Below are 53,354 nucleotides of genomic sequence, written 5' to 3' on the forward strand. Positions count from 1 at the left end.
AAAGTTAACTTTTTTTTTTTTTTTCCTTTTTGTCTCTTTTTTTCGTGTCCTGCAACGGATCGCAACCCTCAGTGTCGCGCCCGTACCGGACCGGGACCGGCAACGGGATCGCAACCCTCGGTGTCGCGCCCGCACCTCGCTCAGCCAGTGAGCGGGAACCAGTCTGTATGTGGGATCCGAACCCTCGGTGGGAGCGCCACTGCACTCCCAAGCGGCGCACTGTAGCAGTGCGCCACTGGGCCGGCCCTAACAAACCTTTTCAAGTACCCTGGTAGAATGAGGGGGAGGCTAACAAACCTTTTCTTTTCTTTTTTTTTTTTTTTTTCCTTTTTGTCTCTTTTTTTCGTGTCCGGCAACGGATCGCAACCCTCAGTGTCGCGCCCGTACCGGACCGGGACCGGCAACGGGATCGCAACCCTCGGTGTCGCGCCCGCACCTCGCTCAGCCAGTGAGCGGGAACCAGTCTGTATGTGGGATCCGAACCCTCGGCGGGAGCGCCACCGCACTCCCAAGCGGCGCACTGTAGCAGTGCGCCACTGGGCCGGCCCTAACAAACCTTTTCAAGTACCCTGGTAGAATGAGGGGGAGGCTAACAAACCTTTTCTTTTCTTTTTTTTTTTTTTTTTCCTTTTTGTCTCTTTTTTTCATGTCCGGCAACGGATTGCAACCCTCAGTGTCGCGCCCGTACCGGACCGGGACCGGCAACGGGATCGCAACCCTCGGTGTCGCGCCCGCACCTCGCTCAGCCAGTGAGCGGGAACCGGTCTGTATGTGGGATCCGAACCCTCGGCGGGAGCGCCACCGCACTCCCAAGCGGCGCACTGTAGCAGTGCGCCACTGGGCCGGCCCTAACAAACCTTTTCAAGTACCCTGGTAGAATGAGGGGGAGGTTAACTTGAACAAAAAGAGCAGTAGAAAGAAACAAGTGAAGTATGGATTCTGAATAAGCAAGCCAAAATAGTCTTGTCAGGATAAGAATGTACATGGACATGCACTCATAGTACGCAGGTGGAGGTTGGAGTTCAGGATTGAAACAAGAAGGGAAGCCGCCGGCAGATCCGTGGGATAAGGGTAAAGGTGGGGCTCAGAGCTGGTGTTGAGTGTTAGGCCAGAACTGCCCCTAGGAAGTCAGAGCACATCCAGGCTGAAGTGCAGGCAGAAAATGACTGCTGAGCCCAGGACAGGAACTGCCTGGCCGCTGCCCTGGTTATTGAAAAGTCTTGCTTTGGTGGAAAAGGATTGGCAAATTTTTCTGTAATCTCCAGAGTGGAGACTAGGATCCATAGATGTATGTGACGGGTTGTTGCTCCATGGCCAGAGAACTAAGTGCTCCTGGAGGTCTGGCGAGTTAGAGTGTTCCTTTCCATCAACTGAGTGCCTACCATGTATGATAAACTCGGCCTAATACTGGGGAAAACACAAAGAAGTGTGAAGTATGAACTGTAGCTCTTACCACCAGAACATAGCCTGGTTAGAAACATGACCTAAATATGTAAATAGTTAAACAGCACAAAAGACAAATAATTCAACAAAGGAAGAGATTTTATAAGTCAGGAACATAATTTGTGGCCAAATGGATGACACATATGGTAAGTGCCATGGGAGCAGACAGTTGGCAGTGATCATTGTGGGTTGGAGTGGTCCGGAAAGAGCGATCGGAACTAACTAGTCTTTGGATAAGTTGAGAGAAGCAGGGAAGGCATGCCAGATGAGTGAGAGTAAAGGTAGGAAATGTAAGGTACATTCCAGAAACAAAAAGTGGACCAGCTTAATTAAAGCTGAGGTTTCAGGAAGGTTAATAGTTGTAGCTGAAGCCAATGATACAGTTGGAATCAAAATGTAAAGGTGTAGGGCCGGCCCGGTGGCGCACTGGAGAGCGCGCTGCTTGGGAGTGCGGTGGTGCTCCCGCCGAGGGTTCGGATCCCACATAGAGACCGGTTCCCGCTCACTGGCTGAGCGAGGTGCGGGCGCGACACCGAGGGTTGCGATCCCGTTGCCGGTCCCCGGTACAGGCGTGACACCGAGGGTTGCGATCCCGTTACCGGTCAGTAAAAAAGACAAAAAGAAAAAAAAAATGTAAAGGTGTTAAGAAATTGAGTCCTCAACTTTAACTCCTAGACACTAAGGAGTAATTGAAAGTTTTTGGACAGAGGAGTAATATGCTTAGAGATGTTTTAGGAAGATTAATCTAGTGGCCAAATATAAGCAAATTAAAGGGAGAAAGAGTACTCAAGTAGACCAGGTGTCTGCGTTTGCCTTAGTCCTACTATGTAGTGGTAAGTGCTTCAACTATGAAAATCGCAGCAAGAACAGAAATAAAAGAATTGTATGCAAGAAACATTTTGAAGAAAGGAGAAATTAATAAGACTTAATAACTTCTTGTCTATGGAGATAAAGAAGAATCATCAAAAAATAAATCCACAGTTTGGGAGCCAAGTGACTAGAAGAATATTTTATGAACGGAAATGGAGATTTTAGGATGGAGGGTGAGATGGCTAGATTTTTAGGAAAAAATGAGAAGTTCAGCTCTGAAAGATCCTATTTGATTTTGCAGCAGGAGACAGAAATATATTACTAGAACATGTGAGGGAGAGTGCAGCCTGTGATAAACATGTAGGAGTTGCCTGCATGTAGATGACAGCTTAACCTGTTTGAATAGATGGTATCTTCCAGAGGGAACAGAGTCAAAACGTTGGAAATGCCAACATTTTAAAGAAGAAAGAAGAAGAGGAACCACCCAAGCACAGTGTGCAATCAAACATGGGGAGGAGGAGGTTACAGATTCCCATAGTCCAGATAAGAACGTGAAGAAGGAAGGTGTGGTCAGCAGTATCAGATGTTGCAGAGAGGTTAAGGAGAACAGGGGCTGAAAAAAGGCCATTGAATCAGGCAATTCGGAAGTCATTCACTTTTAAGAACACAGGCCTATAGCATATGACTGTGTGTGGGGAGATGGATTAAGAGTGAACACTGAAGAACAAGGAGCATAAACCATTGATTACAGGTGAGAAGAGGGAGAGAATTGCGAGCGGGGAATGCGGCTGTTACTCTTTGCCTTCCAAGTTTGTGTGTGCACACACATGGGAAGGGAGAAGGAAAAGGTCAAGTCATTGATTCATTGGGCCAGTCTTTATTAAGTACTTACTTAGAACATGGATCCAATTAACAGGGAGAAATTGAAAGCTGCAAGAGAAAGAGAGCCATGGAGGAAGTAGAGTTCAGGAGACAATGGGAGAACATGGATCACTAGAATAGGGGGACTCAGTGTTGGAAAGGAGAAGCACCTCCTCCTCTGAGACTGGAGAGAAGGAACAGAGGGTGGAGGTTGTATGTAGGTTCAGGAAAGTTTTGAAATGAGGAGAGGAATGAAGGAGGAAAGTCGCTGACCTCAGGCTCCTGGACAAAGGGGAAGGTGGGTTGTCTCCTGAGGGAGGATGGACCATTGTGATGGGTGGCCAGGTGAAAAGATACTCAGTGACCAGGGTGGGTAATGCCAGGGTTCAGGGACACAAGCACCACTGGTGCTTGACAGAAGCCCCACTTGACTACAGCCTAGAAGATGGGCAGTGTTTGTTTCTACTTTTACCTTTATGAACTTATCCTTCCTTATCACCTTATTTTTTTTTTCCAAAATATATTTTCTATGAGTTTTTGTTTGTTTTCAGTATCACCATAATTATAAATTGTACAACTATTCCAGAGTAATGGCCTTGTAGATTTCTGAGGTTATCTAAATTGTGGATGAGATGTTGGTATGAAATGGTAGCACTTTCTAGAGACATTTACTGATAACACGGATTTAGCAGAAAAAGCGAGTCACTAGAACCCATGAATTGTGTTATCCACTTCCCACCAAAAAGGCTGATATATAGAATGTTTTAGGCTATCTAAATAAATGAAAACTTCAGACCAGCTGTTGATCCACTCAACCCTACAGAATTCATTTAAGATGACTAAGACACTGGGTGGTAATTATGGTTCATCCAAAATCCAGGACGTCACGAGTAGCCTTTGATGGGGCCTTTGTTGGACGATGTTTCCTCAAAAGAGTGAACCTGACAGTTGGGGTCTGTTGACAACGCTGAGCTGATAGTGTGGGGCAACTCAGTGCACAGCAGTTAACTGGACCACCTGATACAGTCTCCAGGGTCAGTAGGACGCAACCCAGTGAGAATTGAGGAAGAGTCAGTTTCTGTCACAAATAATATTTATAAAAAACAAATGATCAACTAAGTCCTGATATCCTAATTCCATATCTGAACCTTGACTCTACTGCTGGCTATACTAAGGAAGTCTCCCACCCTCCTAATGTTGGCAGGCAGAGCACTGGAACACCTGGTTCCACAAACTGAATGGCCAGAATGTGCTTCTGGGTGGAACAGATTCACTTGTTCAACCTTGTTTTGAAGCGAGAGGAGAGTCTTTTATGTGACCCAAGCCACTGATCAGAACTGAGATGGATCCATTGATTTCATTCATGCACAGGTGACTCAGACATGTATTTTTCCTTTTCCTTCTCTTTTTCTCGTAGGTATGGCCTCACATGTGCAAGTTTTCTCCCCTCACACCCTTCAATCAAGTGCCTTCTGTAGCGTGAAGAAACTGAAAGTAGAGCCGAGTTCCAACTGGGACATGACTGGGTACGGCTCCCACAGCAAAGTGTACAGCCAGAGCAAGAACGCACCACCTTCTCAGCCAGCCACCACAACCGTCAGCACCTCCTTGCCAATCCCAAACCCAAGCCTACCTTACGAGCAGACCATCATCTTCCCAGGAAGCACCGGGCACATAGTTGTAACATCAGCAAGCAGCACTTCTGTCACTGGGCAAGTCCTTGGTGGACCACATAACCTAATGCGTCGAAGCACTGTGAGCCTTCTTGATACCTACCAAAAATGTGGACTCAAGCGTAAGAGTGAAGAGATTGAGAACACGAGCAGCGTGCAGATCATCGAAGAGCATCCACCCATGATTCAGAATAATGCAAGTGGGGCCACTGTAGCCACTGCCACCACATCAACTGCCACCTCCAAAAACAGTGGCTCCAACAGTGAGGGTGATTATCAGCTGGTCCAGCATGAAGTGCTGTGCTCCATGACCAACACTTACGAAGTTTTAGAGTTCTTGGGCCGAGGGACGTTTGGGCAAGTGGTCAAGTGCTGGAAACGGGGCACCAACGAGATTGTGGCCATCAAGATCCTGAAGAACCACCCGTCGTACGCCCGGCAAGGTCAGATTGAAGTGAGCATCCTGGCCCGATTGAGCACGGAGAGTGCCGATGACTACAACTTCGTCCGGGCCTATGAATGCTTCCAGCACAAGAACCACACGTGCTTGGTCTTTGAGATGCTGGAGCAGAACCTCTATGACTTTCTGAAGCAGAACAAGTTCAGCCCCTTGCCCCTCAAATACATTCGCCCAGTCCTTCAGCAGGTAGCCACGGCCCTGATGAAACTCAAAAGCCTGGGTCTTATCCATGCTGACCTCAAACCGGAGAACATCATGCTGGTGGATCCATCTAGACAACCATACAGAGTAAAGGTCATCGACTTTGGTTCAGCCAGTCACGTGTCCAAGGCTGTGTGCTCCACCTACCTGCAGTCCAGATACTACAGGTAAGACTGGGAAAGTTAGGGGATGCCGAATGCTCAGTGGCACAGAGAAAAAAATTCTGTGCCAGCAGCTGCTGCCCTCGCATGATCTTAGATCAGGACATGTGCACATTGAAATGGCAATTGTGAAGGCACGTAAGAATAGAGCCAAGTAAGATCCTTGGTATAGATGTTCAGAGTAGGAAGGGATCCTACCAGGTGAAGAGCAAAAGCAGAGCAGAGGACTTCAGTCCTCAGGGGTAGGTGGGGTCCAGACAGGTGGAGGAAAGGAAGGGACGTTCTGTCCAGAGTCACACTAGTAGGAATGTGCAAGATGCATTCAGGAGGCAGGGAGAACACCTGCCTGGCCAGACAGAGAATTTGTGAGTAGTGGGGGATGTGATGGGAAGGATAGATTGGGACCAGGTTGTTGGGAGTCTTAAACACCAGACTAAGGAATTATAACTGTTTCCTTAAGCCTGGAACAAGCACCAGAAACTTTGAACAACACAGAACAACAGGATGAAAGCCATGTTCTGAGATTACTGCTCAATCCACATGGAAAAGGGCTGCTGGAAGGGAGAGATGTCGTATTGGGGCTCTCTCCTGTGATGAGATAATGTCAGGCTTTGAGTCAGGAAGGTGAAAGAACTTCCTGACCCAAAGGGAAGTGTAAGGCTCCGTCATTCCACAGCAGTCATTTTGCTTCTAGCCTAGGTCAGTCATAGAGCCAGCCATAGGGGTAAGTCAGGCCCTTGCCATCCTGCAGTCCCTGGCACACTGCTGCTCAACTCTGGCTACACAGTAAAACCACCTGGGGAGCTTTAAAAAATAACCTTACTTGGGTCCCAGTCCCCACAAACCAAACCCACATCTCTGGGGTGGGGTCCGGCACGAGTATTTTCTAACAGCTTTCCTGGGGTGCAGTGAGGAGTGAGACCTCTTGCTCCAGACTGAGATGAGAGCTCTGGCTTTGGAGCCAGGAAAACATGGGGTTGAGCCTGATCCCTCTGCTCACTAAGCTGTGTGACTTGGGCTGATGGCCCACTTCTCTGCACTTCATTTCCTAAGCCTGACGCTGGGGGGATCCTATCACCTGCCCTGCAGGCGTGCTGGTGATTGAGTGCTGTCACAGGGCTGAGACACCTCACTCGGCGGCCAGCCCCGCAGTGGGTGCACAAGGAGGGGTGGGTAGAGATGGGAAGCAAGAGCCTCAGTTTTTTGGAAATAGCAATGGGGCTATGTTTGAAATAATATTGAACAGTCCAGTGAAAGCAGAATTTGACCAGAAAGGAAACACAGACTGCCATGAGAAGATAGGACTGGTACACTTAAGATCCCATGACTCCTTTCTGCCTGAGACTTTCTGCCCTGACACTACGCTTCCTTCGAGGCCACAGAGAAAGCCTAGAAAATGGGCAAGAGCCAACACAGCTGACCTGATACCCATTCCCGGAGCTGACCTCCACGGGCCCCTCCGCTTACGCCTGCTTGTCACTGTTTGCCCCTGCCCTGGGCCCCCAGCCCAGTTGCCCACAGAGCTGCTGTGATCCCCTCACTCTCACTCTCTTACATCCTGTCCCTGCCGCCCAGCCCTCAGCCTGCCTGGCCGGGCCCCTCCGCTTACGCCTGCTTGTCACTGTTTGCCCCTGCCCTGGGCCCCCAGCCCAGTTGCCCACAGAGCTGCTGCGATCCCCTCACTCTCACTCTCTTACATCCTGTCCCTGCCGCCCAGCCCTCAGCCTGCCTGGCCTCACCCCTCTTCCCTGGGAAAGCAGTAGCCACAAGACTCGGGTCCCCAGGTCCTCCTCTCACTTCCTTCCCTGTCTCCTTTCATCTCAATCCTGACTCAGATGAGAGGGTTCAAGGCTTCTCCACTGGTGCTGTTTCTCACTCTTCTCTCCCCCTACCTTTAGCAGGCATTTGCAGAGTTAGATAGAGCACCTCTCCACTAGCACTTAAATCTGTCCTCCACGGTTCCTTCCTCACTAAGTGCAGACGCACATGCAGCTCCCCATCTCAGGAAGTATCTCCATGGGCCTCCGCTTTCCCTGCCAGGCTCCCGGAGGTGGTGGATCTACTTCTGTGGACTCCTCTGCTCTCTGCTCCCTCTCTGCTAGGCCTTTGCCATCGGCTCTTTGTTTCTGCTGCTCTAAAGGAGCTGCTCTGCTGGCTAAGAGCTCATCAGTGCCACATGGAGGGGAGCAGTGAGCCTAGGGCTGGCCAGCTCCAGTGGCACCGTTGTGGGTCACCAGCCCGCCTGAGGGGTGGCTGGTGCTGTGGCTACTAGCTCTCTGCTGACAACAGATGGAGGCTGCTGTTGTCACTTTATATTTAGGTCCATAAATTCAGCATGCCAAAGGCTATTTCTTCCTAGATCTTGGCTTCAATTTAGGGTGAACTGCAGCCAAGACAGGGGCTGCTTGGGGCTTTTTTATTTAGTTAACCTGAATTGCTGTTTAGTGAACAAGATACCAGTGTCATTAAAGTTCACTAAAATTAAGCACGACGACTTGAAAAAGACTTTAAAACTATTTAAAAGGCAGTGCATGCTTAGAGCAACACACGATGCATCGAGTAAGCTGAATTTGGGATTCCTAAGCCCCTTTGCATTCTCACCTTCTTGTGCCGTGTGACACTTCCCACTCCTCCCACTCCCCGGCCCCTGCCCAGGGACTCTGCAGTTTTACTTTGTTTTCGTGTCTGCCCCTGGTGCTGGGGAGATTGAGGTCACAAAACTTGGGACTCTAGCTCAGGAAGTCTGTGGGTGTCAGTAGACGTTTGCCTGTGATTACTGGAGGGAAGATCTTTTAACTGGACTTCTAAAGATCCTTGCCTTTTGGCAGCACCTCTGGTGGCATTGAAGGCTGGCGTCCCCAGGCCTCCTGTGCTCTCTGCTCCCCTCTTTCACTTCCCAACTGGCACAGCCACACCCACCTCTGCACCCCCATGTCCCTCTGAAAGGCCCTCCCTTTGGGTGTGATAGCACCGTTTCTTTACCCCTTAAGTGACCATTGCCTGCAATTCTGAGCAGGCTGACCTCTTCCTCTTCGTGATTGCCTGTGGCCTTCAGGTCCTCGTGGTCGGCCTCCCTGTGCACAGCTATAGTTTCAGGGCACAGTCAATCTGAAAGGCAGCCCAGCCCTTCTGCCTGAAAAGATGCTTCATTTCTAAATTGGTCACAATGTTCTGTTTCTCCCCCAGGCCTGGTTTGCCACCATGCAGATCAATATGAGTGTCTGAGGACAGTCTTCAGCTCTTTGTCTCCATCAGCCCTGGCTGTGTGGCTCAGCCAACTCTAGCCCACATTTATCAAGCTGATTTTCCTGATTGCTTTGCCTCTTATGGGTTATGGGGGGAGAATGGGGCCAAGTAAAACGCTTTATCTGTACATTGTTAAGGCCCATGTCCTAGAAGGAAGAAACTTTCAGCTACATCTTGAGAGAATGTGTGTTTGAGCTACTGGGACAGAGAAGTCATCACATGCTGCAGAGCCAGCCTTCCGGCAGGGCATGTTTCCCCCCAAGGTTCCCCTGTAGCTGAGCTGGGCATATTATCCCAGGGGAGAACATTGACATGTCCCTTCGTCATTTTAAATGGGACTGTGTTAAGTCTCTCATCCCACCATTGTCCCCGCCAAGTGACATGGAAACAGCATGATATAAAGAGATGTTCCTGTCCTCAGCCTGGAGACTTGGAAAAGGAGGTGGTGTTCCCGGAGCCAACTCTTCTCCAGCTATTAGGCATTTGCTTGGCTGAGATTGGGAGCATATTGCTGTTGGTATTCTGTGAAGCAAGCCTGATGGTGTGTTTTTCAGGAAACAGAGGCTGCTTTTTTAGTTTTTTTCAGTCCGATGCAGGGGTATCCCCTTCCAACTTGACCTTCCACCTTGAAGGTCAGTTACATAGTTAACTGTCAACTGGGTTGGTTCTCAAGCTCTATTGTGCATAAGAATCACCTGGAAAACTTAAGAATAGATTTCTGCCAGTTTTGTACCTACTGCACCAGAATCTCCAGGGTAGTTTGTCCCCTGCCCTCCACAACATGTCCACTCTCCACCCCACAGATTTGCCTTGGGGAATTGGAGGTGAGATGGTGCAGTGGTCTTAGGACCACTCTTTGAGAAACATTGCTCTGGGAGAGAGAAAGGGATTTCCTTGATGGTGTCACCTTTCAGCTATTCACACCCAAAGGAACAGAGTTGCAGGTAATCCTGTTTACTTGTATTACCTCACCTTGGGAGTCCCTGCCATTTCCTTATTTAATTCTACATTGATGCCAGGTTATTTTGTTTTTTTTTTCTTTTTGAGCATGCAGTAAATTGGTGCTGGGGTATTTCCACTATCGGCATGACCAGCAAACTAAAAACAAGACCAAATATTAAATTCTTCTTTCAGGAAAAATACAAACAAAAAGTCATGCCATTCAGGCAAAGGATAGTCAGTGAATAGAAGGTGCAGATTTTTTGTCTGTGCTTTGGGCTACTCAAAAAATTCTTGTCTAGACTTTTTGGGGGGAGCAGGGGGAGGGCAGCCAGCCATAAAATATTCTTGTCTAGAGTTTTTTGAGACAATTAAGACCATTACTGGGACCCCAGAAACGAGCATAAGAAATTAGGACATTAAAAAAAAGCCAGGAATCTACCTTTTTAGAATAATATAATCTTTTTTTGTCTGATTCTTTTGGGTACAGAGACTGTGTTCAATCCCTTGGTGGTTTTAGGTAGGGGTGGAGATTAATTTTAATTCTGTTCAATTCATTAAACATTCATTAGTTACCTACTAAGTGTTCTGTGGTTGAAACATACAAGGGTCCAGAAGGTAAGGCATGAACTCTAATCTTGAGGAGTTCACAATCTTTGAAAAGATGAGAAACACAAATAAGCTGCCTAAAGTGTAATTCTGATGCTTTGCTACTGCAAATTTTGGTTATTCAACAGATATTTATTACAAACCTACCGTGTGCCAGACTCTAGGGAAACCAGTTCAAGAAAGTCAAAGTCAGCGAAAGATTTTAGAGGGAAGGTTTATAGGACAAGAGCTCTAGTGAAAGAATCTTGAGGTAGGTCGACAGTATGAGTTTTGGTTATTCAACAGATATTTATTACAAACCTACCGTGTGCCAGACTCTAGGGAAACCAGTTCAAGAAAGTCAAAGTCAGCGAAAGATTTTGCAAGATGGGTTAATAGGGAAGGTTTATAGGACAAGAGCTCTAGTGAAAGAATCTTGAGGTAGGTCGACAGTATGAGATGGGGCAGGGGTTGGGGGCGGGGGTGCTCTGGGGGCCATGGGATTGGAATAAGTAAGGGAAGATGGGAGAAAAGGTAGTGACAGCTGGAGGGAGAGGAAGGCCCATGTTGGAAAATAGTATTCAGATGTGTGAGGTCTGACGATGGAGAGTTTTGAATCCAGGCTTGGATTTAGTCAAAGTGCCAGTGTTAGGAGCCATTGTAAATTCTTGAACAAAGGAGTAATTTAATTAATGGCATAAACCAACTGGAATGGCAAAAGAAAAAAGTCGTGGGGAGAGCCAGAGGCTAGGAGACAATTGTAGTTGTTCAGGAATAAGGGGAAGAGGCCCTAGATTGTAATACAGCATCCTCTCCCCTCCCCACCCATAGTATGATTGTGGACACTTTTAAGTGCATTGGACTTTTCTGATACTTTGATTGCAGAATTGACTTAGAGGGAATCGTTTTTTGTTTGTTTTGCTTTCTTTTGTTTCATGTCTTTGCTCTCTCTGAGGCATAATTCTGAAGCTCTGGTCTTTTAGAACCTGGCTTCAAATCCCACCACTGCTATAAAGTGATAGGCACTGGAAGGAGAGAGGAGACCTTAGCTCCTGCGCTGGCCCTGCCCCCGCCGCCAGCAAGCTGAGTTCCACTGAGTCAGGATCAAGTAGACTCTCAGCTGTGAGTTGTCCACACCCTCCACCTTGGCCCCATTATGACCAGGGCGTGTGTCTTCAGGCAGCTGGGCAGAGTTGGTGGTTCAATGTGTGACCAATGAGCAGGTTTCCCTTCTGGTTGATGTTGGCCCCATTAGCCCAAACTGGGAACCATCCATGATCTCCCCTTCAGCAGAGAACAAGGCATATTCCAAAATGTTGTACTCTAGGCTGGAAATATGTCATTTCAAAAAAGGGGCACAGTTTTATAAAGCCATAAACATAAGTCATTACAAAAATTGCAAAACTTGTGCAGGTTATAACATAAAAAGTCTAGAAGTTAGGTTTGATTGAAAAGAGGAGCTCTGAAAACAGTTGCATCAGGCGTTAACTTTTTTTTTTTTTTTTTTTTTTTTTTGGTCTTTTTTTCGTGACCGGCAACGGATCTCAACCCTCAGTGTCGCGCCCGTACCGGACCAGGGCCGGCAACGGGATCACAACCCTCGGTGTTGCCCCCGAACCTTGCTCAGCCAGTGAGCAGCCGGTCTGTATGTGGGATCCAAACCCTCGGCGGGAGTGCCGCCACACTTCCCAAGCGGCGCACTGTAGCAGTGCGCCAACGGGCCGGCCCAGGCGTTAACTTTTTAATTTGATTCATCTTTTATTACTGATAGAAACAACAGGAGATGGTGCTAGTTCACACTTGAAGGTATTAAGTGAAATATGCAATCTCAGTATTCAAGAGAAAATGACAATCTCATTTGCCCAGGGAGACAGTTACAAATACATGAGCATTTTTAGGGTGGAGTCTTCTTTTCTGAGGAGAGGTAACAATAAGCTGTCTGGGCTGCTAGGTTATCTTCAGCTTTCCTTTATTCATCTCTGGGACCTTCAGATGTACAGAGAAATTAAAACTTTCTTTTAATAATAATTAACAAGTATGAAATAGTTGAAGTGGGAAGCTCTTTGTATTTGAGTAAAGCTCTGCCCAGGTGGGTACAGTCCCCTATACACACACACACACACACACACACACACTCACTCACTCACGTAACAATTTGACTTGCAGACATAGGTGTGCTTATGAGAACTTTTTTTTTTCTGAAAAGAATAAAACTCTTTATTTGCCAATGACAAGGTGCAAAAGCCTAAGAAATCTTCAAAGTATAACTACTAGAACTAATAGTTGAGTTTAGCAAAATTTTGGGATACAATATCCACGTACAGAGATTAACTTTATTTCTATATAGCCACAATGAACAATTAGAAATTGACATTTTAATTTTTTTATTTTTTAAATTTATTTATTATTTTTTACATTCAAAGATGTTGTGGAGCAGTGGGATGGGCATTTGGGAGGAGGGGGTAGGGAAACAGAGGTGGAGGTGGGGGGCGGGGCTGGCCCACAACCAGGTCCTTCACTAACCTGCTTAAAGGGGGGGTGCGTGCCTGTGGCCTGTGGACTCCCCCACTCTGGCTCAGGAGCCTGGGGTGTTTCTGGCAGTGGCTCAGTTGTCTCTGGGCTAAATTTGAATGTGTGGGGGTGTGGTTGAGGCCCTCAGCCCCCCAACCCCAGCTCATGGGCCCCTGGAGCTTCTGGCAGCTGGTGGGTCATTGCTGGGCTGGGTGCGGACATTAGGGGGGTGTGACTGAGGCCCTTGGCAACCCCATACCCCCGGTCGGGAGCCTGGGGTCTTCTGGTGGCAGCAGGGTCATAGTTGGGCTGGATGTGGACATAGGGAGAGCATAGCTGAGGCCCTCGGGTTCCCCTAACCCTGGCTCAGGAGCCCAGGGCGCTTCCGGCTCCTTCAGGTTTTATAGGAGTTCTTTGGTGGTGTTAGACCTTTACTGGCTAATATTAGAATTTTGTCTCTGATCTGTGGGTGTTTTGTTTTCTTTCATTTCCATGTTGGATTACTAGCTACCCCCACCACTTAAACTCTGCACTGGAACTAATTTGTTGTCCTTTGCTTACTTCTAAAATGTGGGAAACCAGCACTTGAGTCCTGTGGTTGAGCTAAATTGCTGCTTTGTGGCTGATTCTCTTGGGAAGGCTTTTTGTGCATTTAGGTTTTAATTGTTGACCTTTTAAGTACTTCCAGGTCTTGTGAGGTCCGATACACCTGGGTTGTTTGGAAACTCTGGTCCTGGCCTGAGTCTTTTCAGCCAACTGCACAGTCTCCACTGCGTAGGCCTGTGCTATTGGAGGGCAGATCAGCTGTCCTTGCTGTGCCCCAGCATTCCCCTGGTGGGCCAGTCTCCCCCACCACCCTCATTCCAAACACAGGAATGTGACAGGCTGTGTGCTGGTCCCTTGAGATGACTCACTGGCCTCTGAGTGGCTCCTCCCTCCTATGTGGGTGCACAGGAACCCTGTCAGTGATCTTGCTGGCGCTCTTCTCCCCTGCAGTCTCCAAGCAACTTCTACGAAGAGCACAGCAATGGCTTTTGCCAGCTCTTGCTCCGTGTGCTCACCAGGGCCAGCCTTGAAATGGCTGGGGCTTGAGACGGTTGGAGCGGTCCTTTCTTTCTCTCATAATGGCTTGTCCTGCCTATGCACTCCATAGGTCTCTCCGCCTCTTCCTGTGAGCTCTAATGGCCCCAGCTTGGCAGTTGTTGCTTTTTTAATACTTGTAAATTGGTTGATTGTGGGAGAGAGTGATGCTGGGGACTGTCTATTCTGCCATCTTGATCCAGCTGTGGGAACCTTAATGACAGAGAAGCTGACACTCAGCCTTTTGTACAGAGATGCCAACATGCGTAGATACCCACCACATGGAAGGAGACATAGACACATGCACCAAGCATGCATGGACATGCAAGGACACACACACATTCAAAGATATCGAAATACCACACACCTCCTTAGATCATATGAGCCTACCCAAGTGTCCCTGGAGACCAGGTGCAGAATCAGTGTTAATGCCCCAGAAACTTGGCCCAGTTTTGTGCCTTGCTGCAGAACTGCCAACTACATGTCCCCAAACCTGAGGAAAGTAGAGCTGGCACCACTCTCAGGCTCAAGGTATAAACCAGTTATTTTCAAAGTGGGGTCCAAGGACCCTCCTGCCCCAGAATCACCCAGGGTGCTTGTCAAAAATGGACATTCCTGGGCTTCAAAACAAACCTAATGAACAGGTTCTCTGGGGATGAGGACAGACAACTTGCATTTGGACAAGATCTGCAGCAAATGCTCTTTTCTAAACCAATTTATTGAGGAATGATTGACATACAGAAAACTGTACATATTTAATATCTACAATTTGATGAGTTTGGGGATAAGTATACATCCATGAAAACATCACAATCTAGGCTATAAACATATCCATCACTTTCAAAAGCTTCCTCCTGCCCTCTTTATTTCTTCTTCTTATTATCATCATTATTATCCTTTGATAACTGTTGCTCTAGATGTCCTGGGCTCCAGAGTCTTGGCCCACAGGGGTGTACTGGGTACCCTGTCAAGATTAGAGACATCCTGGCATGAAGCTGTCAGTCTCATCTGAGAGGTTGGTGGCTCCTCCATGAGGCCCATTGGTTAGATTACTTGTGGTCAAACCCCTATGCTCCCATGGTGGTGACAGTGGAGATCCAAAAATAACTGGTGAGTACAACAGGAGAGGTTATTTGGACTGGCAAACAGTCAAGTAGTCGGTGGTTAGGAGAACATTTGGAGTTGGGGGGAAACAAGGAAGGAGGTGAACAGTAGAAGAGACGTTAATGTACATTACTTCTTGTGTAATTTACAATAGGTGTAGCACTTAACAGCTAAATAGCTACTGAACACTCCTTGTAGCTACAGCTGGGTTTGGAGCTATAATCCTCATTTATACATCAAACAAGTAATCTCTTGCGTTCCGAAGGTGTGCCAGACACTGCGTTTTGTCTAAGGTTTCAAGACCCGGTCGGAGTGCCTCAACTATGCAGTGTCTGCCACAGTCAGTAGTGCAACAAGCTGGCCCTGGTTAGCTAGGGGTTGGCTGTGTTAGGCTCCACTGTCTTGGTCCACCCTGGTCCACCTGGCTTGGACATCTCTCATTTAACTGGGAAGGCAGAGTGCATGTCAGTCACCCTGGAATCACTGTGCCTGTTCTCCCTGGCTTTTGGGGCTCCTGCATGTTCTAAGTCCTCGGTACCCTCCCCATGACAGCAGGTCTCTGCACCACAGCCAGTGCAAAAAGGCCCTTCTTTCCCTCTCCCCGACCAGACTCCTCACCACAGGCTTGCCAGCCAGTGCTCAATGAGCCTGCAGCATCCCGTCCCCTTCTGCCCCCATGTGCTGCTGGCTCGGGCAGGGTCTTCAAGAAGCTACTACAGCTAGTGCCAGGTGGAGGCTTGGGGCTCTTGGGGCTCTTGAGGTTCTTGGGCCTCTTGGGCCTCTTGGACTTGTGGCCCTCATTCCTGGGCAGAGCCTGAGGCCAGGGATTGGGTGCAGGTAGTCTATTTGGGAGCAAGGAAATAGGGAGAGTGCCATTGAAAGGAGCAAGTACCATTCTGAGGGGCTGCTGTAGGCAGCAGGGCTCCATTTTGCCTCTGAGGAGCTGCTGAAAGCCCCGGGAACTGTGCATCAGAGGGGCAGGAGGCAGGGGCTCTGGTGCCCCCTGGTTGAGGGTTGCCTTTGCTTGTGCCACACTTGAGCCAAGTTCAGAGGCGGCTGGGAAGCAGGAAAGGAGAGTGATGTGTGACGCACAGAACCCACACCGCAGCATAGTGGAGTCAGAGGCATGCGACCGGCAGTGGTGTGCCTGGGCAAGGTGTTTTGTCCTCCCCACCAAGCACACACATGGCATTTGTGAATGGGAAGGGGATCAAGAGGACATGCCTTTATGGGCAAATGTCAGAACTGTAGGCCTGGAAGTCAGAGTTGAGCTCTAAACTTTGTTTTGGGGAGAGCTGGGGATCTGAAGCTAAAAACAGTGAATCTCGCCGCCACCCCGCCACCATTTTTTAGCTGGCTAGCCTGCCAGCTAGAGGTGGGAGACAGGCTGCACTCCATGGTGGTACACCTGCATAGGGGAGGTACCTGAGTGTTGGAAATACAGTTCGTCAGAGAGACACTGGAGGCAGGTGAGGTCAGTTACGCTTCTCCGTGTTTTCTCCATTCAGGCCTAACAGATGCTGTGGATACCGTTCCCCAGGGCTCATCTGTAGAGTGAGTGAAGGACCAAGTGACTGTGATTAGTGTCACATGACTTACATGGATGAATGAATGTTCTCAGGGGCCTCACAGGCTTTATAGCTCAACCTGCCCAGCGCATGCCCAGTTTCTTGTTGTCTTTCAAACAAGTCAAGTGCGTTTGTGCTGATTCAGCTTTGGGCCATGGCATCCAGCGTCTCCAAACCGTGGGTCGTATGGGCCCCCAACATCAGCCTCTCGGGGAGCATACACATCTCACTAAAAATGTTTATTCCCATCTTGTCTTTCCACCTGTGAAATTTAAATTTAAAACCTGCAGACAGCTGACTCAGCTTCTAACGTATCAGTTCCCTGAAATCAGCCAGCATCTGTCTTGTCCCATTATACCTTTACAGAAAATTATAAATGAGTTCCCCAGCATAAAGAAGGGGCCGAACACAGCAAGACCTAGCTACATAACCTTGAAGACATAAAGACAGTGTCATCCTCTGGGCCTCATAACCTCTCATCTGCTTTTCTGTTTTTGAGGCTTTATGGACCTGCTACTCATATTCCCTGTAACTTTGTCTTCATACTTGAATGAACAAAGATTTTCTGGAGAGAATAAGACTGTGACCGTGCAACATGTGCCTGGCACATAGAAAGCACATGGTAAATGTTAACTGCTGTTATTTTTTTTGCTACTACTTCTGTTATCATTGTCATTATTTTTATCATTATTACTATATGTGGCAGACTGACCTGGGTTTGCATTCCAGATCTGCTGTTTTATATTTGTGTGACTTTGGGCAAGTTCCCAAACCTCTCTGAAGCTCATTGTGCTTTTCTCTTAAACGGGAATACTAATATCAGCTCACGGGGTTGTTGTAAGGACTGAATGAGATAGCTGCATGTGTGTAACTCACCTCCCACCATGCCTGCCACGCAGCAGTTATATCGTGATCAACCTTCGGGCATTCCCAGTTTATGTGCCTCTGTTATAGCATGTATTTTATGTGGCCTGCTATCATCATCAGCTGTTTATAAGCCTGGTGACCCCAGGGTTCCCAGGCTTCTTGGGGTTGTGCATCACTTTGTAGACACACAGAGGCCAGCACTGTCCATCACACTCAGTAGGTGCTGCAGGAACAAGTGCCTGAATGCTGGGAGTCAGCAAGGGATGGGCTTTAGTGCAACGGCCAAGGGGCTGGCCTTTGGGGAGAGGAGTCAGGAGGGAGGGGACAGACTTGGTTGGTGTGGGGAGGAAGGTGGCACACCGTTCCTGATGTTTGGACATGGTTGCCCCACCATGCTGCTGCTGCTGTGCCTCCTGTCACCTGGAGGGCCTGCCATCTGTGGCACTTCCTGCACCCGCCCTTACCACCACTGATATCACAGGGTCAAAGGCCAAGACTGGAGTGATGCCAAAGACTGTTCAAAGACTCCCCTGAAGGCATTGTGTGTGTGTGTGTGTGTGTGTGTGTGTGTGTTGGGTGTGTTTGTGTATGGTGTGGGTGTGTGTACGGGGGGTGTATGTGTCAGGTATGTGTATGCGTTAAGTGTGGTATATGTATGGCTGTAGATGTGTATGGCATATAGGGATGTAGGTGTGTATGGGAGATTTGTGTTTGTTGGGTGGGGTGTGTATTGGTGTGTGGGGGGTGTGTGCTGGTATGTGGGGTGTGTATGTGTGTAGTGTATGGGTGTGTTAGTGTGGGTGTGGCATGTGTGTGTTAGGATGTGTGGTGTGTGTGTTGGTGTTTGGTGTGTGTATGTGTGGGGTGTGTTGGTGTGTGGTGTGTGTGTATGGTGTGTGGGTGTGTTGGCATGTGTGTTGGAGTGTGTGGTGTGTGTACATGTGTGTGGGAGGGGTACGTGGGTGTGTGGCATGTGTGTATTCAGTGGCAGCAGGTAGGCTGGTCCCTGGTATCCCCTGTAATTGGAGCCCCTTCCTAGTCCCAATTCTCGTGACTAGGGGGGTCTGTCTCTAGTCACAACCTTATCTGTATAGATGTTGATCATAAAATGCAAGTTCTTGGCCAGAACACGAGGGACGAACTGTTGGTGCCACTTCTCTGTTATTTGGTGACCTGCAGTGAAAGGTTTCTAGTCCTCTTCTTGTTTGTAAATCAGAACTTATATTGGCAAATGAAGGAGCACAAGATGTGACCCCGAGTATAAATAGACCCAGCACCAGGAGAGTCGGGATGCTCTGCTGTGAAAGTCATGTGCGTGCCCACGGGTGTAGGGGCCGGGAGACTTCAGGGCAGTTGGGCACTCCTGTCTCCTGAGTGTGGCATGACACAAGTCTGCATGTGGCCAAAACTCATAGAACTTCACATCAAAAACTAAAGTCTAGTTTAAAAATATATTTTTAATAAAAATTTAAAATCTGTTCACCCCTAAAGACCTTTGAGGAAATTGATAATACTATTATACCCTTAAGCCTTACCGTGCCCAAGTTTTCTTCCTGTTTTTGTTTTGTTGTGTTGCATTTGGGTGAAAGAGATATCTTTGTTCATCCTGTCACAGGATGGCCAGGAGGGTAAGAATCATTTCTGGGAACGGCTGGACAGGGCAATCTATAGAAACAACTCTGGGGAATAAACGGCTGCTGCTGACAGAAGTGTCAGCATCTTGCAGCTTCTGTATTTTATGTGCTGTTCTGTGATAGGTCATGAACTTGTCCTAAAAGTTAAGGACAGTGACTGCTAGAAACAAGTGACAGACTGCCCATTGCAATGCGAGTGGGATATGTTTGAGATGCCTTCCCTGCCCTCCGCCCCACCGAGGCCCCCGAATCCAGCCTGGCCCCCTCCCTTTGGGAAACTCAGGTGCCAAATTTGCTCCAACCAGAGGAGATTTCTCCATCCTCCCAATATTTGGCATTTAGTGTGATCTGTCTTGTTAGTCTTCCATTCGTCCATTTGAATTCCAGAGAAACTGCAAACTTCTTGGGACCAGGATCTGGCTCATACCCCATGAGAGACCCGAGGCTGATTTCATTATCCAGCTTTACAGTGAGCAGAAACAACTTGCCACCAGCGGCTTCGTCTGGGGAAGTGAGATGGAGACCTGTGTCACTTGGGATGGGGCTGTCCACCTCTCTCACGTGCCATTTCCACAGCTCATAGAGGGCCCTGGGCTCTGCGAAGACTGTGTTGGGGGAAGCGTCAGGTCGAGCTTCCCAGCCCCTCCGTGTCTTGCATGCAGCAGAGACTGTAAATATATTATTTCTTTTTTTTTTTAAAGGTCACCGGTAAGGGGATCTTAACCCTTGACTTGCTGTTGTCAGCACCACGCTCACCCAGTGAGCTAACCGGCCATCCCTATATGGGATCTGAACCTGTGGCCTTGGTGTTATCAGCACCAGACTCTCCCGAGTGAGCCACAGGTCGGCCCTGATTATTTCTAAACATGACCTCTCCATTCCTGACTTTTCCTTTCTCTTCTTCTCCCTCTACCTTTGTGTGTTCTTGAGACTGTCCAGCCAGTCCAGGTGGACACATCGGCAGTAGATGAGGAGAAATCTCAGCTTTCCACCATTGCCAGTCGATGCTTTCCCCTGCTATGCCAGGGCTGCCCCTGCAGGAAATGCATTCATGTGTTCCTTCCATAGGGGGCCGTACAGATCCAAATGAGGTCGCTGCTTTATGCTGGCAGAAACAGTAAGCTTGAAGACAGATTTTCCCTTTGAAATGTGCCATTTTTATTTTTCCCAAATTTTTCTGTTTCTGTTCTGTGCTATTGTTTCTATAGAAATCCCTGTCCCTTCATCTCATTGCTTGGCTATAGAAGCTTTATTCAGCATATGATTTTGTATACCTACTATGTGCATGGCTCTGCATGCTATGTGCATGGCCAAGGGGACACGAAGGAGAAGTCACTGTCCTGGGCTTGTGGAATGTGCTGCAGCTTCTCTGGAGAGATAAAATTTCTTCTGGGCACACCCCATTTGGGTGAGAGCCTCAGGAATGTGAGCCCCAAAGAAATGAGCACGAGGGCTGAGCTGGCCTGACTCGTTGCTGCATGGAACCAAGGGAATTCTGTCAAGAAAGTCTTATGAGAGAAATGAACAAGGAGAGGAATGATCATTTACAGGTTGACAGGGGTGGGAGAGGTAACTGTGCAAATGCAGATTTCAGAGAATAAAGTGCACATGTACCCATGGGGAATAACCATTTAAAAAGTGGATGCACAGCTCTCTATCTGGACTAAACATAACAGTTTGCGTTTGTCAAGGCCTTTGGTTATGATGGTGACTAACATTTTCTGAGTGTCTCCAGGAATGTGATATTATGTGACCATGATAATAACTCTGAGGGTGGTTTTTGCAGCCTTACTGTCCCCTTCTCACCAGGGTACAGTGTGCTCAGCAGCTAGCCCAGGGTCCACCCGCGTGTTAGTAACCAAGCTGAGTCCAGCCCCTGTGTTCGCACTGTGCAAGTGATTCCCACCCCACGGCAGAAGACAGGCATGTGGGGATCCCCAGCTCTTCTGGAGTGGCCTGGCCTTGCACAGCTCAGGAATGCGTGAGATTTCAGCAGTGTCCTGTGGCCCTCCCCTCCCCTGCCTCCTAAAGACGTGTGTCCTGTCCTCTAGCGAATGCCGCTGCGAGTTTGTTTTCCTGTCACATTTGAAAGCACGTGCTGGGCTCTACACAGACATTGCATGGATCTGCATTATGGCTCATTTCTGTCTGTGGCAGCAATGGGGCCATTGACACTACTGGATGGGGCAGCACCTGCCCTGCTCTGGAATTAGCAAGTCAGTGTCAGAGACAAAGGCAGTGTGGATGTGCAGCCACAGTAAGCATGCATGTGGCTGGGTGTGTCTATATGGCACATGTATGTGCATAGACTGGTGTGTACAGCCCGCTGCCCTGCACTGCGATGGATTCAGACTGGGTCAGCCTCGGCCGCAAGCATGTAGATAGGATGGCTGCAGATGACTGCCAGAGCAAGTAGACAGAAGTCGTTTTGTAAGCACTGAGGGGGGTCTATGCTGGGAAAGGCCACCCCATGCCTGGTGCCAAGGGACCTGACCTATCTCCATGCTCCTTAGAGCAGGGGGTGCCCAGGGTACTCAAACTGATCTGCTGTTGGGTAAAACTTCCTCCAGACAAAATTTAACTTCTTGTTGTGTTGGAGGCTGTGAAAGAAGGTGTGCGTGGCCTAAGCATGGCTGTGTCTTCAGGTGATAAAGAGGGAGCGGAAGGGACTTTGTCCTCCTTCATACCCATTTCCTTCCAGCAAGCAAGACTCACCACACTTATGTCCTTTCCATTTTGCCTGCCCAGCATGAGAATTGCTAGGTTTGTTTTGCCACAGAAATTGAACATTTCTAAGGAAACATAACAGTGTTGCCTTTCCTGGCAGGTGGGAGGGGAGTTCTCCTGCAAGAGATGTGCTCCCTGCTGCCCTTGGGAAATGAGACATTGCCCTGTGCTGGTGGGGACGGGGAGGGCCCATCTTTGTAGAGGATCCTTCTCTCCAAACAGCAGCAGGGAGGCCACTGGGATGGGGCGGCTGTGATGCTCAGTGCTCTGCGTGGGCCACCGTTGTCCTTCTTTACTACACCTGTCCTCAGGACCTCCCCTTCTCCATTCATCCTTCTTTGGCCACTCTGCTCTCCATACAGCGCTCCCTTCTCTGCTATAAATTCTTGCTGCGTTTGAAATCTGTATTATATTCCTTTTTGCATTTGATGGAACTTTTGGGCTTGTATTTGTTTTGTAATTGTGTCCTGGGTGTTAGCCCTGGGCAGCCAGTGAGATCGCAAATGTCCTGGGTTTCTGTTCTGTTCTGTTCTGGTGATTAACATATTCTCTGTACTTGATTGGGGGATAGTGCTGGGGGAGGGGGTCGGTTTGAAGATTAGAGATTTCTCAAGGCCTGTTAAAGGAAAGCTGTTATATAAATCCCCTAAGCCTTTCATGAGCTACAAAGGTCAGCATTAATGTAAATCATTGCAATTCTTTTTCTCATAAATTATTTTTTAAATAACTTTTTCAGGAACCCCCTCATACATTGCTGGTGGGAATGTAAAATGGTACAGCCACTGTGGAAAACAGTTTGGCAGTTCCTCAAAAAGCTAAACATAGAGTCACCATGTGATCCTTGTAATTCCATTCCTAGGTCTATACCCAAAAGAACTGAAAACGGGTACTCAAACAAATACTTGTACATGCACGTTCATAGCAGCACAATGCACTGTAGCCAAAAGATCAAAACAGCCCAAATGTCCATCAGTGGATGAATGAATAAATACATTGTGGCATATCTGTACAGTGGAGTATTATTCAGCCATAAAAAGGAATGATGTACTGACACATGCTACAACACAGGTATACATCCAAAACATCACACTAAGTGAAAAAAAGCAGACACAAAAGGTAACATATAATACTCTTATATGTAATATACAGATTACATAAATCCATAAAGACGGAATGCAGATTGGTGGTTGCCAAGGGCTGGGGGCAGGAGAGAATGGAAAGAAACTGCTTAATGGGTAAGGGATTTTACTTCCAAGTGATGAAAATGTTTTGGAATAGATAGAAGTGGTTTGCACAGCATTGTGAATGTACCAAATGCCACTGAATTCTTTACTTTAAAATGGCTAATTTTATGTTGTATGAATTTCACCTCAATAAATTATTTTTTTAAATGGAAAAAGGAAAAAGAATTTTTCAGGCTGAGAAGTTGGAATCAAATGAGATTTTACTGTGAACTGAGATTTAGGCTCCTTTTGGTTTATGTGTACACGGGATCTAGAATTGTTAGAAATGCCAGCTAGAATATGAATATCTTTGAGATACGTATTTGTGTAGTAGCTATAGAAGCTGATTTTTTTTTAATTCTTACAAATTTTTGAGGATAATTTATTCTTTTCTGGCTCTAGCTGAAACAGTAAGGTAAATTTTTTTTTTTTTCTTGATTTGCGGAGCAAAGGAACAGTTTTATCCTAGCTCTCTTTGAGACCCCTGGGCACCTCATTCTAGCATTGCCAGACAGACATGGCATTACCTGAAGGACAGGTGCGGTGTGCATGGCTGCCTGGCGTGGCATGCTCTCTGTCTCATAGGAGTACTGGTCTTTGGCAAGAAAGATTTTGTTTATGATACTTTAATATTCCTGAGGTATACGGTATAGTTGGTTTCAGAGTTGGCAATCCTAAAATAGATTCCAGTTTTGCAACTTACTGACCATGTGTCCTTGGGCAAGTTACTTAACCTTCCCGCGCCTCCACTTTCTGACCCCTGTAGTGTGGATAATAACCCTGTCTTTAAGAGTATGAGAATTAAATGAAATCCATGCATGGAGCGCTTGGCCCATGGAAATGCACAGAAATATTAACCTTTTTGAGGAGGAAAATGATCTGAAAACATGTCACCTGCAGAGTGTTGACTCCAGGCAGATGCGAGTGTTCCTTTACATCTCTTTGGCTCTCTGCTTGACTATTTTTCACCCTCCCCTCCCTAATTCTCCCTTTCTCTGTGCTACCATTTACAGGAAGTACAAAGCACCAGCATTTGGTTCGGTTTTCCCATCAACTATCTTCCCTAAGAAAAAAAGACTGTGTTCTTCTCTTACCATCCCTGGACCACCACATAGATAATTATATCTCATTCTCACAAGCCTTTGTATGGGAAAAAAATTTGCATATTACCACTTGTGTATTTTCATATTGGCCTTTTTTCTCCCCTACTATCCACAAAAACAACTGAAGTTCAACAAACATCATGCTATCCGTGGCTCTCTGGGTACCTTCTTGTTGCCTTGGTTTTCTTCTGTTAGTCTACAACATACTTTTTCCCTTTCTGGCCAGTTCTCTCAAGTCTTAAACATTCATAATATGTTTTCTTTTCCCCAAAATCCCCATAATATGTCTGCTGTCCTCAAATCCTGGTGTGTTGCTACTTTTCTTTCCTGCTTCCTTCAGGAAGCATTTGTTGGACACCTGTTATAAGCAAGGCAGTGAGGCACTATGAATCAGACCTAGGCCCTTCTCTCAAGGAGGATCCAGGAAGGAAAATTAGACAGAAATCACTACGATCCAAGTTAACCTATGTAAGTGGGGCAGGATTTCATTAAACCGTTTTTGTAGCCATTTTATTGCCCAGTCATGCTCCTTCCATAATTTTGGGTAATTTGTCCCAAATATCTTTTGCAGGGTGTAGTTTGTGACTTTTTGTAAATCTCCCTTTCCTAAATTTTTCCCTTGAATGTATGTTCTTTCTCTTCCTGGAAGTTAGTATTGCTTTTAATGAACTGTTTGTCCTATAAATCATTCCATAGAACAGGCCTGATTTGTTCTGATTCTTTGCTTTCCTCTGGCCTCTTGAAAAACTTATTAACGTCCTCAAGCTCAAATATATCCATTTCTATACCATGAGTATAGAAGTTCTTTCCCCAGGGGGTACTTATGGCAGGTAATTGGTTGTCATTCTCCACCCCATTTCATGGTTGTGGTGGCCCCAGGAGATGGGGTGGTGAATCCCCCAGGGCTCATGATGCTTTGTGGAAGGTGTCTGTGGGCCACTAACTGGCCACGCAGTTCCATTTAGGCCTCAGCCTCCATGCTGAGCTGCCTGCCGCATTGGTCACTTTGATGACGAGGACATGGCTCCCTGAGAACTGGCTGCACACAGCCTCCTCTTCTAATGATGGAACACACACAGCTGCCGGCAGTGGGAGACAGTATGAATATTAATAAACTATATTTCACTTATATTACTTTTTCATTAGGTTTTCATGGAGAGGGTGTTTGTGAGCGAAGTCCATGCAGTGAGTTGTAGACATGTGTTTTGTTTTCTTGACAAAATGGCGAGCCTCGCAGCCAGAGGCAAAGGCAGGTGCAGGAACAGCTAGTTCAAGAGACGTGGCACACACTAGCAGGCCACATAAGGTGGGGTGAGGCAGATCAATACCGTCGTTTTAGCAGTCTTGCAGGATATTTCTCATGTGACAGTTCCTTTTTTATTTTAATGTCTGGGTGTGACTCTTAGGGTGTGACTCTTAGGCCGTGACAAATGCACACCCTGCCCCATATGTGGCCACTACCTTCCTCATCTTCCTACCCACTCCCTCCACACCTTCCAGCCCTCACCCTTCTGCTCATCTGACATCTTTTCACCAAACCAAAGCAGACATTCCCTCTCCCATCCATCACATCTTTGTGTCTGTCTCTGTTTTTGTGTGACCGTGGACACCACTGGGTGCAGAAGAATGATGAGATCACCAAGCAATGGCAGGCTTGTCCAGATCGAACCCTGGCATGTGGCAAGGACCCTTTGACACCCAGGTAGACCAGAAAGGAGTTCCCATGTGGTTCCGGAGACCACAAGTTGTTCTGAACTGGGGCAGGAGTGACCCCTCAGCATGGTGGTGGCCTTGTGCCTTTGGTCCTTCTTCGGGAAAGGACACCCTGGTGCAGCTCTGAGCCGTGTGTTGCTGGGGTATGTCCGGACCAGCAAGTTATCTTTGTGGGGGTGGTGGGGGTGTTCATCACTGGGCTGGGTGACAGAACCTTGCTCTCTTACTACATATCTGGTGTCTTGTGGAATGTGTGAGGACACGTATGTCTCTGGCAGAGTGGAGCAGGATGACTGTGTGAGAGTTGTAGGGTGACGGATTTTATTTCATTAGTCAGGAAGATCAAATGAATTTTTGCTAACTCAAAAAGTGCCTATTTCAGCCAGGTCAGATGAGAAACCTTAAATACTTAATAACGCAGACCACTCAGCATTAACCATTCTTGGTTATTTATTGAATCAGAAAAAAAGTGTGTTCCTGCTTTTTCAATTCCAAGTTTTTTCTCAGCTTAGAATGAATTACTTCAAGGAAAGACCATCCTGTTTATGCACATAGAAGTGGCTTGTTTTTAGAGTTAGTTTATCACTCCTTTCATGTATTCACTTTGCAGCCAGCATTTATTGAGTGCCTGCTGCATGCTGGACAGTGTACTTTAGTACTCTGATGAATGCATGTGTTTTTAGAAATGTTCATAAGTCACACTCTTTTGGAGAATAAAGATGTCCACATGTGTAAATTTTCCAAGTGACTAAAACATACCCATTTTGACACCATACTTAAAATGTTTTTATTTTTCTGGACAGAAATTTAACAAGAAGACAACGTAGCATCCCCCGCCTTCTGATAGAAAGTAGAGGACAAAATTGGAGTGGCACTGACAATAAGCTCCTGCTAAAGGCCAGGAGCCTACATTTCTTCCTCATGACTGCCATTATTATCCCAAGTTAGTCGATGAGAAAACATAGTCTTGAAAACCAGTTGCCAAGTGGCACAAGGCTAGTAAGTGGTGCTGCTGGGATTTGGACCAGGATGTCTGATTGCCAGACACGTTTCTTCCACCAAATTTTGCTCTCCCTCCAATTTGATCTTCACCTAGTCCCTCAGGGCATCGTTATGAATGTGAAGGAATGTGTTCAAACACAGAGGTGCACTTGTGTGTTCTATTTAGATGTTTAATTCTCCTTGCTCTGAAGTTAAAAAGCTCCTGGTATCTTTATACATTGAGTTTTTAAAATTCTAACTAGGGCCACCGTTTTTTAAGTGCTTCTGTTTGCCAGGAACTTTACATACAGACGTTATCTCTGTTCTTTGCAACTTTTGCAGGTAGATGTTATCCCCATTTTATAGATAAGGAAACAAGCTGAAAGAGGGTAAGAAAGTGCCCACAATCCTATACCACTGAGTGATGGAGCCAGGTCTTTCTGCCTCCAGAGCGTTTACATTTTCTTAAGGCTGGGACAGCTCTGCTCACTGTTGCCAGTGTGCCAGCCCCTCTTTCAGGGGCCCTCTCCCCTTCTTATGTCATGTTTTCATTACATCATGCCTGCAGAATCAAGTCACCAAACCTGTTGGAGGTAGTGGAAAAAATATTGGCATAGGATCCAAAGGACCTGGATTCTAGCCTCAATCTGGGCATGTGACCGTGAGCAAGTTCTTGACTTCTGAAATTTAGAACTGCAAGCCCTGGCCCCTTCGTCCCTGCCTTGCCTTGCCTGGGCATTTATCAGTCATGTGAGATTCTTCATGTGCTCCATCCACATAATGTGTGCAGTCTAAATTATGTTTGATCCATAAGCACACAACTTTTATTTTTTCTGATGCACGTAGATGCTATTGTGAATAATATATTGGAAAACATGACTAGGCTACTATGGCTTTTTAGCATTTTGTGTTTTCTCAATTGGAAGACAACAACAGTCCAGTTACTATTATGTGGATCTCACTGTCTCCCCCACCCCATCCCCCAGTCCACAGTTGAGGATAAGAGTTCCACATCATGTCAGGGAGCCACAGTCCTCTCAGTCTACACCACAGGAAAAGTACCCATTCAGAAGCATTAATAAGATTGCTATATGAGTCTAGGATGTGGAAACACGGCGCAGGGTGCAGGGCTGGCTCCGTAGCTTTGCCCTTGCAGGTGGCATTGAAATTAAACAGACTCCTGGGGAGGGCCTGGAGCCTTCTCTGTGGCCAAAGTCCATGAGCGTCTTTAGCGCACAGATCTTATGACATCTGCTTTTGTTGCTAAAGGCCTTCTTTTTTTTTTTTTTTTTTTTTGGTACTTTTTATTTATTTATTTGTAATTGAAAAATAACTTATTATACATATCTGTGGGGTACAGTGTTGAATGTTACCTATGTATGATACATGATTCTCAATTCAGGATATTTACTATATTTATCATTCCACAATGTAATCATTTTTGGTGGCCCTTTACCAATTTCTCGCTAACACCCCTCCTTCACTTTCCCATCTCTGGTGGCCTCAGTACTTTTCTCTCCTTCAAGGGCCTCTTTGAGTTTACTTCCAGGTTCTGGATTATGTTCTAGGTAGTTGTTGGTGCCAAATAAAAATGAGCTCCAAATGTTATTAAATGTATAGATTTCTTCAAAAAAGAAGATACTGTTTCAGATGCTTCATAATTAGAAGGTGTACCAGGTTGGTGATTTCTTTGAGCACTGGCCTATTTAAAAATTTTACAAAACTAAAAACTGTATACTGTCTGTGTATAGTTATGCATGTCATTATATTAAAAACCTGTCAGCTTTCTTAAATTTTTTTCTTTTAATATTTGAATTTTTAAAATCCTCTCTTTTTATATATCCTGGTTTTGGTGGATTTAATACCTTCCCTAAAAGGAGAAACAAGTGTACCACATAGTCTGTTTCTATTCCAAAAATAATCATAGGACCCAGTTTTTAATTCATTATTTACTTTTAAGGCATAAATATAATTTTGTGCTGGACAGAGCACCATCATGTGTACATTTCATTTAATCATCAGAGCTGCTCTGTTGCCTTCCCACTTGCACATGTGGAAACTGAGAACCTAACTTGTCCCAGAACACAGAGCCAGGAAGGAGCCGAGCCAGCCTGTCCCTAGCCCAGCCAGCTCTCCTGACCCGGGGCTCACATCCTTGTCCCGCTGGCTTCTGCTGCTGTGACGCAGGCCACCGTGCCACTCTCTCTCATCTCACGTGGTTTGCGAAGGGTTCCAGCAGTGAAGGGTCAACCTTTCGTTTTGGTCCAGATAGTTTTTCATACATAAATTGTGTCCCCTTCAGTGATACCAGGTCAGAATTCAGATGATTCCAAGCAGCATATTACCACTGGGGGGTGGGGGGACTGAAAAGAGCAGGACTTGATTACGCTGGGAGCTGGTATTATTGCCTTCTCGTATAAAAAGAGAGCATAAGTCTGTTGTCACTTTCCCCACCGTTATGAACACTGAACTATGTTAATTATAATGGCAAGGGCTCATCAGAGTGCTAAATCACGAGCAACTGCCAGGTTATTTGATGTTCAGTTTTACCAGCAACAGCGCCAGATGTTTGCATAAAAGAAACTATGTAACTATAGGGACATATAAACCAGCTCTGCAGCTAACCATGTATATAGCCAATACCAGACTGTGATAACAAGGAGGGGCGTTTTCCTTTTGTCTAAAGAAAAGAGGTTTCCCACAGAAAGAGGTTTCCCAGCATGTGGCCCTGAAAGCGATCTTGGTGATGATCTAATCCCACCTCCTTCATTACAGATTCCTGTTCAACAAATTTATGTCACATCCATGCTAGGTTAAGTCCCTGGGCCAGGAGCTGAAGAGCAGTTCGCAGGCCTGTGAGGCAGAGCTTGGTGGGATGAGACCCCTGGTTTGTAGGGAGCCAGCGCTGGCTGAGAGCCTGCTTGCTATACATATCTGCCCTCAGCTATCCACCGTCCCCTGACTTCACATACAGTGCTGACGCCACTGAACGGATGCACCTTGTGTGGATGTGGTCACTAGCCCTTTAGCCTGAAAGGTGGCAAGCAAGTGTTCTGGATTGGCCTGGAGGCCTTCTGGGTGTCTCTCATTTCCTGAGCACTCACCCTGGTGCCCCTCTAAACCTGTTGTGTCAGCTCTCCCTGTTCCTCATGGACCTGCACCGATTGGCCCCGGCCCCATGTGTGTGCCAGGGTGCCCATGCCTTGCATGAGCTCTTGTCCTGGATGGCAAGTGAGGACACCCGCCCAGCTGCCACCCCGAAGGCTACCTTAAGGCCTCTGTCGTCAGGGAAGCTCTGTGTCTCTCACACATATTCACTCATTTCTTCTGACTTCCCACCTCCTTCTCTTTTTCTAATTTCAGAGTTGGAAATCTCTAGACTACATTAGTCCTGACTCTGCTGTAGCAAAGTGCAAGCCATAACCTTGGAGTTCTGTGCCACATGATTAAATGTGAGGTCAAACGCTACCCTTGGACCAGCAGGCAGTTGTGTCAGGCAGGGATGGGCAGGTTTGTGAAGGGTGGAGAGTCCGTGTCAGGTGAGAAACGTTTCTGAGCACCTCCTCTACTGCAGGCCGCACACTAGGCATCAACAAACATGAGGTACTAAGACAGATTTACCTCCAAGGAACGTGCAGTTCAGCTAATACTTATAAATGATGTTGTGTGAAAATAATTCTGGGCAATTTCACAAGAGATATTTATTTTCATTCCAAATTGGATAGCAAGCCAACTTTTTCTCATAAGAGAGTAAATAACATAAGTAACTTCAAGATGACACATTTGCACTGGCCCTGAGAACCCTCAAGGCTCTGTTTAGTCCATGCGCTTCCTTCTGATGATTCAGTTAGGCAGCCCCATCAGCACCAGCAAAACGTGACCACTTTTCTCTGATTGCATGTCCCAAGTTATAAGTTTTACCCTATAACTTTAGAGCAGACCCCCTGCCGGAAGTCGATTTCCCCAGTTCCTGGGAAGGACACCTTAGGGTCCATGAAGCACTTACACCCTGGCCAAATGTGGCCCTCAACAGGCATTTCCAGGTGCAACAAGACTAATCTTTCACTTTCGCTCTGGGTCATCAACTGGCAACTAGGTCGATTTCCCCAGTTCCTGGGAAGGACACCTTAGGGTCCATGAAGCACTTACACCCTGGCCAAATGTGGCCCTCAACAGGCATTTCCAGGTGCAACAAGACTAATCTTTCACTTTCGCTCTGGGTCATCAACTGGCAACTAGGAAAATTTTCATTTTGAGAGTTTCTCTAATATACATAAGCTCCTGAACATACCCCAAAATCTTAAGAATTGATGGTCGCTTTGACTAACTTTTTTTTCCCCAGGTTCTGTACTGGCAATGTTAAATACACATGTAGGCAGAATTCTCCTCATAATGAACATTAGTATTTTTAAGTTTGCTGCCTGGATGTTGGTTGGGTGGGAGGTGGGAAGAGGGAAAGTGATTTTACGTGGGAACTCATCTCTGGTGTTAAAAATAGTCAGTGGAGACATGTGATAGATACACAAGTATTACCCGATACCACATTATTCAGGGAAGGATTTGATGCTAAAATTGTAGGCTGTTGATGAAAATAAATAGACTAGCCCTCTCACAGGATCGTACCCCCTACATAGCCCTTGGGAAAAAACCAGACAGCAGCCGTCAGCTCCTATCTTCTGGCACTTGACATTGGCTCTAGAGGTAGGAGCATGAGAAGCCAGTTTTTCCAGACCCTCCTCTGTCTTCCAGTCTCTAGCTACCCTCAACTGCTTCTGATATTAAGAGGCCTACCAAAGAGCACAGAGGAAGGGGCAGGCACACTGCTGGGGGTGATTAGGGAACACCTCCCATTGGAGGTAGCATACCCACTGGGTCCTGAGGAGAATAGAGGTGACACCTCTTCAGCAGAGCCCTTACTTCTAACACTTAATTGTACATGTGGATTTATAGGCCTGGCCTCCCCGCTTAAGTGTGAGTTTCTTAAGGCTGGAGATGGGTTTTATCTAGTGTCCCTGGTACCAAGCACAGTGTTTGACTTATTGTAGGTCCTCAGTGGAGGTTTTATGAATGAGTGAATGAATGAACGAATGAATGAGTAAGTGGAGTGAGGGCTCATGGCATGGATGATGAGACTGGAGAGGCAACTTAGGGCTGAATAACAAGGGCCTTGCATACCATGGATATTGAGCTAATTCACAGGTTTAGAAGGGGGTTTTCCTTCTAGGAATAGAAGTGATGTCATCTAAAGTCTGCACCAAGTAAAGGGCAGAAGCTAGGGCGATAGCCCAGTCACTGAACATAGAAATGTGGGAAGGTTCCAGCGCCGAGAACTTCAGGCTTCTGTTCCCGGGAGCAGTGGCTGCTGCGGTGGACTGGGCTTGGTGAGCGGGAAGTCCACGCCGCAGCCCGTGACTCTCCTCAAAGCGAGGAGTTTTCTCCTGGGACTACAGGCCTTCTCATGGGAGGGTTTTTAAATGTGTTTAAATATGCTCTCTGGTGGTAGCCACGGCATCCTCAATTTTCATGTAAAGCAAACAAGCTTAATTTGGATTCACAGAAAAAGAAAGTGTTTTCTCTTTTGTGGCGTTTAGCAGCCATTGGGGATCATCTTTCTTAGTCACCTCTTGGCTGCCCACACTGATGGAGGAGGCGGGGGAGGTGACATTGGGGCTCATTATGTAAAACAGTAGGTAATCCAGAAACTTTCTGGCTTTGGAAATGGATTTGTGGTTCAATTTAAATGTGGGTATGCCTGGTGTTCTGAAAATGTACCACAACAGCTAATAAAGACAGCTCAGAGGTCCTGAAAAGCAGGATCCCTGCGTCCCTTTTCCCACACTCGCCTCATCCTGTCCCCAGTCCAGATCTGGATGGCAACATGCTTCCATGATCAAAACAGGCCAAGGAAGGGAGAATAGAAAGCTAAAAAGAGAGAAAACTTAAGAAGTTTAAATAAAGCTTTTAAGTGGTTAAGTGATGTGGCAGTTAAAACATCGACACACTTGAAACTTCTAGGCTCCATCAGATAGTGGCATTTAATGGGCTCTCCTGTCCATTTATCTCAGGCAAGGTGTGTTAGCAGCTCCCCCAGAGTGTCAAGTGTGCCCGGATAGAGATTGCACAGTGAATTTATCACATGGTGAGTCAGTGTCTGCTAAGAGGAAAGATGGATAAGTGTGACGGTGTGCTCACAGGAAATCATGGGCAAGAACACAGGGGAGGGGTGCCGTGAAACATGACAGCCCTGTGGCCTCTTCACCGGAGCCTTGGCTGCATGATGGACTGACTGGTGACAGCCCTATGGCAGTGGCTTAAAACACACAAAGCCATACTCAGGTCATCCTTCAGAGCTTCATTTTTCAGGTGACCGTGTTCCCAATTGGAAGGCCACCAGCCAAAAAGTCCAGTGGGCTGCATCCTTCTAGTTCCGGTTGGGAAATTCAGGAAACACATGTAAACATACACATGCTTGGGAATGTGAAAAAGATTCTGTCTTCTGAAGACTCTTGGCCAATTTTAACAAGAATTTTTTAAAAAATGGTTTGTCACATTTGAGGCATTACTTCAAGCTAGTTTTGGACACAATCCCTGATTACTCTGATCCTGGGGACATTCAATACCCATGTCTGTAAAGCTCTGTAGTTTTTAAAACATCTCTGTCCCCCACAAAAGCCCTTATAAAACAGCATCGCCTCAAAGCCCAGGTAAGGAAGGCACTGAAGTCACAGCATGGATTTAACATTCACTACCTAAACCAGAGTTGCCAAGACTCCCATCTGGCTTACTGCCCGCACAGTGCTATCAGCCCAGGGGAGGGGTCTTCTTCACAGGGCCCAGCCCTGCTGGAGCTGTTTGGGCCTCAGCCACACTCAGGGGGTGTAAATCGTGACTGAATCGTGATTCAGCCTGGGAAGCAGCCCACAGTGGGGAGATGGGAGAAGCCAAGCTGCAATCCAACACTGGCAGTCCAGGGGCAAAAGCAACATTCCCTGGGACCTGAGTCCCTGAGTGACTGCAAAATACTAAACTTCCGCTAAATCTGGCTTAATAATTCCTTGGGAAGGTGGCAGGGAATTGTTAAGAGATCATTCTGGGGCCGGCCCGGTGGTGCACTGCTACAGTGCGCCGCTTGGGAGCGTGGTGGCGCTCCCGCCGAGGGTTCGGATCCCACATACAGACCAGCCGCTCACTGGCTGAGCGAGGTGCGGATGCAATACCGAGGGCTGTGATCCCGTTGCCGGTCCTGGTCCGGTACGGGCGCGACACTGAGGGTTGCGATCCGTTGCCGGTCACGAAAAAAGACAAAAAGGAAAAAAAAAAAAAAAAGAGATCATTCTACCTTAGAAAATTCCGTGTTCATGTTGCTTTACAGCCTTCACACATCTTACACTATTCCGTTCTACCTTAGAAAATTCCGTGTTCATGTTGCTTTACAGCCTTCACACATCTTACACTATTCCTTTGCATATATTTGCAGCAAACTTTGCTCCCCAAGGCTTCTGGCTTTGGGGATAGAAAGACTAATGCCCATGTCAAAATGATTCCTGATAAAAGCATCATAGATGTTAAATATTTATTTTAAGCTAAATGTTCCACTTCTGAGAGGTTAAAAAACAAACATATTTTCATGCAAAGCCTTTTACTAGTCAGTGTATGAGTTTCTTTAGGCTTTTTTATTTGGCCCTGCAGCAGCCAACTAACAAACTGCATTCCTGAGATGAGCTAAGGATGCAGAAATGAAGAAATAAACAAAAAGCCATGTTAATTTCAAGCTTCAGTAGGAATACAAAAAGAAATATTAACATTTGCTGAATGACAAATAATGAAATGGCTAGGAATTTTTAATGCTTCTAGCGAGCTTTTATAAGCTCTCATGGAATTTTCTCCCAGTCACGTATAGCACATTTATAACCAGCAGTGCGCCATGAAGGTGGTTTGATAGGTTGTGTAATTTAAAGATTAGTACCTCCAAGCGCAAGGTGTTCTTAATATAACTCCACAGCTCCATTTACATCTCCTTAACCTAATCTTCATAACTGCTTGTCCACGAAATAAAAGTCGCTTCACCCAGCTGGAACGATGATCACAGGATTGTTGTTCTGATGTTATTGTTTAAATATATATGAGGGAACGTCAAAAAGTTCATGGAAAGATTCCTGTTATCTTTCAATCCTATTTTCCACAGACTTTTTGAAGTACCTTTGTTGTGTGTTTTATGTATGTTAGCCTCTAGCTCCTATTTATTTCCAGTTTCTTCCACAGTCATGGTCTTTAGAAATCTGTCATCATACCTTAATGTGGTATTTTACACATTGAGAAATATTAAGGTTCTGAAATTTGTATTCATGCATCAATTAGATGTAAGGCACTAGTAATTTAAATTTAATCTCATTCAAATTAGTACACACTTTCTGAGTACCTGCTGTTTGAAACCAACTGTGTGTGGTATCTTCTGGGCACTTCAGCTGCTCTTCAGGAGCCTTTACTCCTGGCTGTTTCTTTGTAGAGAAAAGGCACTATGGCAAGTCAGACAAAGGATGTCATAGTCTGTTTAGAGTTATTATAAGAATACCTGCAACATGGTAATTTATAGAGAAAAGAGGTTTACTTGGCTCACAGTTCTATGGGAGGGAAAGTCAAGATTGGGCAGCTGTGTCTAGTGAGGGCCTTGGCTGTGTCCACTCATGGAGGAAAGTGGAAGGGGAGCTGGTGTGTGCGAGATCACGTGGCAAGAAAGGAAGCAAGAGAGAGGGAGAGGAGGTGCCAGGCTCTGACTAATAGAGTGAGAACTCAATTGCCACTGAGGGAAGGCATTAATCTATTCGTAAGGGATCCGCCCCATGACACAAACACCTCCCGCCAGGCCTCCCAACACTACCACATTGGGGGTCAGATTTCAACATGAGGTTTGGAGGGGCAATCATCCAAGCCATAGCAAAGAGGAGCTCCTGTCTGGCTTGTTTGGTCTATTGAACTCTTCTACGTCTCTGTTGCCCCTACTAGATTATAATGCTCGCACACAAGGGCCTGTCATTCCCTTTGTATACCCAGCACCTAGCGAGTGCTTGGCACAGAGTGGGCAACCAGCAAATGTCTGTTGAAGCAGCTGGTTGAGCACAGGAAGGTGTGATGATAGGGAGGACCGTGAGTGGGCAGGAGAAGGCGTAGGACTGGGAGTCGGTAATGAGTGTGAGCACGCTCCTGTAAAGGCATTGTTCTATGGCTGGATTGCCTGGAGGAGGGTGGCCAAGAGTTTGGCATGGGGGAGCCTTGGGGTTCCCATGCTGGGATCAGCAAACCATGGCCTACGAGCCAGCCACATCCTTTCCTTTACCCATTGTTGGTGACTTCTATGCTGAGTACTTCCAAAAGAGAGGAGTTGCAACATGTGGCCTGCTAAGACAAAAATATTTACTGTCTGTCCCTTTACAGAAGGCATTTGCTGAACTCTGCTATAGAGGGAGGAATAGAACAGAGATGAGTGCAGTGACCATAGGGCCACATTGTAAAGTGACAACATATACTTGGGTCTCTTTTTGGACTGACCTGATCGAGGTTTGTATGATTTGGGAAAATTACTATGGGAGTCATTCAGTGGCATGGAGCTTTGGGGAAGAGACCGAATGTAGGAAGACCAGTTAGGATGGTATAGCCATCATCTGCTCAGGCATCATTGATGAAAGAGCATCGTTTTGAGTCTTATCTAAGAGTTGGTCTTGGCACTCGGTGTTTTCTGGACTGGAGACCCTTGCCACTCTCCCAGTTCATGTCACTAACTTGGGGATCCACCTCAAAGCTCCTTACAGAAATCTCCAGTCCATCCTGCCCAGCTGGCCATACCCTTACTTCCTCCCTGGTGGTCTCTGAACAGATGTATTTAACTCACAGCATGTTGTTTGGTTCTTGCCAACCACAACTTTGTAACTCTTCTTAGATCATTTCTTCTTTTCTCCACAATAAATTTCAGACTCCTTGAGGTCAGAAACTGTGTGCATTCTTATTTCTCTCCCATCTCTCCCCACCGCCTGCCCCTAGTGCGTAAAGAGCACTGAGAACTGCTTAAATAAGACTAGAGTCTCCAGGCAGCTGAGTCCTGACATGTACATACGGAAGCAAATCTGGACCTCTGGATGCAAAGTGCCCAGTGCCTGTGGCCTTGCTCACCACTTTTCACACGCTTTCTTCTAGTTCTGTTTATGTGCAGATGTGTGTCCTGTCTCACAACCTGTCAGCACCCTGAAGGGCAGGGACCACGTCCGCACCTCTCTTTGTTCTCAGCGGTTATTGTAATATTTTTAACATAACCGGTCCTTTCTAGATGTTGGGTGATGATACAGTCACTGAGCAGGATGTGTTATAGAAAACATACCCTATCACGTTTCATAAATCAGACAGAATACATCAGGCAAATAATAGTAAGAGCAAGCATCTGTCGGTCTGATGTACCAACATCTATCACATAAAGCAATTAAACCCATGCCAGTCATTTTGGTACAATAAAACTAAAATTAAACACAGCATAAATACAGTCAAGATGAGAGCATTTATCCCAGCAATAGTTTTAAGACTGATAGAAGCAGACACTGAAGCATCAGGACTTGAAGGACAGCTCAGTAGATGGCTGTTTCAGAGAAGAGCCAGGTGGATGGAGAGAAACTGAGGGCTGGGGCTAAGGCCTCAAATCCATGTCTGGCACCTCCTTCTCATCCTGACCCAAGCCCGATAAAGGGTTTGAAATGCAAAAGTTGTGGAAATACAAATCAGGTTTTATTTAGTAATATCCATTAATGATATAAATCAAGAGAGAATCTCCCACTTAATGAAGTAATTAATTAGCTCTGGGAATTGAAGTTGAAAACAGAAGACTAATTGATTAATATGATTACGGTGTTCATTTTTCTTCCGTCATGGAAAGGAGCCAGCCTTTGGTCCATGCCAGGTTTGCTATTGGGGCTAGACTGGAACCACTCTGCCTAGAGGCAGTTTTTTGTCTTCCCCACGCATCCTGTCTGATTCCCATTGTGGTGCTTCTGTTCTTACTCTCCACAATGGAGGGCCCTTTCCTTCGCCTTTCTCTTCAAAACCTTCTCTTTCCAACTCAGCTCACATCCCGTTCCCTGGATGGATTCGGGCTATTCTGGCACTGTGGATCTCTCCTATCTTTAAGTCACCATTTTACCTAATCAATACCATACAATTTAGCATTTAGCATTTCTTATTGCTTTATGTGTGGGATAATGGAAAATAATTAAAAGATTAAAAAAACAAAAATCTTCCCTCTGCATTTGGTGTGTGAAATCTGACCTCACTGAGCCATTAAGAGGACTTCTCCAACACATCTCTGACAATCAAATGAGATAATTAGAGGATGACTCCTTCCTCTGTGAAAGTATAAAGGGCCACACAAATTTCAGTTATTGGCATCATTATTATTATCAGCATTATTTTTTATATGTATCAGTCTTAGCTTCTCAACTACACTTATACGTAAGATCTCTAAACCAAAAGTCAGCAAGTTTCTGAACATCCCTTATGAACGGGCTTTGCCCTGTGCCTGGTAATTTGTTGGAAATGTATTTTAAAAAAACAGACTTGAAATTACTTCCTGCCACTGTGGGTAGACGTATAGGAAAGACCCCCCCACACCCACCCCAAGAGACAGTAATTTGTTGGAAATGTATTTTAAAAAAACAGACTTGAAACTACTTCCTGCCACTGTGGGTAGACGTATAGGAAAGACCCCCCCACACCCACCCCAAGAGACACTTGGAGAACTTAAATGGTAATGAGTAAACACCTGGGGCCAGCCTGCCCCGGGAGCCCTCACACAGGTGGCCTGCGACAGACCTCAGGCTCCGGGGGCTTCCCCAGCCCTGTCTTCCTCCATTTAGTCTTACAAGAAGCAGAAGATGTCAGGGCCACTGCTAAGAGAGGAGGTTGGGGGAATCTGGCAGTGTGCTCACAGGCACTGGTGGCTGGCTGATTTTTCCCAGATAGCCTGTTTTCCTCCATGAGGGAGAGAGAACCGACAGAATATGAATGAGACGAGACCATATCACTGTCAAGGTCAGAAGCCACACTACTGTCTTCATCTGTTGACAGCCAGCACGCTCTTTCTGTCTGTTTTCAACCGATCGTCTTCTGTCTTCTGCATTCTCAGTACAGGTTTGCACTCTCTCCTCTCCATGGGCCCCAGAGCAGGTGGGCTTCAGATATAATACAGTGGCCATCTCCCCGCCAACACACACCTTTTTCATAAAAAGTGTTCCAACGGTGGCTTTTCTCATCACCACTGTTCTCACCACTGGCACTTTCAGTTCTGCACTCATTTATTGCTCTTAAAATATGTTTTAATTGTTGCAGGTGGTAAATTTTGCTTTATGGGCTTTGTTTCAACTTGAACCACTTTTTGCAAGGAGGATACTGAATAAGTTCTGAGATATTAAATGATACTGTGACTGAGGACAGTAAAAGTGTACATTTTTTATAAATATAATAGGAGTTAAAAATGAGATGGTCATGTAGAAGACAACCCACAATGATTAAATAAATTGTGATTCTGGTTCAATGATCTTAATCACCAGAGTTAATAAAAATGTTACTTTTAATTATTTTTTTTAAAGTCCTCATGTTCTGAAGTCATGACGTAAACTGATCTTTTTTATGGTAGATTATGATTCATTGATACATTCAGAAGTTTCTCAGTTGTTTTAATAATCTTAACTGGTCTTCCATTATCAAAGATATTTTATAATTTTATGCCAACTTAAATATAACATTTGATTTTCAAATCACAAAGTCAGTAGTTAGTCGAGTCTATTAATATTCAAGTGTTATGAGGTATAGTGTAAATTCCATGAGGGCAGAGACATTTGTAGGAAAGTGTGTCTATTTTATTCCCTATATTATCTGTAGCATCTAAATCAATACCCCACATGCATTGTGGTCACTAGATAAATATTGAACAAATGAATGAATGAGCTATAGACATAAACTATCAGAAATATAATTTTACAAATTTTAGAAAAATCCAGAACAATATAGTATGCTGTTAAACTTCAAATGTCTTTAAATCAAAACTGTAAATCACAAAAATAATGGGAGTAATTAAAAACTCTTTGCTTTGCCCATCTGAACTACAGCATTCAATGCCCAGATTTTGATAAATGCATTGAAGTCACTTCATTAAAACTTTATTCTCAACCAAAAGTACTACAAGAGAGTCTAATCCCTTTTGGCACAGAAGTCATATAAATAGTTTTTCATCGGCTTCCATTTTCTGATCTACACTCAGCAGTGTTTACAAAGACTAGCATAGAGATGGGTGCAGGGCAATCACAATGTTAGAGAAAATGTAACGTTAGCAGTTTTTTAAAAGTAAGTCTATAAATACAAAATTCATCAGTGTTGTCTTCTATAAACCTGTCTTTGGTATGATTACTATTTCTTTTAATATTCAACTTTTTACTTCTATGATCTTCTACTATTGTTTGACATGCCAATTTCAATTTCCTGAATTCCAGTTGTAATACTTTGTTTTCAAGAATTTTAAAAATAATGTTCTTTCTGTAGCAAATCACTCTTTTGGATCATTCTTTCAAATTGTGGGTTTTAAAAGTGCTGTTTTTTGGGTCGTATCTGTTTTGAATATCGGGAATGCAGAGGTGGTAGCTAGACCCTCATTTTTGCTGCTGTCAACGGGAATAATCAATAATTACATGATGTTTCCTTTGTCACACAAAGAGCTGGGCAGAGGCATCCAGAATCTTCATTCAAAGTGCAGATCATGGGGGTGGAGGACCCTTTGAACTCGGCACCCTTCACTGTTTGTGGAAAGCATCCACAGCGTGGAAGAACAGCCTTCCTGTAAGACTTGAACCTTCTCGGGCTGGCCTTGTAAACCAGTCATGAGAGCTTTATTGTACCAAATTCTCACTTGCCAAATGTCTGAAAGCAATTTGAGAGTAATTTCAACCAAAATTTGTAGTAGACCTAGTGAAAACAGATTTAACCTGTTGGCTGTGCTCTGTTTTGCTCTGCCTTGGCATTTCGACAAATAAAAGGTTAAAATGATGGGCACAAGAAGTAAATAAAGCTTAATTATTTCAGTTTAAAATTCAGCCGTGGGTACTCTTGTGACTGGCTTTTGTGTTGATCTCATTGCCATGTGACAGCCATCAGTAGCTCTTTATGTTTAATCAATTTCCTCTAAAAACCATACTAACCCATTTATGTTTTTTTCCCACTATAATTGATGTTTTTAGCATTATTGTTTTTTGGAAGATATAATTAGTTTGATTATTCTAGGCTTTAGTATTTTTTATCTCATCACTTAATTTTTTTCCCCTGACTGTGACAGTATTATTATTGCTAACAAAACAATTCAGTGAGACCTAGGAATTTACCATTGCCTTTATTTGGTCTCATGGTCATCACTCTATTGCCAGATTTCATCCATGTAAGAACCATACTCAACAGATAATTTTTGGAGAACCTGTTACAGTCTTATTTTGTCATTCACAAATGAGTCTTAAAAGGCTGAAGGCAATTTTAAGATCTTTCTCGGTCAACAAAAGAAAAGTGGACCTTTTAATGTTACCTCTGTTTTTAATTATGTGCAATCACAATATAGTTATCTCCCTTCTTGGGTGTTATTTCCCCTGCCAGATCACCAACTCCTCAAAGTGAGAGATCACGGCTTCTGTTTATTATCCATCCTTTGAAGTGACTTAAAAGCAGGTTGAGTACACAGTGATCCCCTGGCCAAGGGGATTGATGGTGGTCTCCTGGATGGGAGGAGGGTTCTGTGATTCTTCTGGAAAGGGCACTCCCTACCCAGAATGATAAGCCCTCAGTTTTTATAATATAGTTGTTAGCTAAAAGGATTAAGCCAAGGAAGAGATTTCGAGACCACATTGGTTTTGTTGTTTTTGATAAGAAAATTGAATTGGTTCCTCTGTAAATTGACTAGATTATGTAAGGCATGGGTTAAAGTGATCCTGCCACTTTAATTCTTCCATGGTTATTTGATTATTTTCAAAATATCTTGACATTTGAAAGTCATATAGACAAAAGCCAATCATGTAAATAATTACATTTAGAGGAATAAGAGACAGTCATCAGTCTTTCTTTTACTTCACCATTTTTAACCATTTGGATTCAAAGCTGAATTTCATCTTAACTAAGTAGAACAGCTAATATTCAATTTAATGTGCAATTTTAGCACTAACCAATCAAATCCAGAAATTCTGAATAGCAGTTGTAACTTTTAATCACAGCATTAACGGCTTTAAATTCTAACAGAATTGATTTTATGAGTTAATTTCTTGTAATCGGTCTTCTGACATTTATCAGTGCTTCAGGTGAAAGATATCTCACCAAACACCCAGTTAACTGAAAAGTAAATCATGACTGTTTTCTACATTTCACATTACTCAGACTTACTTGGTTAATATTGAGGCTACATATTGTTGCATAAGATACAGTTGATTTTAATTGATGTGTATCGTGTGCAAACAAGTGCTCCTGTCACTCTTACTTAAGATAATCCGAAGTAAAATAGAATGTATTCACTACTTATTACATATGAAACTAGATTGTTCTAAGGTGTAAAGGAAATTAACCAATATGTTTTGTATACTATACAAATGTACAAATGTTCCCCTGGGAACCTGGCAGTTTTTTGTTTTTGTTTTTGTTTTTTTTTTTAAAGGAATCGTGTTTTGTTGTTTTCTGATATAAAAGCTAAGTCAATGCTGTTTCTGAAATGTCAGTCGATACTTTAGGATCCTGCAGCAGTGGTTCAGCACTAGTTTAGTGACACTCTCCAGTGTTACTAGTTTTCACAGGGGGTAGATCAAAAATTTAAAAATTGAACTTAAAACTATGTATTTGTGCAGTCCTTCTAAGGGTCAACTTAGCAAATCATACCAGCAGCTGTAAAAATGTTTATATCTTTTTACCTGATAATCTCATCCCTTAAAATAAGAAATTAATTTTAAAAAGCTGTATTTGTATATGATTATACAACTATTATTTCTAGAAATTGAATATTAAAGATAACCAAAATCAGCAAATGAGCAATGATGAATAAAATTTTGAAAAAATGGAGTATTAATAATTGGTAGGCTCTGGATTATACTTATAATAAAGACCAGAATTATTCGAGAGTAACTGCAGACTATCAAGTGGCAAAGAGAACATAAAATTGCATGTGTACTATGATTACAACTATGTATTTAAATATTTAAATAAACTATTTTGTTAGAATTGGCATATGGATTTTTTAATTTTAGTTTTTAATACTGTTACAAAGTTTAATATTTTCTAACATGTTTTTGTTATATTAGCACTTTAAGGAGGAACAGAAGGGATCAGTCAATAATTGCATATCATATCACCAAAAATAATGTGTCTCATGGTATTAAGGTGCCACTTAACAAGTCACTACATCCATTTGTGGCATCCTAAAAGAGTGGCTGCTTTTCTGTTAGTCCCTGTCAGGTTATAGCAAAAGCTAATTGTCCTGTTGGGGTTATTGTCAGACTCCTGCCGACGTAGCCAATTGTATGGCTAGGCAATACATAACCAAAGCCAAAATGTTTCATTATTTTAGTTATACTAAGTTTCCATTTGTATTTTCAGGGCTAGGGCTCAGACCCTTCAAACCCATCGTATAGACTGAGTCACCAGACCCCTCACATGCCAGGCTGGGTCACCAGACCTCTCACGCGCAGATCTATACTAGGTAACTGGGAAAGATCCCGGGAGCCACTGACAGATGACATAAGCTCAGTCCTCAGCAGTAGCAGCAGCAGCAAAAGCAGCAGCAGCAGTGGCCTCTCGGGGCATCCTGGGGGCACTGGCAGTAACAGCTTGCAGCAACAGCCTCCAGCAGCAGTAGTGGCCTTTCCATGCACCCCCCCACCCCGGGCATCCCGGGGGTAGGAAGGGGCACTGTGGATCAGAACCATTTAAGTCCATAACCCAGGATACCTGGGTGCACATGCGCAATTACGTAAGACAACCAAGGAACACCTGGGTGCACGTGCATATTTCAATCGTTTGGCAAGATTCTGAACATCTGAGGGACCCTAACCATTTTCCTTCACTTTCCCTACAGTCCTTTACCTACTCCCAGAAAATAACTGACTCAGTGGAGTTTGTTCTGTAGTGGCTTATCTGTCCAGTTAAAACATCAAGGAAGAAGATACTTGCCAGTACATAAACTGACATTTTGCCAGCTGGCCTTTCACTTTTGAGAAGAGCCAGAGGATCTTTAATGGTTCCAGTGAGCCTTGGGTTTTCTGTGTCATCCTAGTGGTGACCTCTCTTTGGGAGGACATGCCATGGCCAGCCCCTCCTCCTAAAGCCTCAGAAGGCCTGAACCCATGATAGCTGGGTTACAGGTTAATGAATAGCTTGGAATTGCTGTCCCGTTTTAAACTCTGATTTTTTTATTTTTATTGTTTTGACAAGTACTCCTTTTGACCTTTTCATTAAAGGAGGGAGGGCCAAAACAGGTAAAACATTGCTCTTCATGTATGTCAAAAAATTATTTTGAAACTGGCAATCTCCAGAAACATGCTTACCATGTCATCCCTACCTTTTCCCTGTGTTTTTGATTGTGAGTTATTGCTAGCCCTTACAGAACCTGGCTTCTGGCTCGCAACAGTCACTGCCCATCAGCAGGGTCTAATCACGGAATCGAAAGCACCATCTGGGCAGTGCAGTGTTTTAAAAAAAATAATTAAAAATGTAGACTTCCTTATTGACTTGAAAGAGCCTACAGTCTAGTTGGAAACAGAACAGAAGACAAGAAACAACTAAAATGTTCTCCAAGCTCAAGATGAACAAGTCCCATTGTAGACATTCACACCAAACTGAATGCTGGGGGGTCTTGAACAAATGGGCCACCAGGTCAGATTAGCTGAGCAGATGGCACTGGGTTGGGTGCCCAGGTGGAGTGAGCATTTGTGGAAGAGAAAGCCAAGTGCCAGGCACTCATTTAAAGGGGAGGAGTTTGGTAATGTGACGAGTACAAAAAGCACTGGCAGATTTCGGTAATGGAATAAAAAATGTGACTAAGACATGGACGGAGGGAGAGAGGGCCGTGGATGGATGGACTGGTATGGCCAGGAGGCTGAAGGCAAGACCTCAGCTAGGAGAACTGGGTCAGAGCGTGCATAGCAGGGGCATCAGCTGAGGAAATGGGGAAGACACAGCAAATTCCAGATATTTTACATAAAAGGAATCTGCTGGTTCCATTAAAAAACAAATGTAAGTGTTGAATGTGAGATAAGGAAGAAGAAGGGTAACCAAATGAAAGAGCTGGGAGGAATCTTCAGCTTTGGGAATCCACTGGTGTGTTGTTGAGGACAAACTGGGGACAGAGCACCTGTGATAAGGTGAGAAGAAGGATTCTGAACTGCTTGTTTTGGTATGTTGTAAACACCCAGTATCAGTAGGATGTCCATGCAGACAGTTAAGGATAGAATTAGGGAGCAGTTAGGACCAGAGATTAGACTTTTCAGTCATTTGTGCTTTAGAAGAAGGAAAAGTCAAAAGTCAAGGGGATACCTAAGTTAATGGTGGAGAAGGGAGAAAAGGAGACGGCGGAGAAATTCAGGGCCACTTATTACTGGGAGAAGAGACCAGCAGAGGTGGCTCTTCGTGTCCTCCAAAGGGGATGTTTCAACACACAGTAAGGATGGAAGCCATGTTGTGGGAATAATGATTGAGGGCCTACAGAAAAGAAGCTGATTGGAGAAGTTGAGAAAGAGATGCACATGACTGGGGAAAAGGATGGTGAAAACAGTGAGACTAAGGTGAGGATTTTTTTTTTTTTTAGAAATCTGGATCTGTTTAGGCATGAGGGGTGGGCACTGAAGCAAGGTGACCCATGTGAGGGCAGGGTCCTCATGAAGCAAGGCCATGGCCCACGCAGCTGTGGTTTGTTCCCACGTCAGCCTGCATGCGGACACTGTCTTGGCAAAAGATCAGGCAAATACCAAGTTTGAGTGCCCACGAAGGAAGACTGTTAGGCAAGGAATTGGGATGGGCTTGAGAGAAAAGGAGAGATCGAGTTTAGGAAGTTTCTGGGCTAGTTCCTTCTTATCAATTATTACATCTGTCTCTGGCTTCAAAGGTTGGGAATGTGGAAAGTGCTAATGTCTCGAGGTTAAATTTTACTCCAGAGTCTAACTAAATTTAACTTTTATATGTTATTTGTTTATTATGTCTCAGGGACACAGTTTTACCCTGAAGTTACAATATTTAAAGTTTTTTGTTTGGTTAGTTAGTCCCTAATGCATGTGAACAGCATCGTTTGAAATCTGCCCGGCAGAAAGCCCCTCTCCACTCATCAGTGAACCTCATTGTTTACACCTTTAGCTTAGGGATATGCCAGTAATAACACCAGGAGCCAGCAGCTGGGGGGCTCTCTGCAGTTTCAAAGAACGTTCCATATAGTCTCATATCTGAGCTCAAAATAGTTGAGAAAGACCATGAGATCCTCCAGCTAATAAGTGGCAGGGCTATCACTCAGACCCAGGTCTGTGGCTTTCCAGCTATGCTGTGCTGCCACCTTATGAGTGTAAACTCCCTTTGTAGCCAAAAAGAGCACTGCATCTGGTGATCTCCAGGCCAGCCTTCCAAGGTGTAAAGGCCATTATCCTGTGAATCCATGACTGTAAGCATTTAAATGAATAGTCTATGGAAAGAAGACAAAGGTCAGTAGGGACCAGAAGTGAGAGGAAAAGCTTCATGGCAGAGGAGACTTGAGGGACACTTTGAAGGGTTGGTAGGAATTAGCTAGGCAGAAGTAGGGAGAGAGTTCATGGGCTGAGAGAGGTGTAAGCAGGATTAGTGTGGCTGGTAGTGGGCAGAAAAGGAACTGCCTGAAACAGAGCCCAAGACTGTGGTGGCCAGTGGGAAGGTGGGGTCAGTGACAGAGAACCCTGAAAGTCAGGGACAGGACTTAAGATAACAGCAGGACAACATAAAGTGAAGTTTTGGGAAACCTGATCTGGCAGTAGCACCCAGAAGAGAGCTGGGGAAAGACTGGTACAACCAGGTATAAGGACCTGAGTATAAACTTGTCATTGATTCCCAGGAAGATTCCAATAGGGATTATTTGGCAAGTGGTTTATAAGCAACTCCAGAAAGATCACAAGGTGCCCACATGACCTCACTGAGAGAAAGGCAGGCCAAATGGATCCCATTTATTTTCTTCCTAATGGTCTTAGAGGGCTAGATCTGGCCTTTATGTGGTGCTTTCCTGCTAAAAGTCCATTCTGAACTTCAGCTAGGCATTTGACATGTGCTTGAAATTCTATGAGCAGGATGGAGAAATACAGACCAGGGAGTGCCACGGGTGGGTGGGTTTTAGCTGAGGGCTGTACTCAAGGAGCATGGGTTAAAGAAGTATTAGATCTAGAGCAAGGTTCCTTGCAGCCGCAGGGTTCTGTCCACGTGAGTGAATTAAACAAAGACATAAAGGCTTTTTTATCAAATGTGTGGTAACATAACCTTTGGAAGAATAACTAAGGTCCTAGATGATAGAATCATGATTGAAAAAGATCACAATAGGACAGAGCATGAGCCAAGCTCATTTAGTGAGAATAATTTACTCTTTGCATGCTTTTATTTTTTTTAAATCAATTAATGGGAGAAACCTGAATTAATTGAAGAGCATAATAAAAGATTTTGGGGGACTGGCCAGTTAGCTCAGTTGGTTAGAATGTGGTGCTCATAATACCAAGGTCCAGGGTTTGATCCCTGTACTAGCCAGCCACGGGAAAAAAAAAAAAAAAAAAAATTTGGGATGGGGGAAGGCTTCAGGGAAGACAATTAGGTAAGGATGAGTTATGTAAGGCTGTCACAAGGACAGAGTAAGAAAAATACAGTATTTAGAGCAAGAGAGGTGATGGTCCCATTGCATCGTGTTTGGTCACATTACATGTGGAGCATTTTATGTTCATTTTATTGTGGAGCAGTCATGCTTTTGATATAAAGGGTGGTTGAAGAATCTGGGGATGTTTGTTTAGCATGGAGAAGAAAGGAGAAGACCTCAAGGTCATGACAGCTGTCTTCAAATACATAGAGGGTTGCCATGTTGAAGACACCACAGGCAAGCAGGTTTATCCTACACTCCTCCAGTGGGAACACTGCTAAGCTCAGGAGATTTTGATTCTTGAGCAGCTCATCAGTGAAGGATGAAACAGATGTAAACAACAGTTGTCACGGATTCTGTAGAAGAGACTCTTACATTGGGTCTAGGTTGCTCTCCAGGGTTTCTAGGGCTTAGGTATTATCCAGTGGTATGCTGAAGCTGGTTTGTTCAGCTTGCAGGGATGGTCGCTAAATAATCAGGAATTTTGTGAGCTAGCAGTTAAATTTCTGGTCTCCTGAAATGAGCCATGGGGCAGTATTTATACCGGGGATGTTAGCAAACATTACAGATCAGCTGCTGCCCCCACCACCTGGTGTCAGCCTACCACCAATATATCCATAATAAACAGTGTGTCTGTTAGAAGCTGTGATTCTCTGGAATGTGGAAGAGCAGACCAGGGGAGAGACTGTCCCTGCTTTTGCCCAATGGACTTTGCGGATTCTGTTTCCCTTCCTCATTGTGCACAGCTCCTCTTTGGTACTCACACCACCTCCTATCTCCTGGTGGATCTGGGGCCTGTGAGTTTCTCTGTCACTGGATCTGCCAGCAAAACTCAAATGTCTTCTGTTTCTTGCAATAATTCTTTCCTTGTTATGTGTCTAGACTAGCCAGCCCTCTGCAAGAGGTGCCTCCCACCCCATTCTCAGGACTAGCCTACAGGACTGTGAATATCAAATGAATTCAACCATTGAAATAGGATTTGGAAACACCTGCGCTGTTGAGAACAAGTGATTACAGGTGCAAGGTCCAACCCCACAAATCTAACAAAGCCCTGGAGGCCATATGGCAATAACAGCCCAAATGATGGGACCATCAAATTGACCTCCTATCAGCCTCTGTCCCCATGCTGCCCGGGCAGCAATGATTTTAAGAGAGGATTTATATAAAGCCTGGAATCATGATGTATATGGAGAAAGCAAATGTCCTGTGGTAAACATAAGCAAATTCAGCTGTGGTCGTGCAAATTCTAGAGTTTGTTCTGAGGCTCTAAGTGAAATTAGTTGTTTTTACTTTTCTGAGATGTGTACTGTGTCCCATTTGAAACCCCGGAGGCTTTTCCATTTTTTCTAACAATGCCTTCTTCCCACTCCCTCCCCTTATTGGTTGCCTAAGAGACAGATACCACCACCTGTATTGCAACACAACTATGCCACTTGTTGGGTTGAGGCAATAGCTATGCTAATTGTATGGCTAGGGCAATTTCATAACTAAAGCCAAAATGTTTCATTATTTTAGTTATACTAAGTTTCCATCTGTATTGTCAGGGCTAAGGCTCAGACCCTTCAGACCCATTGTACAGACTGGGTCACCAGACCCCTCACATGCAGGTCCATGCTCTAGGTAATTGGGAAAGGTCCCGGGAGCCGTTGGCAGACGACACAAGTTCAGTATGCAGCAGTAGCAGCAGCTGCCTCCCCATGGCCCTCTGGATGGTCTCGGGGATCCTGGCAGCAGCAGCAGCAGTATCCTTCCCATAGCCCACCCCCAGGGGCAGGAGGTGCTGTGGATCAGAGTCACTCGTCCTTTATACTTAAGTCCATAACCCAGGACACCTGGGTGCTCATGTGCATCTACATCAGACAATAGCCAAGGAACACCTAGGCACATGTGCATATTTACGTCAAATGCTTGGCAAGACTCTGAACATCTGAGGAGCCCTGACCATTTTCCTGTATTTTCCCTACACCACCCATGACTTGTTGGGCTACAGCCAGATGTAAGCTTCTAAAACTGTGGGAGGCCAGTCCAGCAAAGTGTATTGCCAGCCAGTGAACTGTTTGTATCTGATAAAAAGTTGAAAAAAACTGTCCAAAGGTGATTTTTGAACTGTGGAGCAAGTCTGAATCTTAATATTCAAATTGTAAATAAGGGAGTTGAAGTATAGGTGTTTCTAACGTGCAGTTGCGTGCTGTGAAGCTATAAATAGGTCTATTTTAAGAGACTAAACCCAAGAAAAGATGAGCTATATATATATCCTTGTATGATGGTGGAATATGAAGAGGGGTCAGGGAGGACTGAATAAAGGCAGCAAAGGAAAAAAGGCAAGTCAGGAAGAAAAGGGCAGAATAAAGATAGAATGCAACTCTGGACACTGGGAAGTTCCTAGGCTGGAGACACACCCTTTGAAGGAAGGATCTGTGGTATAGGCCAAGGACACGGTAGAGAGAAAATAGGATTCCTACTGCAAAAGCTATAGAATGGCAGCAGCTGAGGTGCCAGGACCATTTTAACGAGAGGCCAGACTTGGGATGCTAGGAGCCAAGGGAAGAATCTTTAGACATACAAAAGCTGCAGCTGCAACCAATCAGAACTGGCCAGAGCCCTGAATCTGGACTCAAGGCCTGGAGAACTTACTGTAAGGAAAATGGACAAATGGTCAGACTCCCTCAGATGTTCAGTCTCCCTCAGATGTTCAGTCTTGCTGAGCACGACCTGGCCTGTTGAATGTAAATATGTTAATTGCGCATGTGCGTTCAGGTGTTCTTTGGTTAGCTGACTCTCACCCAGGTGTCCCTGGGTTATCTGACTTAAGTATAAAGGACAAATGGCTGTGATCCACAGTGCCCCCAGGGATGCCAAGCTGGGTTCCTAGACCCCTCACACACAGGTCCACACTAGGTAATTGGGAAAGATCCCAGGAGCCGTTGGCAGACGATAGGAGCTCAGTCAGCAGCAGTAGCAGCTTACAGGTCTGTTGGTGGCAGCGGCCTCTCGGAGGGTCCTGGGGGCACTGGCAGCAACAGCCTCTAGCAGCAGTAGCAGCCTCCCCAGGGGTGGGGGACACTGTGGATCAGAGCCATTCATCCTTTATACTTAAGTCCATAATCCAGGACACCTGGGTGCACATGCGCAATTACATTAGACAATAACCAAAGAACACCTGGGCACATGTGCGTATTTTCATCAAATGCGCAGCAAGATTCTGAACATCTGAGGGGCCCTGACCATTTTCCTTCATTTTCCCAACACTTACCAAAAGGATGGACTTGAAAAAGTCTGTGACTTGAAAGGATGCAGAAAGAATGGAATGCCATTAAATCACGCCTGTAAAATCTTCAGCTGTGTGAAATGCATACCTGTATATGCTTTTAGAGTAGAAAGTTTGGTTTGAATGGCTTTATTATAATGCATGTCAGGGAAAAGGTCAAGAAAAGGGACACTCAGGAAAGAAGTGGGGCAGTGAGTAGACATGGAGGCAAGAAGAGCAACCAAGTTCATTATGGTAGCTCGTCAGTGAAGAAAATCCCTCCCAGCAGCAGAGACAGGGCCCTATTGTTTTTGGTCAGCCAATGCCAATACCATATGCTTTGGTGAGAAATGTGTCCATCAGTCAGCATCTAGCCTTCTCCAGCCAGAGATCCAGGAGAGAATTAAGCCCTACTGCCCTAAGACATCCATTGTATGTAATGAAGGGCCCTCTCAGCACTGGGGGTGGTGTGCAGGAAGGTAGTAGTTACTCAGATAGTTTTCTGTGTTCAGTAGTTCAGATGAAGAGCTCTGGTTAAGAAAGACTGGTAGTGCAGTGACCTGAAACTGGCCTTCCAATATAAAATCAGCTAGCATTTCAGCAACCTCCTGGGGGTCTGCCTGAAGGAGATTGCAGAAAGCCGCTGTAGTGATGGGCTCTCAGAATGAGGAATGTGAACAAACAAGATCTTATCCTCACCTTCGCAGCTTCTCCCAACTTTGCTCTACCCATCAGAACTCTAATCGCCTCCTGTGCCTATCCAGGATTAAATCCTTTATTAATAAGCCACGTTTATGCTTTCAGAGACTCCCCTGTCAAAACTTCTAGCATTTGGTTTATAAAATAGATGTGTTCTACTAGTTTGGCATTAAATTAGTTTCTGTGATGAAAATTTTGTTTCTGCTTTTCCACTTCTCGTGGAAATTATTCCACGAAAATGATTCGGTGGAATTGAAAACTCTTGGCTCATCATTTAATCTGTTCATTATAGCATGAACTGAATGAGTGAGTGAGTGAATTAAACTTACCATTAACAGTTTCTAATATATACTGACACTCAGTTGCTCTTTATGCCGCTACATAAGATGATCAGGCAGGAATGGTTCCTACTATCTCACAGTTAAGGAAACTTAGGCTCAACATTTAAATGACACAACCAAGAACACAAAGTAGGTAACTGGCCAAGTCAGGAGCAGAACCCAGTTCTCTTGATCCGTGATTCTGGCCTCATTCTTCTTTTTTTTAAAAAGATGACCAGTAAGGGGATCTTAACCCTTGACTTGGTGTTGTCAGCACCACGCTCTCCCAAGTGAGCGAACCAGCCATCCCTATATGAGATCTGAACCCATGGCCTTGGTGTTATCAGCACCATACTCTCCCGAGTGAGCCACAGGCCAGCCCCATGGCCTCATTCTTCTAGAGGCATCTAGAAGAATGGTGGCCAGTTGCATGGTGTAAGACAAAATAAGCCAATCAGGTGTGTTCTAGTGAGCACCTCTTGTATAACACTGTGTTCAGTGATGTGTGCATCCAAGACGAGAAAATGCCATAGTTCCTCATCAAGAAGCTTACAGCTTAATTGGAGAAATCAAACTGCTACACCTAGAAACAATTAAGTGCCTGGTGTGACTCTCACGTTAAGTTGAAGGTGAGTGAAGGGAAAGAAAGAGACTTGAACAAAACAAAAGGTTCCTAGGGGAAGAATTGAAACTGGGTTTTGGGCAGAGTTAGGACTGGGTAAATCCAGTGGCAAGAGTGAGAGTCTGTGCCAGCAGGGGATTATGGTCAGGGATCATTTGGATGAAAGCAGAATGTGCAGGTCCTGTCTATATGGAGAGATAAGGAAGCTGGAAGGGAAGTCTGAAAGCTCAGCGGAGGCAGGGCCTGGGGATTTGGGACCTGTAAAGTGAAACATCGAACATACAAGGTCTGAAGGGACATTTGGGTCAACACAAGCCTTGTAACAGCATGATCATGACCTCTGATGTCAAGGCAGAAATTGTCTAACAGAAGACTCTGGGCTGCTGCAAAACCTGCAGAGTGTCAGCATCCAGGGTGGGCAGGATGCAATCTCAGGATCCTGAGCAGAGCATGGAGGGACTGCTAATAGAAGGAGCAGTAGAACTGAGCTCAAGATGTTTGGGATTTGAATAGGGGAGGGAGAGGGCATTTCAGAGGAAAGAAGCAGTACGCACAGAAGTGTGGAGTAAGAAGGGTACTGCCACCATGTGCACAAGTGACAGTGAGGATTCTGGCCTGAAAGAAGATCTTAGGAGCTGAACCGAGAGAGAAACACATGGAATAAGGGAATGCTGCTGTGG

At 45.3% G+C, this 53,354-nt stretch overlaps 1 protein-coding gene across 1 annotated transcript; it reads left to right on the plus strand.

The window, feature by feature from the left end:
• Positions 1–4,533: 4,533 nt before the first annotated feature.
• On the plus strand, positions 4,534–30,322 carry HIPK2 (homeodomain interacting protein kinase 2). The gene is made up of 2 exons (XM_008571488.1): positions 4,534–5,615; positions 30,257–30,322. The coding sequence occupies exons 1-2, from the start codon at positions 4,534–4,536 to the stop codon at positions 30,270–30,272; spliced, it is 1,098 nt and encodes a 365-aa protein (XP_008569710.1). The 3' UTR covers positions 30,273–30,322.
• Positions 30,323–53,354: the final 23,032 nt, after the last annotated feature.

Source organism: Galeopterus variegatus, unplaced genomic scaffold, assembly GCF_000696425.1.
Source record: "Galeopterus variegatus unplaced genomic scaffold, G_variegatus-3.0.2 Scaffold690, whole genome shotgun sequence".
In the NCBI taxonomy this organism is placed as follows: Eukaryota; Metazoa; Chordata; class Mammalia; order Dermoptera; family Cynocephalidae; genus Galeopterus; species Galeopterus variegatus.

Excerpts from the sequence above, each read along its gene's own strand:
- HIPK2 (XM_008571488.1), top strand. The coding sequence starts at position 4,534 with ATGGCCTCACATGTGCAAGTTTTCTCCCCTCACACCCTTCAATCAAGT.